We start from the raw sequence: 72089 nt of genomic DNA, 5'->3' as shown, positions 1-72089 counted from the left end.
AAAAAATATACATATACAGGAAACCTTCAGCAGAAATTGTTAATTGCTGTAAAGCTAATATGAACTAAATATGAATATGTTCCAAGAATAGATACACTGATGTATATTAAATACAGAGAATATTTTCAACAACAAATTACACTCCAAGTCAAACAGCAGCATATTTGTTTCAACAGGTATTTAAAAAAAATTATAAATGTGGAATGAAATGAAAAATATCTCGTGTATTTCATAAAGAGCTTGCCAGAAATAATTAGATGTATAGATATATCTGGGAGTAAAGGAAGTGGATTTCAATAACAGATAAAAAAAACACCATACCGAATTTCTATAAACTGTTCCCAAAAATAATAGAATGGCGGAAATTGCAAATATATAATTAATTATATAGGTTAACTGAATACACAATCACAACATATTTTATAAATAAAAGTTTATTTTCGCAAAACAAAATATGCTTAATTATATTATTTACAAGCAATAGAAGTATAGATACATGAATGCGGTAATTATACATTATTTATAACTTTAGGTACAATAGTTTTGAAAAAATAAATATAATACAGGTTGTTTATCTTGAATAATTTTATAATTTTATGGAGCATGTATAGCTAACAGTTGACAAATATAAGTGGCAATATTAGAAATAAAAGTATAAATATTATTTTAGGTAGTAGGTAAACCAATGAAACTTCTTAAGTTTACAAGCAATTTTTTAATTGAAACTGTATTTTTAACATTAGGCTACACCATTAACACATATTTGACACATATAATGACACATATTTTAAGAATAATGGTTCAATAAAAGTTTCAATAAATTAAACAATTAATAACACACCTACGGTAGTTTATATTAGGATTTATACTTTTTGATAGGGTTTAATAATGATAAAAAGTAGTCATTTAGTATAGGGTTATCTCCCTTGTTTTTATGAATAATTAAATTAATTTTATGAAGCTACATTAAAATTTTGATGGATTAATTAATTAAAATTATTGAGTAGAAATAAACTTTGAACACACCGACATATAACCTTGGCTCAGCCGCACAGGACCTTTTTCGTTACAAACTAACACTATTGGCAAGCAGCGAAAGGCGCATCATATATACTAGTCGGGTAGAGCAGGTATGCGACCCTCGACTTGCTGTGACAACAATAGAAATTGACCTTTGTCTTTCTGTCTGGCTTCCGGGATGTCATAAATACCCTTCGTTTTCTTCAAGTGAAATTATGTGTGCGATATTACTAATTCCTTACGATTCTTTTTCCAACATATCACGAGTTGCTCCATGTCCATCCAGCAAGGATTTCGTTGTCGACTGACTCAATGGGTGCGGCGAACATTGGAACTGTGTACAGAAGACAAAAGCTAAAGACAGTATATTGTGTTTTACAACAAGGTACGGAAGGGCTCCTCGGTAGTTTTGCACCTGCCATGTACCGTTGTCCCAAATGTGACAAGGCAGCAATAACAACAAACGCCCTCGTCCCTCGGTTGGGCCTGACCTGACTTGAGAATGGAATCCGGGCTTCCTCAAGGCCACACTAGAATCCCAGGCCGCGCTGCTCATGTTGTGACGTCACATAAGGGGCGGGCGAGCAGCGCTCGTCTCGTAAGAATAGCATTGGCCGCCAGGACTCACCGTGAAACTTATCAATATTTCAGCATAACCGGTGAAGGTAGTTATCCTATCTCAGGAGTATCCCTTTACCACAAATACTTCATCATAGTACATAAATATTTAATGTATTTGGAATTATTAAGTAAATGAAATAAGCAATACAAAAGTTATTCTTATTATAAAAGTTACTATTTATTGGCTTAACTTATTAATCTTTTTTTTTACATTTGCCACGCTCCTTTTCTACAATTTTTTCCCTTGTTTGTTTGTTATAGTTATTTAAAAGAATATTAGTAAAGATATTTATGCACTTTTTTACATAAATCAAAGAACTAACAGAACAAGTTTTACATGATAAATGTATGAGTCGCTAAGGTAATCTAACATTAAATTGTTCAAAACTTTTCTCTGTTGTTTTAACATTAGAAACATTTTTTCATACCTGTCGCTTACAACAAGTTTAAAGAGTTTAAGACAATCAGTTAAAATATTTACAACTAAACTAGATGGGTACTTCAAACTTCCCCTGTCAATGACCTGTAGATAAGAACTGTACACATTGTTGCTAGAGACTAGCTCTTTGTATTCTACAAAGCATTTTTCACATTGTTTACAAGTATTCGATTTTAGCATTTTGAAACATATGTACCCACCTATGTAAACTAAGGCTACTAAGTCATTCTCTGAGATGGCAACATCATTTAATGCTTTAATTACATCTTCAAAATCAATATCATTAAAATCAAAACTATCACTTTCTTCAACAAGGTCTTGGTTAGTAAAAAATAAATCTTTGATCTCAAATATCTTATTAGAAGCTGATACAACCTTTACTAGGCTGACAGCTTTCAGTTTTTTTTCTGCCTCAAAAACTTGTACAACAGAAATATTGTAGCATCCTCCACACATTTGTCTGTACTGCCCAAACCTCGCTTCTAAGTTATCTGTTTGAAATTTACCTATTAGTACATATTTATACTTAAAACTATTTAATAAGTACTTAATTACAACTATTATAGTCTTTACACTGTGAACCAAGGCAGTTTGAGTGTCCAAAGTGAGTTTGCCATTTCGTTTCCTTCTATTACCCGTTTCCTCCCCTTGAACTGGCAAGCTGCCCCATGCTTCTAACCACTCAACAAACTTCATTAAATATAACACGGTTTCATCCGTCAACGTTTGCACTGGATTTCAAAACTTATCATTAAACCTCACATCTTTGAAGGGGTTCTTTACGTTAACAATCTTCCACCACGTAAGAATTATCTCTAAAAACATTGTTGTGCCAAAAAATGCATTATTGTTATTTTGAGTAGCATGGTGCTTTAGAGCAGCTATGTTCTTAACATCAAACAGTTTCACACATAAATCTACGTTTTGTCTCTCAATATTAGTTGGAAATAAAACTTTTTTTGTTAATGATGGGGCTGTTTTAACAACATTAAGTTCTTCTAATTTTTAGATGTGAAACACTTGCAAAATGAGTATTTTTACTATCATAAAAGTCAGGGAAGATAAATGATTGATTACTGTCTGATTAGTTCAGCCAGTTGTTTCTTATACATTTAAAAAGGTGAACAGTGTCAAACATAACAACAATTTCCTGTTGTTTGTTATAAGGATTGAAAAAACTACTCTTAAGTGTTCCACCACAAAGCTTTGTAAACATAGCTCTGGTAACACCATTGTTGTCGGAAATATGTGTTAACACTATATACCCAACATCAGTTAACATTTTCAATACTTGTAAAATTAGACTATACAAATAATCACTGGTTAAATCTCTACAGGGAAATAACCCTACAACATCTTTATTGTGTGAAAGTAGTGAGCTTATCATAAATGACTGAATGGTTGTTGCTAATCCAATAGAGTTTTGGTTTTGATTATGAGCTAGTCCTTCCAATTTACCACCTGTATAGCTCATTTCTGGTTTTACATAAATTTCATCAATAAGTAAGCTACATACATTTTCATTTTCTTTCATACAGGATAATTCTTTTTAGATATCTAATATGAGTAGTATCTATTCCAGAGCTACCAGTTCCTAAGTTTGAGGTAAAAGATTGCAAGCATCGTGGATGGGGCATAGTCAAAACTTTGGCATCTCTAATCTTTTTGTATGCAGCTGGAAAACAAAAGAATAACGTTGCAAACCAAATTAAGGAAGACGTACAATATGAAATTTTAACTGAAGCTGTTAATTTAATTTGTTCATTAAAGAAAGTTAACTTTTCTGCAACATTAGTGTCTGTTGTTTCTTCTAACATCCCATCCAACAAACTGCTTATACATTCTACTTTGTCTGATTTTGGTATGTCTATTACTTCAGAGGATAGCTTTTTAATTATATTTCTTAGCTTGGACCAACTGTCAATTTTTAAGTTCTGTGAAAACGTTCGCAAATAACTACTATTCTTGATCAAGTTATTATTTTTAACTAAATAAAAGGACAAGTCGTCTTTAATGTTTAAGGACAATGTAACTGTAGGGTAAATATTGTCTTTAATGGAAACTAAAAATAAAAATAGTTGGTTGTTGTCCTGTTGAGAATATACATTGTTAAGTTCTAAGTTACACATCTTACTGTAATTATTTGTGAGACAGCTGAATGAGTCAATTGTGTCCCGCCGTTCTTCCTCTTGGATTTGTTTTTGGTGTCGCTCTTCTGCTTCCCTTCTTCTTTCTTCTGGATCCTTCCTCTCAGCCGGCAGATCCTTTCCAATGTAGTTAGGCAAGTTTTCAAAAATTGTTGGAACCGCATCGTTCCTTAGCTTTAGCCTATCCCGCTTAACTGTTAAAATGGTGCCGTCAGGTCGAGTTACAATGTCTTCCTTTATTATATATCGCTCGTCAAAATGTTTAATGCACACGCGGGAGTTGGACGAAACCTCATAACTATCTCTGTGAATCGCTCTTAGCCACGTACGGAATGTCTCAGGATCTTTCGGAAATGAAAAAAAACAAATGGCTTAACATAATTGCTTTTACACTCTGGAACGCAACATTTACTTGGCATATTTAAACAAGGCTCCGACAAAATCCCCAACACACACACACACACACACACACAGTATCCCCAACAGATGTGTCCTGTAGTCAACAAACGGTCACAATTGACTGGTGTCAATGACAAGTGAAAGTAAGTAAAAGTATGAGGGTGCGAAACGCCGAGATGGTTGAGCCGGAGCCCGCCCCTTACCGTGACGTCACGCAGCCAGCGGCACGAGCTCCTCCCGTTTGTCTTCAATGGGGTGATCGTGACAGGCGGAGAGAAAGAGTGGGGGCAGAGCCGAGCAGTACCGATAAATCCCGAACATTCCTGACAAACCCTGTACATGCGGCTGATAGCGACCTCAGTTCGGAACGGTTCTGATTTCTATTATCCTACGAATTAATGAGTCGTTTTATATCCGAATTAATGAGTCGTTTTATATCCGAATTAATGAGTCGTTTTATATCCGAACATATCTGCAAAACATAGAAATTATATCGAATTAATTATATTAATATTGAACTTTCTTTATAACTCCAAAGATACTTTACAAAATGTGAGATGGTGCACAACGAATAAAATGTCATAAATCTAGAATAGAATAGAAAAATTATTTATTTTCTTGAAAATATGTACAATAGTAAAATTATATAAACATCATTTATACCTTAAGCACAAACACAAACATTGCTCCTTAGTTGTAGACACAATTGACATGAGAATAAAAATAAAACAATGTTACTTTTTATTAAAGAAATATGAACATGTCTTTTTTTATTTTAATACAGCTAGGGTACATCAATAAACAAAATTCAAGAAAACAAAATAGGACCTCAAAAGGCAAGGAACTGCCTGTGTAGAGGCTCCAACTTTCTTAGAAAAACAAAAGAAAACAACACTCAAGCAAATGAAATTAACAAATAAATTCAAATACGATAAATCTACCCATTTAAACTAAGCTTTAATAAAACAAATTTGAATAAAAAACACATTATATAATTTTCAAAGTCTAAAGCTAATTCAGTATACATAAAATGCCATAAATATAAATTATAACCATATCCAGTTATCGAGAAATAAGCTATAGACTTGAAATTGTGCATGCAACTTCGACCAAGCCTGATAAGTGTCATTTTGTGTCGTCTGGCGTACGCGATTATAATGCTGATCTGATCTATAGTACATGGAAATTATCGAATAATTTCTAACTAATAGTAATGTAACCTACAAATTATATTTATTTGATTAAGGCAGTTGGAAAATGCAATGAACCAAATATAATGTTACGAAACAATTTTATTGGTTTACATTTTAATACGAAAGATGCAATTAAAAAACTCAACATAATTGTTGATTTTGTGTTTGGAGACCCTGAAGATAAATTCTTTAACTACTATGCTAAGTAGGGCTCTTTTTAATCCTCCTGGATGTTTAATCCACCCTCGAATGTTTTATAGCTACGCCACTGAATGTAACGAAGTTACTTTGTTACATTAGACTTCCTTACGTCTTTTTTGGTATTTCAATACTCCGTTGTATTGGTTTATTTGTATGTAGACAAGAGTAATTGCCTGCCATTAATTACGTTGTAAAATCACGGTTCAATGAAATAAATTTAATTGCGCTGCATCCTGCAGCATCCAGCTTTGAAAATGTAATATATATATTACATTTATACATATACATACATATACATATTACACCACCAGGCTCTATTAAATTCAGAGCGAGAACGCGCGGACTGCTTATTCCACTATTCTAATACGCGGGCTATCTCTAGTTGGCAGGAGGGGCCCCTCCATCCCCACTTTTTCTCTCCGCCTGTCACGATCACCCCATTGAAGACAAACGGGAGGAGCTCGTGCCAGCGGCAGGGCAGCAGCGACGCCTGGGATTCTAGTGTGGCCTTGGCTTCTTCGTCGAGTTTCTATCAGAAGGCATCGCTTCAGAAAAACCAGATTGTGTCCAAAAGGTGTAGTTTCTTCAAATATTATTTGTAACAATAGTTCATATCTGAATTTTTATTTCTAATAATACATTGAAGAAAGTATAAATGTGTTTTCAAATAATATAATATAAAAGTATAAATATACTATATATATATACACAGTCATTTAGTGTAGGTTATCTCCCTTGTTTTTATCAAATAATTAAATTAATTTTATGAAGCTACATTCAAATTTTGATGGATTAATTAATTAAAATGATTGAGTAAAAATAAACTTTGAACAAACTGACACGTACCCTTGGCTCAGCCGCACAGGACTTTTTTCGTGTATTGAGGTTCACACATTTTCTATTACAAGCTGCCTCTGTGATTACTGTTAGTTGCTAGGAGTGATAAACGAACACTACACAAAAAACTTGTAACTTTTTGCAAAGTAATGGTAGTTTATAAACGGAAATAAACATAATTTAGGTACACATTAAGGTAGTTTTTATGGTTAGCAGCTTCAGATCTGAGGTGATTTTGCTCATTGCTCTTGTTTAAGTGTTTGCTCGTGGGCTTGGTTCCATAGCGAGGATTCCCACGACCAAGAACCCCACAGCAAGGCGTGTAATAGCTCAGCGCGTCACAGCAAAGCGACTAGTATTTGCCATTTAAATTCTTCTTTCTGGGATTCCTTGCTGTGCAATAGAGTAGTATAATCGTGGAACAGCCCCGTAACGTCGAATATTGGACTGTACCACAGCAAAGAATCGTTTAACAAGCAGTCCCATTGCAGGAAATATTTTAATGAAGATTCCCACAGCAAGGCGTTAGAGGGGAAGGCCTGAGTTCGCGTAGAGAACTTTGGTGTCGAAGAGTGAAATTGTTTAGCAGCGGGATTAAATGGTGTCACAAGTATGATGAGGTTGGCTTAATCGTTATTTTGCAAAAAGTTGTGTCGACAAGTGTTTTAAATGTTTTCTGGTTTATTCAAATTTATTGCCGATTGTGATAGAAATAATCAGTCTAAAATTATAAAAGGAAGGAAATGTATCATGCTTTCATCTATTTTAGTGTTGTTTTGACCGTATTGAAGTTAGCAGACGTAAGCTATTTTATTTTAACCTTTTTTTGCTGTATCATTCGGTACCATTGTCCTTTTAAAAGTGGTCTAGTCAAAACAAAAATGTCCTGCCTTTTCGTAAGCCACTCAATTATTGTCTAAAGTGTAATGCAACATATATCGTTAAAATACAGGAGTCTATAGTTGAATAAAATGTAACACAATTAATTCACTATTATAAAGAGTATATTTTTGCATTTTAAAATTAACAAGAATATTTCAAACTCAATATTTTTGAAAAAGTACGTACCTTTAATTATTTTATAAAAAGGGAGGCAACCAATTTAAAACCTTAATACAGAATCCACTACATTTAAAAGACTGTAAATCCAGTTGATGAGTTTATTTTTTATAAAGACTAGAATAAAGCATTTTATGTTTTTTTATATACGGAAAATCAATATATTAACACGTGAACCACTATATCTTAATAACCCTATTCATTGTGAACTTTAAAACTCATTAAAAGAATAATACACTTGACAAAAGTTGGTTTCATGTACTTTACTTCAGTACTGTCGAAAAATACGAGATTATCTACTGAAATCTATACATAGCAATATAAATCAGGACTTCTGGGGTAACTGATTCAATCGCAGCTCTGACTCGTTGTCTTAACTGTTCAATATACGAACGTTATGACGATACACATTTCCAGACAAGTGAAAGTTAGCCTCAATATAAAAAACAATTCGGGTTGTAAAATTTTGATCCAGTCCATTTTCATACAGAATAACAACAGTAATGTCATACCTCTTTAATTTTCGAAAATAGTTTTGAACGTTTTTTAAGGTTTAATCTCCTGTTTATAGCCTAACTGTCCGCGTTTTGTCCAATAAGCTGCCTGTTTCCTTAAACGGTTTATGCCATCAATAAATGCTGCCTTTGTCAGATGTATTTTTATGAAATAGACGATACTGACGCTGCACTGAAATTACAGTATAAAACTGTACCAGCCACAAAATATGCTAAACTTTTCTTTACAAAGTAGTCATTATAGCTGATTTCCTAAAAACGTTATCCATAGATGAGAACATTGGGTAACTCAACTAACTAAAACAAAACTTTACAAACAAATGTTTTAATTTACACGCGTTTCATAAACCTGCTCTCAATAATAGGGTAGCTTTAATGAATTAAAAGTGTTACATGACTTTGTAGACACACTGTATATTTACAGGGTGGTCCGGGAGGAAAAGAAAACATTTTAACAGATGATTGTTGCCCGAAAACAAGACAAATGTTCATATAAACATATGCCTGGAAATACTTCGTTAACTGTTACACATATTAAAAAATTTTTAATACATTTTGAACAAAAGAACAATTTGTAGACTAAGTATATAACGATAACAGTGTAACAATGCATTTTTTATTGGATGGTTTATGTATCCTATAGCCATTCAGAAAAAGGTATTGTGGGGAGAACTGAATAGGTTTGTATAAAATTTAGACCGATTAGTGTAATTTTTTTTATTCATACAAATACTAAAATGCACTATCTAATTTCTACTTACATTAACACTCCAAGCTCCATCCTCAATATTTTTGATGATATACATTAATGTCTTTCAACTCATTTTGTCGATGCTAATTCCGATCAAATCACATTATAACCCCATGAGTTTTTCTTTATGTTTAGTGGTTTTTAGATCTTTCGTACTCTGTACCAATCATTAGTCTACATTATTTCTATCAGATTTTGTTTCCAGCAAAATGTGTTTGCATTATTTGTTGTTGCTCAGGTACAAACGTGTGAATTCGCTGTTTACAGTCTATTTTGGTTTCGTTTCAATTCATTGTTATGTAGTTACTAATTGTTAGAAATGATATTATTATATAAAAAAGATAATCACTATTTTGACTTTCTACTACATACGTATGAATTGCTACTATTCTAAATGTTGTATTGCTACTGTATTTAGTATAATAATTAAAACATTGGTATATAAATGTGTTATATAACTACCGCAAGTAAGGCAGAATTTCAAATGTGTAAAATTAATAATACAAACAGTTCAACATTATACATTTCTGTCTTCAGGGTACAAATTTCTACAGTTTGGCTATTATGAATTTTGAATATGAGTAATATTTCAAATAAATGTGCATAGTACTTTAATGCAAATTTTGTTTTAATTTATGTTTTTGGTTTAATTTTCAACAAAGAAATTATTTTTCCTAGCTTCATAGTTATATTGTCTGAAAGCACAGTTATGTGCAAAAAAGTGGTATATATCACTTTATATTTTAACTTTTATTTAAATGTATTATAAATTTTACAAGGAGAGTCTGCAAACATCACAAAAAGGGTATGCATTTAAAAAATATGATGGACGCTCAAAGGGTTAAAGCCCCTAGAGTTAAAAGTAGCAACAAATTTACTAAATCACAACTATAAGAATATGAATAAAAAATAAATATTATCACTTACTACTTACAACTATTTGCTATAATTTATTAGGCTAATCAATGAAGGTTATTTTATCTCAAGTACAGTCAAAAGGGTGTATAGGGCATCTACACATAACCGATGTTCCCGTTCCACCGTGGGGTACAGTCCTCGCAAGCAGCGGAATGTCCGTAAGGAACGGATACGTACAGGCCCTCTGTAAAACACTGAGCTTCCTTTATTTCCTCAGATGTCGCTATCCGAGAAAATCTCATGTCAGTTGGCTGCACCTGAATTTACAAATAGAAATTTAATTTCATAGACCACATATTTCTATACAAATTTACAGTGTTGAAATATAATTTTGTCACAACCACAACGGGACGAGGTTGGTGTTATCCTGCTGTGGGGGGAGGGGGGTTAACATCTATTACCACTGCCAATAAATTTCCATACCAGCATGAATAAATTTAAAAAATGTATCTTTTGCATCAGTTGATCAAAGATTGATCATTAAGTTTTAAGGAAGTAAAGAAAAAAGCAATATGTTACAAATCAAATCATTTTTAATATTTATTTACATAATTGTCACAGACGCCTTACAAGCAACATGCTTTGGCAAAGACTATAACATATTTTTTGGTTAGTAAGCTCCGAGTGTATATTCAGTAAAATGTATTACTGAATATACACAAAGTACTCAGCTACACTGTAGAAACAGTGAGAAAGTAGATAGTCTTTTGAAAGTATCTAGCGTAATGTCCTATATTTTTACATTTAAAACACACAACTTGACTATTATTGCCTAATTGAACATGATTAATCATAGGCCTAGTTTCCTTGCTGGAGGTGCCTTGTTGACCCATCCGCAACTTATCCGGGTACTCAATATTTTGACACTTAATGTATATTTCATCCAACTCTTTGAATGAAGTAGGGTTTCCCATGAATACCATTTTATTGCGGGTGTCTGGGTTAAAACCCGTTTTAATAATACCCACGACTTCCCTCTCTGACAGCGATGTGGCTAGTAGACTAACCCATTCCTTGATATCAAGAATAAAACCACTCAGGCTTTCATTGAAATTTTGGGGGCGACAGATTTTCTCAAATTTTAGTTTTTCACGATGACAAAGTGGTACAAAAGTTGTTAACAAATTCTCATGTACAACACTGACGGGTTGTCCATACCCTGTTGCTTCCAAATTTTGGACAACAAGGAGCCTTGGCAATAGGAAACGCACATTTCTAGGATTTCTGAATCGGAACATTTCGTTTAGGTTTTTAATTTGTGAACAATTTAAAAAATTCCAATAGTTCATTCACCTTTAGTCCGTCAGTGACCTTGAACATTCTAAGATACCTCTCGAGTGGGTTAGGCATCTTATTGTAAACAATGGACCGATTTTCAGGTGCGAAAACATCATTACTCACATTACAGGTAATTTGTCCTTTAGTACTATTTACAGGTGTTACATTTTCATTTTCCGATTCCAGATTCGATTCTGATAATCGGCGTTCTATCTCACTACATAATTGTTCGTCCAAGTCTAACGATTTTATTGAGCTATTAAACCCTCAGACATTTTATCAATTTATTTGATCAAGTTTTCAGATAACTTGAATAAACCCTTTAAGTTACTCATTCGCCTTATCCAATGAGCGATTTTAACCTGGCACCGCAAAATTTCCAAATTATTAGTGCCCTTAATTGCTTTCTCCACTCGAAGAACCAACACTTCATACATAGCAGCACATTGCTTATATTCCTCATTGCCACTTAATTTACTAGATAAGTTTAGTTTATTACCAACAATGTTGAGACCTACTACCTGCCTCAATAATTTTCTAAGTTTGTCTACAGTGTCATCAGTACTAGTTTCTACACCACGGAACCACAGTTCATAAATTCATTCGTCCTTACCTAAAAGGTCCACTTTGAGAGCCATTGCTGGTTAAATTATTTTACTTAACTACCACAACTTATCTGTATACAACACAAGTTCTTGCCAAAGTTTTCTGTATAACAGTGTGTATAAGTTTTTAAAAATTCACTGGATGCATTACAAGCAGAGTGGCGCAGTCAATATAACGCCTTGGATTATAGGTATTAATATTCCAGAATATTATGAATAAAATTATCAATCAGACATCCAAGACGATATAACATATTTTTTGATTAGTAAGCTCCGAGTGTGTTCAGTAAAATTTATTACTAAATGTTCTACTATTAAATATTATTTGATTTGTCTAAAGTAAAAATCACAGTTCTAAATAAAAATAATGGATTTATTTAAAATGGCAAATTAAATAGTTCAATGCTTCAGAATTTCATCACTCTCTATTTCCCACAAAAGAATTGACAAACTATTTAGTAATATTGAATAGGTCCTTTGGCAGGAAATAAAAATTTCAGTCAAATATATCAAATTACAAATCAGAGCTCTCTTCTGAAATAAAATAATAAAGTTTTCAAATAAAAATCAAATACCACTTGGAAATATCTAAAATAAAAATGTGCAATTCTAACTAAGTTCAATCAACATTCAAAAATAAAAAAACTCCTCTTTCCACTAATTGTACCTTAACTTTCAAGTCTTTGCAATTCAGATACAACTCTCTCACACAATTATTAAAGTTCAATTGATTTCCAACAAAAAATTCACAATAAAACAGTTCAAATTAAATATTAATAAATTACTAAATTTACAAAATTCAATCAAAAGTTATTAACAAAGTTCAGTTTTAATTCACTGTTCTTGCAAGTTTGAACCAAATGTAACTTGTTTGATTTTATTGTGCTTTATTGCTCATCAAGAATCGGTTATGCAGATTGCTCTGAAGTTTCGATAAATTTAATTTTTTCCTAAAAAAAAGACAACAAAATTAATTTGATATCAGATCTGGAAGACTATTTCAATATAAGGTACAATAAATTTGGTGCTTACCTCAAAATTCCTCGCGGAAAAAATTTAGAAACGCGGCGCGCACTGTCATCAACTAACTCACGATAATTACCGAAAGGCGCCGAAAATTATGAGCTGGCAGTTCTTATAGTTCGCCTTCCACCCCCTTCTCATGGACATCCACGGCGTTGCCTCATTGGCCCAGGCGTATCCAACTTGAGAAACAATAGCCCTCTCAGATCTGACGTAACTGCAGTATCGAAAACAAGTTCTCATCAATACAAGGCAGTGAACCGCCTTCCTAATAATTTAAAGTTACCAGCACTAACTTGCCAAAGGATTACATATTCGTATTTATCCTAACTTTTCACAATCTAATTAAAATTAAATCCCAATATTTCTTTCCCAAACATTTAATTTAATTTAAGTTTTAATAAAAAAAATCAACCAATGTAGTTTTAAAAACGCTACAGAGTCCCAGTTTCTCTTTTAACCACCTGCCACGTAGCTTTAACTTTATTATTTGTTTCCTTAATGTAACTACTGTTGAACCTTAACTTCGCTAGTGCTACACATTTTTTAAAACCCTGTTTGTACCTACGGACATATGCTTTAAAGTTTGGATCTCTAGATGTTTTGCTAAGTTTGTGCAGAAATCTTTTCCTTTCACTTGAAATTGTTACGCCTGCTGTCATCCATTTCTTTGAAAATGTATTTTTTTTAAATATTTTTATTACTTTATGAGGGAATGCTTTAAATAAAGATAGCTTAACGTTTTCAAGAAAACTGTTGTACATACTATTTACATAACTGTTAGTATTACAATTATGGAAAACTTCTGACCTGTGTATATTTATTAAATCACATTGAAACATTGAAATCGACTCATCTGAAAATACCCTTTTCTGATATGATCCACCCATTTTGCAGGTGATGTTGTTGGCTGTAACGAATCTTACAATTTGAGACATATGGTCTGAGAGGCCTGTTTCAGAAACACTGACATACTCTAGAGAAAAAATAGTGAAAACATTGTCAATACAAGATTTAGAAGTACTAGTAATACGGGTTGCTTCATTTAGTCTTGAACTTCTCTATCTACGTTCTTCTAGAGTAATTCCAATGGTTTGGAGGTGACGATAGGGTACAGACAGTACCCGGCCATACCGCTGAGCGCTGTCCCCAGTCGTTTGCCGTCCATAATGAAGTGGTCTCTATCATGTCTCAAAAAACTGAAACATAAATGTTATATAAGTGGTATTGCTGTATAAATCATAATTTAGTTTTGCACTTCTCTATTTATGTTCTTCCACAGTAATTCCAATGGGTATGTAAGTAGTTTACATGGAACACTGTCTGGAGGTGACGATAGGGTACAGACAGTGCCGGGCCATACCGCTGAGTGGTGTCCCCAGCCATTTGCCCTTTACATTGAGTGACGAAGTGCCTTCTGACGTATCTAACACAACTGAAATGGACCAGTAATATTAGTGATACCGCTGTGTTTAGTCATGCACATATGCAGAAATAATCTTTCACCTTATTTTCAATAAGTAGCTGTTTAATTGCAATGGAACTTCAATGCCTGGAGTCATTACGTTATATCATATTTTCAGTTTGTCTCTAGTTTTATCAGTTTTATTTTCTCTATTAATTGTAGGTTTACTGCATCAAAAGTACATTTAATGCTGTACTGAATAAGTTTTATACGTTGATTGTTCAAATTTAAATGTTCCTTAGTCTTTCATTGCTTTTATTAATAAACGTTTTAAGAACAAGTACTCATTGTAGTGATTAGGAAGGTATCCAATCCAAGCAATGGAGACCGAAAGCCCTGTAACGTATCGTAGAATCTGTAAAGTAAGGGCTTAAGGGCACGCTCTTCATTACTGTCACCTTAGCAATGGGTAAGGTATTCTACAGCAAACAATAGAGTAACACTATTTACAAGGTTTTAAATGTACCTTCCATTACGCTTACTATAATTGAGAGTAAAATATTCAATCTAGACGTAACGATAGTATCAACAGTCTATACCTACATCGTATCTGTGTAGAAACATGCCTTCTACTATTATCACAGCAGTGAAAAGAAAGAGATCTCCTAGCATAATTAACAAACAATATAGTTAACAGCATACCATAGATCTTGTCTGGTATTTTGTACAGATTATCGTTTTGCTGTTGGGGTTAACAGCTATAACTTTCGCCGTTATGGACATTTCCATCCACAATCATCTTTGTCGTGACAAAGTCCCACCCCACGATATATACTCTGACCCTTCGATTTTGCCTGTAAACAGATAAACTTATAATGAAATGTTTCTACTTATTTAAACGTATTCTACATTATTAATAGAATTTAACATCAAAGTTTCTTTATCAATGTCTATAATCAGTTTAGCTCACTACGCAATCAAAAAATGAATTACGATCTCATGTCCTATAAAGAATGTGCTAAGCAATTAATGTACTAAAAATTGAATATGCGGCTAAAAGTAAAATCTACAATACTACATATCAAAAAAGGTCTTATTTGAAATTCCATTCATGCATTCTTGAAATCACACTACTAAATTAAATCTAAATCAGTGATATGGAACTGCTTTGGAGATGAGCTTATATAACCAAAATAGATAAATACAATATTTTAATAAACGCCTTTATGTTTCTGTTTTTGTATACGATTATATACTTGTAAGTTAATGAGTAGTCCAATATTGAAGTATGCTTATCTACACATGTATAATTTACCGTCAATTTTAAAATCCTCTTTCTCTGGAGCAGTTGCGGCCTTCTGGCTATTACGGACGGGCTAAGCCTGATGAAGGATTAAGCCATGAACAGGTGGATTATGATAAATACATGTACTGATATAACATAAAAACAACCTAACTAAAATCCATATTATTATTTCTTGAAGTAGTGTTCTTATTAATGTTTTATAGTTTTAGTTTTTTACATAAACGTAAATAGTTGGCAACGTAAAACATTGGGCAAAATATTGTTGTCCCAAAATAAATGATTTTAGAAATTTGAGAACATATCTCTTTCCTGTAGTAATATATGAAAGTATGTTAAGAACCAGATTGGGTTTAATACTGCTATTTACTTTTAGATGATGTTACTTATTAAGACTAAAATGTCTCACCTACAGTCGTAGAACTTGCAGGACACTGCCACTTCAAAGCGGCAGCTGTAGCTTCGGGAAATAGGATAGTTTGGTCCTCCAGTGCTGGGGGATATTTCATGGGCAGTTGCTGCTTTATATCCACCATGAAAGGATTTTCTACCTGGATAATGGCTCAGACAAGTAGGTTATAATAAAACAAAATGCACTAACATATGTGAGCACACACACACATTTGACATTTACGAATTGTTACTGTCTTGTATACTTTTTTGTCTTTTACAGATTAAAACTTTTTTAGTGCTGAGCGCTGCACTGTGTGTTGAACATAATTAATTTTCTTTTTATTCTGTTTTTAATAGAGTCGGAACTATGATAAATTATAAATACCAGTAAAATTCATAAGAAAATATTTATATTTTATCCGTATAATTTCTAATTTTGTTGTCTTCTACTAAGAGATTATGGATAATTTTAAAAACATTTATTAAATATTAATTATTTATCTTATGTGTATATCATTCCAGAAGTTTTGGCACCTGCTTCGTGACACGGTGATTTCTGTCCCCCTTGTTGTAAACAGTAGATTGACATATTTCAATATATTGTATCAGCTTACATTTTTTGTTATATTATTTTATAAATATACATTGAATTTTTTTGCCAAAAACTTTCAGTTGCCACGTTTTTTAACCAGCCTTGTAGATACATTTCCAAATATGATGTACGTCCATAATTGGGTTTACAGTTTTATTGCAATTACAGTTTTAGATTTTGCTCTTTACTATGCCGATTATGTATCACCTTCAGTCATAGACTCTGCAGGCCTTCTCCACTGAAAGGTTGGTACCAGCGGGAGCTGAAGCTTCTTGAAGTAGGATATCTGTGGTCCACCCAGAACGTCAGGAGTTTGGATCCTGAGAAATGGCTCAGATCTTGACAGGCAAGCTAACCAAAATCTACTACAATCTGTATATGTATATTTATGGGTTTAATTGATGTAATATACATTTTACTTCCTTTCTTGAACAAAGACCCCTACTCTTTAAATAGTAATATATTACAAAGACAGTTTTTAAATGTTCCAGAACTACCCTAAGTTAGTCTTCTATGGTTGACTTTGCATTCTGCAGATAAAATACCTGTCTTTCTAGAAGATGCTTAGTTCAGCTATTGTAAACCTTTTACAAATAGTTCGGGCTAATTGCACACATGGTTGGCACCTATAGCCAACTACTTTTGAGAAGCGTAGGTACACTCGTGAATTCTAAATAATTTTACACCTGTTTTGTAAGGATTGTAGCATTTTTGACATTTTCTATCATTTTATCTAACAGAAAAGTATAAGACTACGTTTCGAGGATGGAATCTACCCTTTTCTTCAGGTGTAAAAAAGACACTAACACACTAAAAAAACTAAAAATGCGGCAATGGACTGCCACTCAAAGTTAAAAGAATAATAAATGATACCTGACGAACTGCACAACGTCCAGACAACAGAGAATGAACCCAAGCGATGTCACTTCACAGGGGGAATGCCAGACCATGTCCCAGATATAGAGTCCTTCGGTTAGACACCAGGCCACTTCAATCGTCGGCTGGCTGCTCAATTAGATTATTTTACTTTCTATTTAATTAATAATGAGTTGAATAATTTCCATACCGATTGCGATTGCCTTAGGTTTTCTGTGAAGACAAAATGATTTCATAGAGAATCTATTCAGCTAACATATACGATTATATACTTGTAAGTTAATGAGTAGTCCAATTTTGAAGTATGCTTATCTATACATGTATAATTTACCATCAATTTAAAAATCCTCTTTCATTGGAACAGTTGCGGCCTTCTGGTTATTACGGACGGGCTAAGCCTGATGAAGGATTAAGCCATGAACAGGTGGATTATGATAAATAAATGTGACAGTAATATACGGAAGCACTCCAAATTGGGTTTAACACTGCTATTTACTTTTAGATGTTGTTATTTATTATGACTAAAATGTTTCACCAACTGTCGTAGAACTTGCAGGTCGCTGGTCACTTCAAAGCGATAGCTGTAGCCTCGTGAAATCGGATAGCAACTTGTATATATCTTCATAGTACGCCTAATAACTAACTAGCTGTTGGCCACGGCTTGGCACACAATTTTTTTGGCACAACAATCTGAGGGCTTATACTACTTAGTAAAAACACTTATGATATAATGTCATGGAGTCCTATAAAAGTTTTCAAGTAAGTATACATCAAGTAGATATTATTATAATTTTGTAACTGTTTATGGTCGAGAGTATCGGAGCTTATACTGACTTATATCATGTGTAGCACTTGTAGGTATATTTCCTGGTTCAAATGACTTATATTTCCAACATCACAGCTGAGTCCGCCGAACTGACTTATATCATGTGTAGCACTTGTAGGTATATTTCCTGGTTCAAATGACTTATATTTCCAACATCACAGCTGAGTCCGCCGAACTGACTTATATCATGTGTAGCACTTGTAGGTATATTTCCTGGTTCAAATGACTTATATTTCCAACATCACAGCTGAGTCCGCCGAACTGACTTATATCATGTGTAGCACTTGTAGGTATATTTCCTGGTTCAAATGACTTATATTTCCAACATCACAGCTGAGTCCGCCGAAGTACCGTCGAAATATATATTGAGTACCGTCTGAAACTGAGAATTGAGGTTAAAAATCGTCTACTTTCGGCTCTTGTAATCTACTTTTGGTCACCTTCGGTACTTCAGGAAGGCCTAAATAATTTCTATCTGCTTCCGGTATAAGTGGAAAATCCTCATTAAGTTCATGCAACATTCCAAAATAACCATTGTTCCATTAAACATTGTTAAAATGCCATATCACAATGTCAAGGAAGCATTCCATTTTGGAGAATTTTATGTGAAAACATTCGCAGCTTTTTTCATTGTTGCTTTTATAACGGTGATATAGTACTTACAATGCATTAGATATTTTAAAGTCGTCCATTTGGACGACTAATAAATTGATGGTAATATAGAGATTGAAAATTCTACAGTACAATGTTTCAAAATTGATTTTTTCAAGTGAGATTATTTTTTTTATTGACTTTGAGATCTGAGGTATTCACTAACCGTTTGGGCAAAACATTGCACTGAACTGAGGGCTGTCAAACCACAACAAGTAAGATGAACTGGACAGATGGATGGAAACAATGTTGTCACTTCCTTTCACTTTTAAATACAGTAAAGGCCAAGAAAATGTTACAACGGACAATTTATGTAGGTTTTTTAGTGACTCTTACAAGGTGGAAGGTGGTGTTTTGCGAAAAATCGCTAACGTTTCTGCCAAAGGACCTGGAGACAGAACAAGGTAAAGGCCCGTTTGTAATAACTCAAAAGGGACAGTAGAGAGATAAGTAAGGTGAAAGTGGGTTTTAGTGAGATAAGAATATTTTGTTCTCTACTAGCTCAAGGTCACAACAAAGAACCCATGTTTGTAGCTGTTTTTAATTACTTCTACAGTGCACCCAGTGGATGACATTTTGGGGTCATCAAAACCCTAAGAAGGATTTAAAGGGTGTTTTACAACCCTGAAATAAATGTTTATAAAACTTAAGAATAAAAATACCTACTATTTGCTTGAGTGGTGGGACAGAGGAGAGCTGCACTCCAACATTCTACAAGGCCCCTAAAACACTCTACACAGACGTGCATGGATCTCTGAGTACCTAGATAATTGAGTCAGAATGAATACATCCTGTACAAAGTGCATAACTTCACCAAAGATAATTGGATAGTCACTTTCCGCAAAATAACCTCAGATAACGCGGTGAAGGTATGAGAGGGCAATGGTGTATCTTAATTATTATGTTTAGACAGCACCCAGCTCAGTGCAAAGTTTTGTCCAAACGGTTAGTGAATACCTCAGATCTCAAAGTCAATAAAAAAATGTAATGTCACTTAAAAAATTTAATTTTGAAACATTGCACTATAGAATGTTCAATCTCTATATTATCATCATTATTTGGATCACATTTTAAAATTATTCCTTTTAATTCAAATATTCTTTTAGCAAGATTACGCATCAAACTAAAATGAAATGCTGTCTTCTTAAAAAAACTAAATTTAAATAACATGAAATTAAAGCTACTGCTCTTGATAAAATAGAATAATTGATTACATTAAAATTAATTAACTCTCTAAGCTCTATAGTGCACCTCGTGCTAAACTCATGTTTTAGCACATATATATGTTTGAGTTAATTTTGAGAATTCAAATACAACTTGCTAAAGAGTGAATTCTTATTAATATCCCATAACTACAAAAATTAGTGATACAGTTCAAATCAGAGTTCAAATCTTAGATATTTTAAAGATGAAATTTTAAAGATGTATTTTAATGAAATAAAGCTGCAGGCTACACTTGTGTAACTTCATGAAATTCTTTGCAACAAGAAAACGCCTAAATTAGGTACAAACACATAGATTAGCAGATACAGCACATTAGGAAGTAGCTGGTTTAAATTCCCCATCCATAATTAATTTTGTCATCACCGAGCTAAATCGTCGGATCAGTCGTACAAACAGTTTCGAATTCGCATTTCCTGATCTGAACCAACCAAAACCTAGTAATAGTTGGACAAAGAACCGGTACAACAAAGGCTCAACTCAGAATCGAACTACTATCCTCAAGTAACATGAGCAGACCTGGCAAAGGAGTACATTTCAATGTCATTACCGTCTGATAATCTACTTGATACTAAAAATTTCTTTTTTTTCTCATAAAATTAAATAAAAAATGTCGTAGAACTAAAACCAACGTACCCTAAAACGCTACATTTACATAATTAAGAAAAGTAATATAACAATTTATTTTAACCAATCCCTTATTTTAAATGAGTTTCTTGAGAAAATGCTGTTATGTATCACTGACGCAATCGCACCTCGTGCTCCTCTTGTACTTCGGCAGATTTTGTAACTAGTGATATTACTGAATAATAATGTTTCATATTTTATTAAATATAATTCTGCCAAATATTGCTTTATCGTAAAATGAATTTTTCGTACTCAACATAGGACTGAAGGTTATATCCACCCCATTATGATGTACATAAGTGACATTAAATGAAGTCCTGTGTTGATTTTACCAGGTGGGAGCAAAGCCAAGGCATAAATTTATTTTCCGCCCAAAATAAATATAAGGCATGTCAAGGACCTTGTCTGCTTCCAGGTTGGAGTTCACAACTTGGTCATTCGGAGCCTTAGATGCGTTCTAAACACTGCGTAAGAAACAAAAAAGGTATGTATGGTTTAATCAAATCCTGAAACTTTCTTGTTTGTATGTGTTTTGATTGGATGACAAGACATAAGCACTTTTTACACGAAAAATTAAATCAAAGTTTTGTTGTTAAATACCGCATTTATATTTTTTGTGTGGGTTTTTATTGCTTTTTGTCTATAAAATTCTACTCAATAATAAATAAGTTAGTGTTTCTCGCATACAAGTAAAGCATCTGTTCAAGCTAAGAAATTTGGAAATATGTTTTATAGATAGATAGGTGTTGAGAGTAGCAAACCCATACATAAAAACATGAGATGAATAATTGCTCCTGCATGTTTCATTAGTCATTATTTAGTTTCTCGTGCTGCTCTAACAAAAACTTAGTTTGTCAAAAACATTTAACTGAAAAGAAATGCTCTTACCAACTCAATATTTGCATTTGGAATGAGTTGGTTTTTATCATTTTATTCGATAAACGTTAACTGTTGTATACGAATGAAACCATTTTTAAATAGATATTTTTAAATATATTTTAAACAAATCGTGATAACGAATCAAGTATCGTCATACAAGGAAAACAAAATAATGGCTATAAAATTACTTACGTTTTCATATCCATGTAAAATGTAAGTATACTTCTCCTGATTTTATTTATTAGTAGTAGCATAAATAGCCTGTACAGGTTTCTGGACAGTACACCGGACGACCCGTCCAGCTGAGCCAAGTGTGTGTATCACTCTTAAGGCCATGTCACACTGCCGTGGCGTCGCGTCCGTCCATCTGCGGATGGATTTTTAAAATAATCGCTAACCATGTTGTCAAATAGGACAAGTCACACTGACATAACCGACGTGGCGCAGCGTTCGTCGCGTCGGCCACCGTCTGCTGCGCTATGCGGCTGGAGCGATCCTTGGCCGACGTCGGCGATGCTACGAAGGCTCGCGCATGCGCATAAAGCACCTCCCCAACCCCCTCACCGGGGCACCGCGCGCTCTTGCCACTGCCTACTCCTTTTATTTTATATTTTTAATAATTTGTTTAAAAAACCCTTGCGCGAAGCTCTAAAACGGCCCGACACTCCAGGATGAAATGACCGCCAGTTCTAGGGTTAATGAATACTCTGGTGTCATGTTTATATGCAATCATTTTATTTGTTATTTTTCATATTATGTTTGATCTATAACAAAATTAAATAGGCCTTATTTTAAAAACATAAAGACTTATTACAAAACTGAAAACACCAACACAAAAATTACAAAATAATCCTTTCAAGTGCATCTTATATATAAAAACCAATAGTTTTTAAAGAGGTATATCAAAGTATTGAATGCCCTAATTACTAAGTTCATAATAGAAATAGTATTGCATGTAATAATGAAAATATAATTTTGATAATAATAATTATTAATGAATACGCTCCAGAACAATAAATTAATTTTGTAGAGCTATAACAAACTATTAATTCCACTATCAGTGTATAACTAAACAAATTCAAAGTAGTTGAAATGCATAAGCAACTCCTAGAAAGACGTGGCGTTGGCCGCGGACGCGGACGCGTGTCTGGTAGTTTGACGGGATTCGAGACCGTCGCGGCATACGCGGACGTTCATACTATGGATGGACGGACGCGACGCCACGGCAGTGTGACATTTCTCAGTAAAAACACCCCCACTTCATTCCGAGGCCGATTTGCTCTCACTGGTGTAGTTAAGTGACCGACATGTTCAATCTGTAACTTATTGTTACTTTACTACATTCTCTTTCATTATTATTTTATGTCTTTTTTAATTTAGCTAGGATGGGGTAAAAAAATGTTGTCTGGAAATACTTTTTTGGTTATATGTTCACTTTTTTCATTTCTCCCGTGCGTTAGGAACTTCTTCATCCATAATAAGTTCACGTTTCTGCCGATTGCATTGGGATTTATATTATTTTTTCCCGCCATTTATTTGGTACACTAAAAACATTCTCAGGTAATTCCAAAATAATCTCTCTCTTGATAATTTAACAGACCTCACCGTCTTGAAGTTTCTCTGTCGTTCTAGAACGCTGTCCTTGACCACGAAAAACCAAGTTTGCATTACCTACAGTTGTCAAGCCGGCTGGCCCTTTCCCCCTCCACTCAGAGTAGTACCGGAAAATAGTTTTATCTGTGTCCCATCTGTCTTTATCTCCATTCTCTCAATTCTCCTGATCCCTATATCTGGCAATTTCTGTTGCAACACTATTTTATGTTAGAAATTCATTACATATGTTTTTTATACTCGATCTACCAAGTATTTGGTATTGCTGTCTTCATAACATTCTGCAGTTTATTTATGTAAAAATAAATATACACAAGTCTTGTTATGCAGTCATGTTATGAGGTTAAACCTTTAATTCTTTAGAATTTGACTTAACAGAAATTGTGCAAAGACAAGTTAAAGTTCACTTGAATCTTCTCTTACCTTTAAGATCCTTCGGCCTGTCGCTTCTTACGAAGATTCGAAGATTCTTGCTCGGTTCGTGTACGAGTGTCCCATTAAGTGTCACGATAATCACTGGACACTAGCTTCCAAAGAAGTGAACAAGAAACACCTTTCTCACGGCCGAAGTGGACACTCAAAGATCGATGGTGGGGGTAAAACAAGAAACCCCCACGCCGTTATAGTCTTTACGTTTTCAACTAGACAACAATTCTAGTCACGTGGTGATGTCAACTTATTCAAGTACTGTTATGCTTCTTGAGTGTAACTTTTGACATGATGTATCCACCCATGATCTGAGAGCTTTTGGGTGGGCTTTTGTATCCACCCAATGGCTATGAGATTTTGGGATACTCAATGATTTTGAGACTGGCCCCATAATAAACACGTCTAAAATATACGTAGGTTTTCAGATTTGTTCAGTAATAATTGAAATACGAAACTATAATGTACAGTAGTTGAAGCATTTGGAAATAAGGCCTCGACAAGTTTAGGCATTCCAGCCATTCATCAATTGGCCGATTTTTAAAATTGCGTACTTGTGTTAGCGGTTTGGATCAATGTTAGAGGCATTCATTGACATTCCAGTGCAGTTTTGTACGTGTTATACAACTAACAAGATAAAAATTACTGAACACTTTACATAATACTAAATTTTGATTTAACTTTTAGTTTTCCTGGAACCCTATAAGATCGGTGACTCTTGCGCCCTACGCGCACACACCGGTACAGGCGCAACCCGGCCTCCCTGCCGTCAATTTTGTTTCGATGACGACGTACCAGACTTTAGTCTGCAAAACTGCTGATTTTTATCGTCTTATTTTAAGTAATATTTTTGTTATTTATTAATTCCGCATATTTTTTTCATGAAAATAGAGTCCAAAAACGAATTCCTATCGTATTTTACAAACAAAGAGGTTAATGATCAACTCACCTTTGTTATTCAGTTATACCTTAAAAGACCTTTAATAAACACCTTTTAATGATGAAAATAAGTTATATATAGGTATTACAAAAGTTGAAATCGATATTACCATACCGTTAATGATAAATAGAAAAGATGCATTTTTAATTTAATTATTGCTGTTATACATTAAACAAATAGATCAATCATTATCGTTTTTAGGTTAACGGTCCTTAATATATTTTTATAAATACCTTTGATAAGTACCTTTGAAGTCAAGTGGAATACAATAATTGAGTAAATATTAAGTCTACATAGTTGCTTAGATTTTAGTATAAGCTGATGTACCAATTCACAATTCAAGGTTTAAATAGTTTTGTGAGCTATTATCGAAAGGTTTGATTTTTTATATAGCTTTCAGCTCATAGCAATTTTCAAAACTTTTGTTATAACGAGTAGCGTATAAGGCAATGGTCTTTTTTATTCTTTGTGATTTATTTAAAAAGGGTAACCTATCATTATTACCCACAAGAAATTTGAGGTCTGACCAATTTAGTCCTTGGGACAAAAACTACAAGTAGCTGGTAAAATGCATTGTTAGAGGTTAAATCCAATTTACCACCTACTGAATAAAATGTTGGAGTGACGCTACTTTTGAATTCATCGGTCTAAATAATAATTTTGCAAATAATGTAACGTGGTTTGTTACACAGTTCAGAGATAAAAGATGAGTTTTAAGAATTTTCCTAACATTAATGTTGTGTTTTTACAAGCACATTCTTGTAACTTTGAGGTCTCTTAAACACCAGTCTAGATAGTCTGGACAATAATTGGTTTGTTTGTTAAGTGAAAGTTTATATCCTCAAGGTCTCCTAATATTGCCATACAATAATTTTCTTCCACGATATTTATGACAGAACGGACAGGTTAAAGTAGTGAAATTTGGCCACTATAGAAAGTAGAAAACTTTCCATCCCTTCCAGCTTTACAATCTCATTGTACTCGTGTTATGTCCCTTCCTGAAATAACGTCTGCTTTTTTATTGTAAGCGGGCCACCAAATAATGAGAAACAATTTGTTGGATAAAGGTTTTACTACTTCCGTGGCTACTTTGAAACCAGAAGCAATAGTTTTACGGAATATTCCACACTTTACTCATTGGATGGAAATAGCTTCTTCCCATAAATAATAATTGGCTGTTGGTACCCTTCTAAAATATAAAACCCTAGCCCTACTTTCATTCAAATCCAATACCCCAATATTGCAGAGTTCGAGTTTACAAAAATTAACTTTTGAATGCATTTGTACTAATAATGCATCGGAAACATAAATAGAGATAATTACATAAACAATCAACATTATAACTAAATAATTTGGTACCTATGCTAAAAACTAAACATTTAGTTTCTATATTAACTCATCTACCAAGTAATTGTTCCATAACACCAGTTAGATATTTTCTTTTCATAAATGTTAAAAGGTGTTATGGGACGAGAAAATACAGAAAATATTTATGTCCACAGAAAATTTTATAGTCCTCGAAACCCAGGACTTTTAAGCATTCAGAAATTATAGATTTCATCTGAAAACATGGATATCTTCCTGCTTAATAAGGAACAATCGCTACGCTATTTAATAATTAAAAGTTGACTTGTAAAAAAAAAATGAAATTGATGTTTTATGCTCATAGAAATGAATTCATTTGTTGGTGCGATGTTGCAAGGGAAAGGGTCGATCTTTTTAAAGGGAAAGTCCAAACTCCAATATAGTTCCTCCCTGTACTAATGCCCCCCTACATCAATTGCGCCTACCCCTTATCTCTGAACCCCCTCCAACCGATCACTAACCTGCCGTGATTTTTCCACGTGTACTCATTCCTGTTCCATCAGTTGAAAGTGAACTTTTGAGCCGTGTCTCAAGATAAAATTATAGAGTATCTGTCCCAGAATGGTTTGAAGTGGATACTAGTTGATTTTATTTATACTTTAATACTTAGGTGATAAGATAGTAAATTAATGTATTGTATTACAGTGGTGGAAAATATGGTCTGAAGTATATGTAGGAAATTCTGACATCGTAGGTAATTGGACTTTGATTTTATTAGAGCTTGTATGCTTTAAATTTGGTAAAAACTTATTTGCATGGTTTAAAAGTTTCAACATGGTTTTTTAGTAACGTTTTTGGATTGACGAATAATTTTAATACTTATATATGCCTTTTTTTAAACGCATGCTAACTTATGCTCGACCTTAACGATAGTTAGCTAAAGATCATAAACGTTAAAATGCCTGTGTTTTAAAGCGATAGACTTGCTCAATACAAAGAATATATTGATTGATTATTCATTAGCTAACGATTGAGTAAGAAAGGTTGTAAATTATCCTAAGATTACCCTTGAGGCGTTGCTTATAATTTATTTGTGCTACGCATAAATGTTATTTTATTTGTTAGTACGTTAAACTGAAAATTATAAAAGATGGATTTTCACAGCAAAACCCCCTAATTTCACCTCTAAGACTTATACACATTTCAATTAGAAATTAGTTTTATTTCATAGAAATAAAAGAAACTATAATAAAGCACTGGACTATAATTAACCAGTCAAGAATATGTTGCTTAAAATTATTGACAGACATTGTGTGAGTAGTATCAGGAAATTTATAAAACATTTGGAGATATTTATTTTAAAAGAAGTCCCTGGTTTTGCTAGGTCGAAAAATTCCATGGACTAGCCATTTGATAATATAAGCTAATGGCTCTTCAATATAACCTATTGTGCGTTTCAATACAAAATTTGAAAGCTAGTAATAATCAGTACTTTTTGAATGGATAAATTTTGAATAAATCTTGATAAATGTGATGTTAGCCTAATAAAATGTAACAGGTGCAACTAGTCTGTTATTTAGGAAAATAATTGTTTACTAGATCAGGGTCAAGTGTAGTGTCTTCTGAGAAACAACATTCCAAGCGGCCGTACATGTGTTAAGAGCCCCATGAATAAACTTTTCACGAGCTACTCTTTTTTCCTGTACACAAATTTTAATAAGATTGCTTTTTTTACAGTCCAGATATGCATTATAACGGTGCTCATATACACGCATAGTCATATTCTTTTAAATGTTACATCTGTTTGTAGTGTATTTAATTTGGCTAGGTCGTTTTGGGGTGTAAAGGTATTATGAGAGGGTACTATGTAGAGGGTATTATGTAAAGGTACTTATAAGTGGGTAATGGTCTGCAAAATATCAAAACACTCATATTGTTTGATAAAACGTTTTAGAAAAATTGGCCATTATATTGTCAATACAAGACATAACTTTTGTTGGTGCCAATAAAAACAGGAAAGGTTCAATGATCTGAACTCATTTTAAAACAGTTCTTGATTTTTTTGAGTACATCAACCCAATATTGAAATCATCACATTCTGATATTCTGGCTCCCTTATATTGGACTAGTTTAAAAAATTGTTTAGAAATAGTTTTATATCACCTAGTTGAGATTTAAAATGGAAATTATTATTGAATATGTATTAAATAATTTTGCAAAGCTAAACCCACAATTAGTTTCAGAATTAAATTGATCAACACTTATGATAATGAAATCAATTCACTTTATGACGTAAAGATCTGATAATTATTTTTGTTAATGCAATAGAAACTGGGTAACTCCACAGGGAGTAAAAAAATCAACTTCATCTGATTAAAGCCAATGCTACGAAAAGGCCACAACATTCATGTTATTTTAACAGTTTTAACGTTTTATGGTGTATACATTGGGCATTTACCTGAAGCAGATTTATAATGTACAAAGCTAATTTAATTTATCTTTTGGATCAAGTTTTTAATAACAACTTTATTATTCATTTCTCAGGATATGTTTGATTTATAGAATAGAATATATATTTAGTTTTCATAATTATTTACAATCCATAACAACTAAAATAATGTGATACAAACTTATCAAAACATTTTTGTAATAACATCAATTTACAATTAGTCTTAAACTTAATACTACAATTGAGCTATACAATATTACGAATTATTATAATTAAAAAAAAAAAAAAAAAAAAAAAAAAAAAAAAAAAAAAAAAAAAAAAAAAAAAAAAAAAAAAAAAAAAAAAAAAACGGTATACAAGGTTAAATGCAATAAACTCATTCTAGTATATATACATATACGTATATGTATCCAATATCTATTTAATTTCGAAAATCATAGGGCCTCAAAGGCACAGCCTGTGCAGAGGTTCCTTCTCGAATATTAAACATTTTGCACAGGAAAGAATGTTTTATTTAAGCACATAAAATTCTTTTATCTCCGTTCTAGGTTTTATGTAACTTGTGTAATTACGAGTATTGTAAAAGTGTATTCCATTTTCGTCAATATCATATTTTTCACATTTCATATTTCTGACAGTACTATTATTTCAGAATGCAAACCTCTACTACCATTTATTTTAGTCAAGAAGCCATCAAAATTTCTCCTTTACTACGAATATTTTAGTGTAGTAACTCTAAATCCTTTGACTGTTTAGTCATTAAATCGTTTTTGTTCTGGACTAATTTTCATTAAAAAAATAAAGATCTATCAATATAAAATGTACTACTATCTGTAATATACGAGAATCTATCAAGGTTCAAGGCCAGATCAAAGAATATTAAAGCAAAATTCAACATTGCTATAATACAAAAATAACAGGTACGACCTTTCCATAAACTTAAAAGGTTCAATTTGTTAATAGTTATAATTCTAACTTAAAGTTGTTATATTCACTGACATTACACCAGTGCCTAAAAAGTGAAATAAATACAGCGGAGTAACAATGTACTAAAAATGTTTTATATCTTTCAATATACTTTTTGAAACAAGAGACACAGGGTATTAAGGTAACATTTAAAGATACTTTTTAATTATAACCCATTGTCATCATAGTATTACTTACATTACATTAATACAATACTTAACAGTTTATAAATTTAAATGAGCAGAGAATAAAGATTCGTAAAACTAATTTTGTTCGCTACGGATTTATTTCATTCATTGGTACACAAAGTACAGTAGAAAATACGCAAATATTTTACCTGGGGGTATCTGAAGTATTTAAGTTCATGTTGTAAAGTAAAACGTATAATAAATACTAACGTGTTATTGAGAAATACTATCATAAGTTTTAATGATATTTTAATGACCAATGTTTGGTGTTGTTTCATGCAGTACTATTAGTGTTGTAATATCTTATCTGTTTAGGACAAAGCCATTCACCAATCCCTACATAATCAACAGAAGACACCGGCTGCCTTAGGGAAAGAGGTCATATTTCCTCCAGTGGAGGAGGCCACAGCCGCTACCCAAGAGGCTGCAAGCCGCTCTTCCACCGCGGTTGACTTTTAAGTAGCGGCGGAAAGATAAGTTGCAGACAAAACAAGATCCTAAAGCTGAAGGTATCTTTTTGGCCATAATATATAACAATATTCATAATTGAATGTATATGATACTGTTTATCAGTGTGTAAAGTATGTGACGATTCCGATTAACAATTGAATGAGTTTATCAAACATTTCAAATATTTATAGTATTTTTATCTGATCTTTACAGTAAAATGTATATACAATGGTTAATTTTAGGCAAAGCACTGTCTAAAACATGGAAGTCACGACACATCAAACTACATTCACAGAAAAACCTGGTCATTCATCGTAGAAATTGTACAATTACCAAGTAACATATCGATAAATCAATACATTTAATTCAAAATAGAAAGAGAAATAAGAACGAAATACTAGTAGAGCATAGAAGAATATTTTAATAAGTTGTTATTTGTTGTTAATATTTATTCACCAATGAAAAGAAAAATTCAATAAATACTTGAATTACAATAAACTATTTGGATCAGATCCTGCAGTGATCTTAACATTGTTCACACTAAAAATTTGAAATTAATGTACATATTTTTTGATTTCAGAAGATACTGAGTATTTTCAATTATAATAACAATAACCTGTGTTTAAATAGGATAGATTCAACATCCTTACTTTCAAGCGCTTTTCCTTACCCTAATTTGTTTTTAATTTCTGTGTACGTTTTTTTAATACGAGACTCAAATACATGTTTAGAATTCAAAATTGATTAATGTTTTCCAAAGCACTTACTTAAAAAAATTATTACACCAATATATTACTCAAAAGTATAAGTATAGGCTATTCAAAGCATGAAATTTATGTAGACGAGATTTATATAAACTGTAACATTGTAAAACTATGTTCTGCTGCTGATAGTGTTATACATAAATGACCAAATCGTATTCAATAGCTCTTGGATGGTTTTTGGATGTGTAGTTTTCAACCATCCGTCGTGCAGTCTGGATTGGTCCCAGTGACTACCGCCTGTTCACGGTGAAGTGGCTCGCAAATAATCACACTGACGCAGAACTGCATGCCTTTGCACTCGTACACCAGTGATTCAATTTGCAGGTAGCAGATCTCTACAGAGACGTTATTGAAAAGCTTCTACCACGTTGTGATAAATGTTTTAATTGAAATGGAGATTATGTATAAAAATAGCCCAAGAGTTATCTTTCAAAATGTAAAAAATAAATAAATAAAAATTTGATCACTTTTTAAATTAATTTATACTTATACATTTATATTTATACATAGTTTATTTCATATATATTATATATATTTATATATACTAGCTGACCAGGTAAACGTTGTTTTGCCACATAAATTCTTATTAGTATGTGCGAATGTGGTGTATGAGTGGAAGAAGAATGAAGCGCTGTAAACGATGACGGCATATAAAAATTACAAAACATTAAATATTCATATTTTATCTTTTAATATAACTTATTCTGTATAGATAATTATCATAATATAATGTATCATATATTATATGATACGGTACATTTGATAATATTACTAATTACAACATCAATCCCTTAACGCAATGGATTCTACAATTTTTTGCTAGCCAATATTTAGCTAAATAAACAAACTGAAGAGTTTACCAACTCGAGAGCATGCCACATATAATTGCCTGTGTGAAAAGCAACACTTCTACATGGATGCTTTTTTACAACCTACATGTCTGGAGTATTACAATATATAATTTGATAATTTGATTAGTGTTTTTTTTTCTTTTTTACAGTTTCCTGTTACCAAACTGACGAAGAGGACACTTAAAGTATATCAAATACAAAACATTACAACATAAAATGTTATAAAATTAAGAAAAAACACGAAAAAATATTATTGAAAAGTAAATCAAAAAGGATGCCATTGGAATTCCAAAGCCCTTATGTGAAAAGCCGATGGGAAATGTAACGAAATCAACCAAAAAATAAGAATGAATCAGCAGTCCAAACAAAGCTACACTGCTGACTGTAGGAAGACAACTAACGTAATTCTCGACTCCTTTCTCAGAGGAACGAAGAAAAAAGATGCATAGTTCGTACATTACTGGTTACTATGTAAAATTTCAACACTACCAAACAATAATGTTGTTCTACATTGTTCCAAAACATTCTTAATTTGCAATAACTATTGTTTTTGTTTTATGTTACTTTAAACAACTGATAGCAATTTTTCCTTATTATTATAATATCAAATAATGTTTTAATAGTTTAAAAGGGATAAATCACGAAGCGTTTTTAAATTGAAGGCTTTGAAATTTCTAAATATCAACCACAGCTAGGATAGTAAGCCGTGGTGGTGAGTTAAATAAATCAAAATGCTTCTGTTATTGCAAGCGTGTTTACATTTCTACAATTGCTTTTCAAATCAACTCTTGATAAATCATACCAACTCTATCACAATGAAATAGCATACATCTAAATGAGTCGTGGTTTTAATAACACTTTCAATTATCTTTTAAGCTGTTCCTCAATGTTCTAAGATCCATTGCACTTTACCTATCAATAAAGGAATCTAATTTAAGGAGGGTATCAAAGCCTTTATGCATTAATATAGGTTTTTTTGTGTTTCAATAGAAATAATTCACAGCTGAAATGTTTAAAAATTAAGAAACATTTTTCAAGTAAATAAAAACAACAATTATATTGTTTTAATATCATTAATGCTCGTAATTTTTAAACGACAGAGAGTTAACAGGTTGAGTTATATCTCCAGTTTACCTTCATTTGATTGCAGCGCCTGATATCTGAACTTTAGGTCAGACTTAACTCCTGGAATCTGTAGTCATGGTCGTCTGAGTAGATCCAAAGAACGTCGACGATGAAGAAGCTCAAAATGATCCTTTACATCGTTTCGACGTCAGAGACAGCTAGGTGAAGTGGCAGCCTCATTAAGGTAAATCAACCGAGTTTTCTATTCTACGGTAGGAAGGGTTGATTCAATTTGAATGTTTATAAGCTAAAAACTTTAAAACAAGGCATATTAATGCAATGTTTTTCTAAGCAGCTTGCTATGAATTCTTTATTCACGTATGAGCATTAGTAATATATTCATGTAATCAACTTATTTACAATTAGCGCACTTACGCTACTTTCCATTTGAAGTACATGAAAGAGTGCTTATATCAGAGAGAAATTAAACACCTCTGATACATATTGTGTTTAGCCTGTATGGTGCTTTGTCACATCCTGGACAAACGTGAAGGTTTCTTGTGGTAGTGATGGGTATTAAGGGAGCGCTCCATCCAGCAAAAACTTCGTTGTCGACTGACCCGCTCTATAGGTGCGGCGAGTGTTGGAACTACGTACAATTGGAGGAATTTAGCTGTGTTCGTGAAGCCCTAATACTACCCTTTCAACAAACAAACTCTATTTGTAAGGCGGGTTGCGTTTACGTGCTAGCGCAACACTCTCTTTAACGACTTTAAACTGACGATTTCGATTTACCGATTAGTATTGACACATACGTTATTTTCAAAAACACGTTAAACAACACTATAACAACTGAAAAACAAGGATAAGTCCTATTATTGCTATTATTTGGTATTCTCTTATTATTTAATTTACAATCACTTCAATAATATTTAGTTAATTAAAATGCTAGAATATAATTTTCTAGTGGGAAATGTTACTTACAATGATTGTTTTTTCATTGGAGTTCTTCAATCCCACTCAAATTGTCCTCCTCTTCTGCGTCACTGTCACTGCTGTTTGTATCCGAACCAACTGATATAATAAGAGGTTCTATAATATTGTCAATCTGGGGTTCTGCGGCTGCATAGTCCCTTTCGATTTTCTCTACGTACTTGCACTTTACTGACCACTCTTCTGCGCCTATACTTGATATCTTGTCTTGGCATAGAGCTTTAGCTTGAGACATAGTGAAAGATGTATTTCTCATAGCCACATGACTTTTGACTTCGGCCCAAATTAACTCAATAGGATTGAGGTCTGGGTGGTAGGGCGGAAGTCGTAAGATGTCATGACCCTCTAGTTGAACAGTCTTGTCCAAGGCGTACCGGACATGCCTTGGTTTATATAGCTGCACAAGTTTGTAGAGTTCAGGTAAAAGCATATAGTCGCAGAATGGTATTCCGTTTTTTGAAAGCCACACCTTCATATCTTGCTTCCTACTTTTTGAAGTAGGGGCTTTATCAATTTGTATGTTATGGTAGGGCGCGTTATCGACTACCAGTACTGAATTTGGTTCCAAATTCGGAACACTTTTTCCTTTATCCACTTCATAAATATACCCCAATTCACGTTGTCGTGGTAGTCTCCACTATGGTTGCTTGCTTTCCAACAGGTAAAAGCATTGGGCACGAACCCTTTCTCTCCACTCGAATGGATAATTATTAGTCTCTCGCCCTTGGAAATTGGCTCGTGTAACCCTTCATTTGAGCTATCCGACCAAGTTTGGTTAAATACGTGAGACGATAGTATAAAATATCCGTCTAAATAAATTATGGGGCGTCCTTGATCCCTGTAATTTTTTAACGCTCTCAAGTACGTTATCCTTTTCTCTCTGTTTCTGGCTTTTCAATTAATAATTTCCTATTGTTTGCCGTCCTTTTCCATGTAAATCCCAGATCCTTTAATACCCACCTCAAACTTTTTTCACAACCCTGGAAATTTATTTTGTCCCTTAAGCACCTCCCTCAATAGTTTTGCAGTCGGTATTCGATGTTCTTCAACATGGAACAGACTGATTTTAGCGAGTGTGATGAGTTATTTGGGCCTATACAATTCCTGAAAGGAGGGTTTTGGTTTTACCCATGAGCCATAGGAAATGTTTTCGGGACGCAGCGCATAACGGTACCCCGCCACCCCTCCCCCCTATCACCACACACTCAAGGTCACGCGCACAGCTAAAGTCCTCGAACTGTACAGGAGACGAAAGCTAAAGACAGTGTAGGCTCCTCGGTAGTTTTGCACCTGTCAAAGTCCCGTTGTCCCAAATATCGGAAAACACACCCTCGGTCGGGTCTGGCCAGGCTTGAGAATGGAAACCGGCTTCCTCTTTGAGTTCCTATCAGAAGGCATCGCTTCAGTAAAACCAGATTTTGTCTACACGATGTAATTTCTTTCAAATATAGTTTGTAACAATAGTTTATATGTATCTCTTTATACGCTTTAAAGCATTGTTTCTTAGCAAATAAAGAGACTTTTAGGAAGAAAATAAATATATAACTTCAACAAATATTAAAATTTACTGAGAGTGTATTTTAAGCATCTTAATTTTAATGCATAATACTAGCCACCTGAATACAATTACATTATTTTCTATCGGTATTCAAAGAGTTCTGCAAATAAATACAAACAATAAAATACCTGAAGAAAATTACAAAATATTTAACTATAAATTTACATTTTAATTTGCCATAAAACATACGAGACTAATAAAAAATTATATTTACAATTTAATTTGCAATTTATAATCACAAATTGTATATGATAAAATAAATTAAAAACAACTAACAAAACAGTTACCCATATGGTAAGATAAATAAAAAAAACAATGTACAATAAAATGTACAATTCATTACAAATATCAACTAGGACTCTATTATATTTACTATTATATGTAATATTGTTGGTATTTTGGGTTATGAGGAAATATACTTTTGGTATTTAATGTGAGGGGAAAGGCGTTATACCTTAATATAGCATGCAGTTTATTTATATTTCTTGTGTTTAATTTATATTATTAACTCAGAGACGTTTTCATTTTGAACTACATGCTTTTACTGTTTTATTTGCTTTTACTACATACTTTTTTATTTAATAGCTGGGGAAAAGTAACACATCTGTGGTTTATTTGAATATGTATTTCTGAAGTAGCTTTAAAATAAGCCATGTAAATTCCATGTTTTTAAGCAACTTGTTACAAGAATAAGTTGTTTATTTACATAATAGACTTATCTAATCAACTTTTTACAATTACGGCACTTACCATACTCCATTTGAAATACATTAAAGTGTTGATAAAAGTAGAGAGATATTAATCACCTTGACATATATTATGCTTCAGTCTGTTTAAGTTTTTGTCACATAATAAATAAACATGAAGTTTTCATGTAGTAGTAATAGGTATTAAGGTACTATTTGAGGTAGTATGGGTTCTTTATTTAAAATTTGTTATTGACGATTGAAAAAATCCTTTCCACTTCAACAATCTATTGCAAACCGAAACGACTGATGATGATGATTCGAGACTGTAGGTGGCTGATGGGTTTGTAAATGTTGAACAAAACTAGGCAAATGCTATTGACTCGAGCGGTACGTCTGTCGTTGACGACACACATCTTGCTGTTTGTTTACTGTCAATTCAACTTACGTACAGTCACTGAAGACGAGTTACTTCAATACGTTGGCAAACTGGCAAACTGCGTAGTATTTCAGCTCCTGCGTATGATTGTGTGTCAGCAACATTGTTGAAGGAACACTTTTATTTTTTGTAAACCGTTACTTAGCATTTATTATTAATGAAAATATGCGCTTTGGGAAGATTCCAGGTGCATTCAAAGAGGATAAGGTTTTCGCTATTTATAAGTCTAAGCATATTATAAAGAAATCAAAATATAGGTCCATCTCCTTGCAAAGGAGTGTGTTTGCAAATGTATTGGAAAGAATAGGATCAATTTAAAGCATACTTGACGGATAATCAAATTCTCACTAATTGCTAATATGGATGAAAAAAATCAGATGCCCTCTTTAGTAACAAGAAGGATATTCATATTGAAGCGTTAACCGAGGCGAAACGTTGAAAATTATTATTTTTATATCAATTGATATTGCCGGTCATGAGGTGTATTAAACCTAATCAAACCGGTATTAGTCCTAGAGAGTGGGTTTAGTTAAGTTCCCTTGCCAGCTTTGCTGTAGGTTATTAGGTTCTTAATAACGCTTAGCTTTTGATAACTCTTTTAATAATAGGTGTTGTAGGTTATTAATAACGTATATAATACATTCTATTTTAATGTTATAATAATAATATGAATAAAATCTGATCTAACCCCAACTATTGAACGAATCTAAAGAACGAAAATGTTGGCAAACCCTAACCCCCGGAAACCTCCGGTTTACTTAATTAATACATATTTCAACTATGGAATAGTTCAAGAGAGATTAAAATAAAATAATATAATTGTTTAGGATAAATTGTCCCTTCCCAAACTGCTTCCACGTTTGAGCCAGGAATCCTCCTCTTCTTATTCTTGTCTAAGTCCTCCTGAACACTACTTGCGACTGTGACAGTGATCCGTCTCTTCTCGAGAAACGTACGACGTCTACTTGGCTTATGGTACAAAGAAATATGTTGTGAAAATGTTGCTAGCGCCTCAAACTCCCTCGGCTAGCGGAGTCGAAACGCGAGAGAAGATTGACTTATACGGCTGGGGATGGATTAAGAAACCTGTAAATGTCAGGTAACCAAACATACTAACTAAATGAAAGGCCTATGAAGCAGACAGTTCTGAATTTTGGTGGCTCCTTCCAAGTGATAACTCCTGGGTGGATTTACGACGGGGGCGACGTAATATTGACGCGCCGTGACGAGGCTCCAGGGTCTCCTCGGGGAGACTCCCAACGACCAACTCGGCTGGATCGACTGAAGCAGTCGCTGTGTACAGTCGCTCAAAGCACAGAACCAGATGCTGTGGAAAGAGCATACTCAAGTTTTATATGATATTTACAAGTCCTCTGAATATCAGCGTGGACTTTAAACTTCGCCGTGGGGCGAAAGGAAATCAGAATACCCATTAAGGAAGAGGCCTCGTAGAGAATAAAGTAGTGTGCAAGGCAGGGTGTTTTAGGTCTAGGTTATGTCTTATATAAGGTTATACTACGAGTTCACAAAAAGCTTTTTATTGCCTCATGATTACGGGTTTTTTTATCTGGGTAGTGCCACAATGTGAGCCAAGACGCCACAAATGGCAAGCTGCCATTAATTCATAAGATTCGAAGCTTGTCCAGAGAATTCGTAAACACAAATTATTGCTTACGGACTTCAGATAAATTATAGGGGTAGTTCCTTTAAGGGATTAGCCCATTAATCCATTGCAATCGTAAATTTCTTATCAAAATTTGTATATTTGTGAAACTTGGCACTATGGTAAGGATAGGGATTATCCTTCTACCTACCTGTCGGTTTGGTACCCATTTGCTCCAATTGTAATTAAGAATTAATTGAGTGCATAAAAAAACATATGACTTGGACTTGGTTTGAGTGCATATATGACTTGGTATGAATATATATGTACATGTATATACATTTTGTGATTCAATGTTTATTGAAATTAAATTCGGCTATTGTCATTTATACACATTTAATAAATGTAAATAAAAGTCGTTTGACAGGTGTTTGGTCTTCCGATCATATGTTAGTTTAGTTATTTAAACGCATACGGCCAAATAAGAAATAATTTAATCGTAAAAGGTAAGTGCTCTGTGGTGTAACGGTAGCACATTCACCCGGCAAGTGAGAGATTCGGGTTCGAGTCCCGGCGAAATATATATATATATATATATACTGTACATGGTGTCAATTAAAACCTTCACCACAGGTATTAAAATACTTTTTGGGATTTTTTGAATAATAAAAAAATTCCCCCCCCCCATTTTCAAAGAGGAATACTTAAAATTTTAAAATTGAACCCATATCTTGTGACACATTATTTTAATGGTCTATTTACTACTAAATACCATAGACGCAAGACACAAACACAATGACAAGAATAAACCATCTCTACGATGTTCTTAGCTAAAGTTATGGGCAAATAACACCTTACATTTTAGGTTTTCACTTCCTCATGTATCTTTTCAGTTGAGTTTGATCAGTTAGTCGCTTAATTTGTCTAAAGATATTTTAATCAAGCTTAGTTTATCGTCTTTCCTAAACCAACGATCAGAATATCAATTGGTAACGACATTTATTCAATACCACTTCGAAACACAACACAACATTACAAAATATTGCATTCGCAAGCACTGCCAACGTACGCTCAGCTGTCCAACAATGCTCAGCTGTTAATATTTCAGATTTCAACACTCCGTTTGGGATATTATCCTTAAAATAACGAACCCACGTCAACTTAGACCTATTTATTGTAGGTGTTGTTTTATTTCTATCAGCATGGAATTTTCATAGTTTGATGTAGAGGGTGACTGTTTTGATGATGAGATCGTTTGAGATCATACAGTGATGTTGTAAACCTATTCAATGATGAGTTTCCAGACCACATCAATCCTATTACAAAGTGTGCAGTGGCGAGGATATAACACCGCTTCAATGAGGCACATGTGTTAAAAACTGACCAAGTTCAGATAACTTCCCCACAATTCATGAAGATAAAAGATTAGATGTAATGCAATATTGCGTAGAAAATCCCCATTTATCTTTGGGAACTGCAGCTTTGCAGCATAATGTTACAAAAAAAAACAAATCCTCGTCGGGAATAAAAAAAAACCTTTTAAAGTTAAGTCAATTATTACAAGAGCTTGACTTTGAAGACGACTTTGATCGTTGAGTTGAGTTTTGTGCAAATATGATGAGTTAACTAGACATGAAACCCGAACTACTAAACAGAATATTGTTTAGTGATGAGGCTACATTCATGAGCAATCGTACCGTAAATGGACATAATTGTCGGTATTGGTCCGATGTAAATCCACATTGGTATATTGAAGCTCATACATAATAATATCCGTAAAAATTTAATATTTTGGCAGGAATAATTAGCACCACGATAGTTGAAATGTTCATATTTAATGGAAATTTAAACATTGAAATTATTTACAAATGCTTGTCAATCAGACTATGCAGACCTGCACTTCAACACATGTTTGGACAAGAGACCGGCAACATTTTGTTACAAGATGGTGCACCTCCACATTATGGTCGGAATGTGCAACAATATTAGACAATACTCTTCCAAGAAGGTGGATAGGTCGAAGGGGAGCTGTGGAATGGCTAGCAAGATCTCCTGACTTCAATCCTCTAGACTATTTCTTCTGGGGCCACATGAAACATTTACTCTACGAAACGAAGCCAAATGTATATTTTGTAATGAACAAGTGGTACATAGTAGCTTTATAATTGTTATAAGTATTGACATGCGTACCAGACTATATAAAATTTTAGTGTAATGGTACTGCCATTTAATTATGGTACTAATTCTAAAAATATGGATCATCTGTTAGGAAGTTTTCTCTTAAGGCAATGTATTATTGTCATGTTATTTACAACATTGTTTGCGAATGATAACAGAGCCTATTTTGAAAAGTATAACGGTTATTTGTTAGTATTAAATTAATGTGTACCTCTGCTTAATACATACGCGCTTTAATATTAAAAAGTTATAATAAGTTTTCTTCCTCCAATAAGTAAGTCCCTAGCATCATATTAGGTATATTGTAACGAATACGTACTTGAATTCTGTGCGCTCCACTGCCCGTGTGTTATTTTTATTATATCTGATTGAGTTCATTTATAAGTCTAGGTGAGTTACTGTAGTCGACACTATAGACATCGTCTGATATCAAACCTTTCTTACCACTCAGTAGCTAATCCCATCGTGTAACTGTAGAATATTTAGCGTATCAACTATACCATGTAATCGGTTTGTTAATTACATGTATAAGTTGTTTAAAGAGGTTTGTTTGCATTGGATAGTTTTAACAGTTTAAATTAATCTATGGTCAAATATCAATGGAATGAAACTTAAATATTTTAACCACAACTACAGAACAACAGAGAGGTAGTTTCAGGTAAAGCCTCGGGTGAGGTGATTCCTTCCTCGAAATGGTGTCGTTAGCAGACAATAATTTTATTCCAACCGGTCTCAAGTTTGCGTGTCCATTCTGAATAGGTCTAATGAAATTACGTGGAAGGGGTTATAAAACTATTCTCAGAAATTCCGTGAGGGGTATTGGGTAAAGATATAAGTCTACACAATAGCTTTTCTTCCATATTATAACATCTGCTCCTACCTACCAGGTGTCAGCAATAAGATACATTTTTCAAGCCTCAACCACATCTGACACTGAAAAATTAGCAAAAATTAGGGAGACTCTAATGTCATAAATCACACGACATTTAAACACAATACAACCATGCGATATAATAACTCTAAATAAGATTCACGTACCCTGAATAAATTCAGTGAATACAAAAAACCCTCAACAATAGTTAAAAACTTGTGCTATAATACCGTAACAATATTTCAGTAATGTTATATACCAACTCCTTTACTTAAAAAGGTGGTTTATGAAAATAATTGTGACAGATTTGAAAATTAATTGTTGCAGATAAAAACAGAAATAAAGAGAATGCAAAATAATGAATGAAATTTAAAATAATTTGGTTTTTAAAATATATGTGAGGTTAGAAAAAATATATTGTTAATTCGCCTACAAATTTTACTTATTTTTTATACATTTTCATGGATATAAGAGGACATCGTCATTTAAAAAAGTGCGCAAAAGAGAAGCAGTAATATTTATGTTATACCTTCTGATATACCTGGCAGCAACAGAATTTACACAACTTCCGCATGCTAGAATTTCAAGCTGTCACTTTTTATAATGCTTTTAATTTTTCATGTTTTAAAAAGAATGAAGATTTGGAGTACCAAATTCCAAACAACGTTTGAACATTTTACGATGGATACTAATCTAGTTTAGATAACCTTGATACTTAAAAATATAAAACTGTCGTTTTAATAGACATATAATCCTCTCCCTCAATTGTAAGTAACAAGGATAATAAAACCACTTGTCACTCTAATGTGAAACAACCCTTCCGACCATAGTGTAAGAAGGGCTGTGTTATGTGTTGTCAGTCTAGTTAAGATTTATTTAAACGATTGATTTGATGAATAAAATCATGTTTATTTTAAAAGTTAAACTCATGTTAATAAAATTGATTCAACAAATTTGATAGAGCAATTTTATTAAAACAGACTTTTTATTTATTTACTAGCAGTTACACGGCTTATCGCGCATTTACTTAGGCTTCTTAGGCACATGTGTGAGCACTTTTGGTTCGAGTGAATTATATTTCCGACGTCAATGTTGAGTTTGCCTTGTTACATTGCCTTGTTGACATTTGTTACACTGAATTTGGTAAATCACATTTTTAGATTCACAATACTTTAACTTTGGATTTGCTCCCTATTCAAGCATTGTATAATTAATATTTTAAAACATTTAAATGTAAACAGATATTTCGGTCTATATGTCGAACTTCAGCTGAAAATGTCAACAGGTCTTTAGGGATTATTTTATTAAGATTGCTTTTGACATAGTTAAACTACATTTTCTCCTGCAATTTTTTCAGATGTGACTCCGCCACTGGCTGAGATGCAGCGAACACAATCCGACGTAAGACCATCGCGGTATATAAATTACAGGCTCGTGCCGACCATCAATGACACTACTGAATTTATGACATTTCATGAAATCGAGCGGCAGATTAGCGAAATAAAAATGGGCCTCGCTGTAAACGACGAGGGGGCTTCAGAACCAGGAAGTCGAGACACACGTTGCAACATGTGTCTTACGATGAAGGCAATCCGGATGGCCACACCTTGTGGACACAATGTAGTGTGCAGGCCGTGCGCCGTCTCTATGACCGAGGATGAAATATTTCATCAGGTCACAAATGGCGATGGAACTATTTTCACAACTACTCATATACACCTGCCACTAACATGTCCTATTTGTAGAGCAACTGTTGGTGCTTTTATAAAACCATTTTAATTATATCTTTAACGTTTTAAAACAATGTAACTGTAAAATATATTGTTCTATTAAAGGTGTCTAAAATAATGGTTTGTTTCTTTGCACAACTAGTTCGTAGTTAACCGTATTACGAGTATGTATATCTTATATTTATTGCAGCGTTTTAAATATTTTTGGGCTATCTAATCCTATAATGTATATATCTATTATATATAATATAATGTCAGTTTGTTCTTAAGATGTCCTGTGAAAAGAAATAAATTATAGCTTTCCAGCCCCTCATAGGCTTTACTGCGTTCGGCCAATAGAAACCTTTATACTTTAATTGCTTATTTATGAAACAGGTGTAAGCATTATTAAAGATTTTGAAAACTATTTTATTTCATCTATACTAATAGATCCAACTCTAAATAGCGAAACATTATCCGAAAACACCTAAATACTTTTCCAAGTTTTTTCCAAACTGCAGACATAAGCATTTTCACAAACTAGCTATTAGCATGAGCTTTTTTATAAACAAACACATGTTATTTTCGATTAAATATTAAAATACAAATAATTTATATATACTATCTGACATAATTAGTTTATATAGTTATTAACAGTAAACTGTTTAAAAAAGAAAAGTTATTTGTTAAAATGCCTTTAAAATTGCAACATTAAAACAAACATATTTGAAATGTTTATTTATTTAGTATTTTTACTATTGTCGAGGGAACTGCAGAGGGTAAGTTAACTGTAAAAGATAATCATTTTAAAGTTTATGGTATTCGGGGATATTTTCGTTTTCTAGCCATTTTCTATCTTCTTTTCTTTACATATTACTATAGATTAGGTTATATTTAAAACATTTTCATAAAATATGCCAAATATGCTGTATATATGTAGTGTTTTTCAATTCGTAAAAAATAAAATAATTAAAGTACGAAACATAAAATTAGAACGTTTAAACGTACAAATGTTAACATTGTGGTGATTGTGTATGAAACTAACGAGTGTATCAAGGGAAATAACATAATCTAATTTAAAAAGAATGTAATTAGAAAAATATTAATTGAAAATCGTACTTCTTAAATATCATTGATAAAACTTATACGATGATTAATCAATAAAACATGAATATTCCAAAAATTAACTTAAACGATTGGTTAGATTTATATAATTAGCCTTATTATAACATTTTGATGTAACTACAAATACATTGTTCCGCCCAGTTGACCGTTTATTTAGCTCTGTAATATTAGCATTGTAATATGTTCAAAGCTTTCAAGCTGGAATTGAGCACAGTTTCCAGGCAGCCGCGCTACACACGTGGAAGAATGTGCAGACATCAGCTCAGCACATCCGCTCCCAGCGTGTGCGCTACGCCACGAGGTGCCTGCGCTCAACTGTACTATGGCATTACGCTCATACTAGTTACATTTACAGTACTGACGTAATATTATTTAGATAAGTTCACAATGCTCAAAATCTAACTTCTATGACGTTAACCCTCTATACAGAATATATCTTAAACTCTCTATGACAATTGTTTTTCATTAATCCTAAACTAATGACATTTAGATACCTGTTGAGTATATCCTTATAATTATAACATGTGACATTTATGATTAACAATAAAATACATCCCTTGTTTCATATAATAAATCATGGTTTTTGTTTTATGTAATGCGAATCATATCTCAACAGCATGTTCAATATTACGCTAAAACTACCTCCATTAAACACAATAAATTATTACATATATTCAATGACGATCCATTTTATTGATAAATACGGCCTTTTTCCTAAATATGCTAGTGTATCGAATTGACATAAAAACTCAATTAATTTCTTTGTGTAAATGGACAAATCTATACCGTTTATCAATACTATTGCATCTACCATTCCTTTCAGTACGGTTATTATTTTCGTTCCTCACATCAAATCGTTAAAGCTGTGAGCATTTGGATAGCTGGGCCTAGCAATCATGAAGCTATAATTCATCCTGGAACATAATATTACACAACACAAGCTGAGTATAAGTCTACCCAGATCAGCGGGGAGTGGGGACCCGGCTCAGCATACAGCGCTCTGCTATTGCGGGGTCAACGGACGCGCTCCACAGGCGCTCCGATCAGCTGGCGCTCGCTCCGCCACTCGGTCAAGTTCACCAACACCCAGCCGTCTCACGTCTCCGCACATGTACACTGTCCTATTATACCTTTAATTGCATACATGAAATACATCTCTGGTTATAATAAAACATTTATTCATTAAAACATACAAGTATAATTACATTATCTACACTTATCTTGGAATGGCCATTCCCCTATGATTACTTACTAACTAGACAATAATACAAGGTTGTTTCTAATAGTTAAATTACCCAACATTATTAAGAGATACTATTATTAAACGGGAAAGAGTATATACCTAAAGTGTCCTTTAGTGCATTTGGTAACATCAATGTGTTTTATTTTTGTTTCCGTATTAAAGTCACACCTAGGATTGCTCAGGTTACCCTAAGACTTTGTCGGTGTTACCTTCATTTAATTCCCACCACTCTAGAGAAATCCGCAACTCTCTGTCTCCAATTTGTAGTAAAGGCAGGTCTCGGGGCAGCCCGTCACCTTCAGGGTTCTGCCGCTGTGCGGTCATCTCGACACCGGCGTCAACTCGCCAGCCCAAAACAGAACAGAAAATCATTACCAAACAAAGCATAAAATCCACAGTAATTCGGTCGTATCGTTCGCCAAAATCTTCCATTTCGGCTCTTGCAAATTGCCCTACCATACCAAATCCTAATAAATGGGGATTGCTAATTACTATCACAGTTAACAAAAACACATACACAACATGTAATACCGATGAGACGACTGTATATATATATAGCTTTCTTCTCCCGTGGGACTGTCAAGATCCTGCGGTCAGTTTACAATCACACGGGACCCCAACCTCGAGTGCCCCCCAGTCTCCTCGGTTCCGCTATGTTTAGAGTCCGGTTGGGTATCATTAATTGCATTAAAAGATCATCTCCTGAAATTATACATTCAACAATTTCTAATTTTAAATATTTGCTGATCTCCTCTACCGGAACTGACAACTCGTAGACGTCCTCTGCTAGGGCCCTGTACAACTGCTTAAATCAGAATTTAGCTTATCCAAAGTCACCATAAAAGTAGGTAATTTCTTTTCTTTGCACTGGCTCAAAATCTCCAACCTTGAGACCAAGAGTCTTCCCTGTTTATGTCTAATCTTGTAATCGAATTCCATCAGTTTAAGAGCCCAACGACCCAATCTACCTTATAAGTCCCTGTTCTTGTCTAGCCAACACAGGGCATGGTGGTCTACTACAATAGTAAACTTCTGACCCCACGAGAATTGCCTAAAATGTTGTGTCGCTCAGACTACCGCGATACACTCCTTCTCTGTTGTGGTATATTTTTGCTCAGCCTCAGATAACCTCCTGGAACCATAGGCTGGAACCTACTGGAACTGTACGGGTAGTACAGTTTCTCCGTCCTTCTGCATAAGTGCTGCAACAACTCCTGGATCACTTGCGTCCGTATGCAACTCAATGGGTAGCGCCGGGTCGAAATGCCTTAAAATTGGGGATGACGTCAATCGCTTCTTCAACTCGCTAAAAGCCCATTCTTGCTCTGGTCCCCATTGAAACCGTTCATTCTTTTTGGTGCGATTAACCAAAGGTCCCACTATTTTTGAGAAGTCCGGGACTAAAGATCTGTAGTAGTTACACATTCCTAAAAACGATCTTAGAGCTCGCAGGCGTCTTGGAGGTTCAAAACTCCGTACTGATTGAATCTTGTCAGGATTTGGACTAATGCCCATAGCATTCACCGTACGACCGAGAATCTTAACTTCTTTATATCCAAACGAGCATTTGGTTGGATTGAGAGTCATGGACGCTGACCTCAGCCTAACGAACACCTTCCTCAATGACATCGTACTCAGGTGCCATGACTAGTACATCATCCAAATATACTAGGCAGCTTCCCCACTTCAAACCGGCTAATACTTGGTCCATACACCTTTGGAATACTGCTGGGCTCGTTTTAAGTCCGAAAGGGGTGCATTCCCATTCCCATAGGCCATCTGCCGTTATAAAAGCAGTTTTGTGTTTATCTTCTTCCTTAATGGGGATTTGCCAGTAACCAGAATTCATGTCTAAGGTGCAGAACCATTGGCATCCATTTAAGTACGTAAGTATATCCCCGACCAAGGGCAAGAGGTACGCTATATCCTTTATTTGAAGATTCAAGCGGCGGTAGTCTACACAAAAACGCCAAGTATCATCTTTCTTTCTCACAAGGACAACAGGAGATGCATAGGCACTGTTACTTTCTCGAATAACTCCTTTGTTTAGCATTTCATTCGCCTGTTCTCTGATAATTTCTCTCTCACGATGTGACACCCTGTAAGGAGGTTGGTGGATTGGAGTCTCGCCTGTGAGTGGAATATCTAACTCACACACATTCGTCCGCCCTAACTGAGATTTATTCCAGGCAAAACGATCTCAAAACTCCCTAAGCAGCTTAAGCAAGGTTATTCGTTTGTCCTCAGATAACTGGGGATTAATATCAATGTTGTGCTCTTCAAACTCGTCTTCGTCTCGCTCTGTCCCATTGACTTCCATCGTCGGTTCTTCTCGTATTTCACAAACTTCATATACTTCAGCTAGTATCTCTCCTTTCTGTAGGCACTTTTTGTCATCCGCTAGGTTCATTACAAGCACCTGATCAGGTGGTGTATCATGAGTTAGGCCATATGGTACAAGTACCGACTTCTCTTTGAACACTTCTAACCTCGGCTCTATCACTCCTATACTAGGCAGAGACCCCTCGTACTTAATTCGCAAAAGCTTTTGACTTCGAGGCGGCAGTTCAGCTGAATCTTCACATACCGCTTTGACTTGTTTTTCTTGTCCATCTCCCAACTGGATATGATTCAGCCATGATGGGTCTGGAGGGGGACGCAAATACTTGGCATCTCTCTCTTCACTTCGGAAATCAGCCGAAATCCTTCTCCCGTTGGTTAGTGTGAAATATACCTTCTTTGTTGCAAAGTCAATCATTGTACCAAACTTCAGGTGGAAATCGTTGCCCATAATGCAGCAATCCCCTACTCTTCTAGCCACAAACACAGGGAACGCCATTACACAATGACTGATTTCCAAAAGAATTTCCACACGGCCCAAAATTTGTACTGGTTCGTCTGTTGCAGTCTTTACATTGACCCCCTGGACAGGCCTAATCTTCTCTCGTAATTGAGGTATCAAATTCTCGTCGACACAGCTTACACACGCACCAGTGTCTATTATTATCGACATGATCTTCTGATTTAGTTTTCCATTTATCTCTAACACTCCCACCGTTTTCGCCGTGCTAGTCTCAGCTTGAGGAGTTGATTTTGGTGCAGGATGTCTTGTTGCATAGGCCTCACGAGCATACCTAGGCCTTGCAAATCGATTATATCGTTTCCATGTCTCATGCCATTCTTGGCGCTCATGCTCCTGACAAAGGACAGAGAGTCTTCGATTGTTAACCCTTCCTCTAATTGGTTGGGAGCCTCTTCTGACGGAATCACTCGCTCCCTGATTTAGCGATTCCCTTTCTCGTTTCCCTGATGCCCTGAACGACAAGCCACAGCATAGTGACCTGGACGGTTACACTGATAGCAGATAATTCTTCCGTCGGCTGTCCTTCCTCTCCCGGGTTGGCGGTAACCACCTCTATCTCTTCCTTGGTTCCATCCATCCAGTGCCTCTCTCCTCAGCGCTGTCCCGGTTGATTGCTCTCTCCCTCCAGTCACGTGTCCGGTCTTCTCGTTCGCCCTCGACCGCTGTTGGTTCTCTCGCTGCTCCATTAGCTGCATGCCAAGCTTCGCAAATTCTGATGCAAGGTTCTCTATTTTGTTTTCCAGAGTTCTCACTGTAGTCCCTTCTCCAACGATATTGGTAACGGCTGGTCCTAAACTGTTGGCTCGTTGCGGTTCAGTCATTAAATGATCCACTCTCTGCCCGGCCATAAATCTAGCGGTCTTTATTTTTCTGATGTTGGTCATCAAATTTGCCAACGAGTCGTTTGTCATCACCATAACTTTCTCTAGCAAGGATGGCTTCAATCCGCGCAATACATATTTTATCTTGCTTCTTTCCAACATAACGCAATCTACTTTATGGCACAGATTTAGCACATCTTGCACATAGGCTTCGACCGGCTCCATCTCACCTTGCATTCTCATGCGTAGTCGATATTCTACCTGCTCCTCCCAGGCTATTCCTTGGAAAGTCTCTTTAAGGCCGTCCCTGATTTGTGCCCACGTTAGGCCGTCTCCCATCGTTCCCTCCATGTTCTCATACCATTTAAGTGCAGCAGCTTCTAGGTAACAAGGCAAGATGACCTTCTTGTTCTCATCCCATCCATTGGCTTTCGCAACTCGATCAAATTGCGTCAGATACTCTTCAACGTTCTCTTCAATACCTCCTCTGAACCTCCCTGGAATGATGGTGAGTCCTCTTGCTTCTGCCATGGTGCCGTCGCTTTCTTCTTCTGCCTGAGCCTCCGATGCAGCCGAACCTGGTCTAATAGCAGCTTCTTCAATAAAGATTTCTTCTGACTCCTCATCCTGAAGTGATGTCTCAGCTTCACTACCGGTCCTTGGTCTTTGCGCGCAGTCGTACTCTGGGATACTTTGTGCTGTCCAGCATTCCTCAACGATGGGCGGTTCTTCCTCTAACGTGTCTAAGCTCCGAAACTCCTCTTCAGGACGCGCCTCGTTTCTACTTTGGCTCCTCGTATTGACTGTCAACCTCACAGCAGGAAACATCAACGCACTCTTTACACTTCCAATATCAACACGGAAATTTTCAACAATTTCACTTAACTGGGTACACTTTTCTCACTACCAGCATTACAATTCTACCACTATTTTCAATAACTTTAAGTTGTTCCACGATACTAAGAAAAAAAACAAAACAACATTTTTTTCATCCCACTACTACTAACACAAAACTCACTACACCAATAAATTCCTTGCACTATAACCACTAAAACTTTTCTTTCAAATATCACCACCTCCGTTTACACGTTTTCTTCTTTTCCTTTCCAGAGCATACACCTTGTCAAACCAACTGTTTTCAACTATTAACAACAATATCTCTGAAAATATTACATACTCATATATCCCTCTTCGCATATTAAAGCATGAATACCATAAATACTACAAATTTCTTGATTAGAGATAGTCTAAAAAATTTAACTTATGCACACTAAAACTACTTAAATTACCTAGAAAAACATGGAAATTCAAAACTGTTATTAATCTAATTTTAGGTCTTGTCGGGTTTATTTTCTTTCTTTTTATACACTCTTCTTTACCTCATTACTATAGTCTAACTCTTCTCTATCTGGCCAAGGCGTCCTTACTGATCCGATCTTACTAATTTAACCTAAGGTTGGTCTACAGAAAATGAAAAACAAATATACGTACAGCACCTCTTACCACCCATGTCCTCGGTCCTTACGTGGGTCTAGTGTTCTACCCGGCGCCTCCACCAAAATTTGTGACGTAGACCGCCACGGGGGGGGGGGGGGTGGAAGTTTGACTCACTTGGCTGGTGTGCTGAGGTCCACCTCAACACGGCGGGTGATGACCGAAAGGGGGGGTGTTGTGGAAGGAACAAACACTTCAACTGCTGTATAACCGATGTTTAATACAAATATAGCCGCTCACTGGCTCCAGACGCGACCACACTCCTATCTAACTCGCAGATCAACCCTAACCGACAAATTTGTGACATACATAACCGACAAATTTGTGACATACAGAAAGCGCGAGCCCGACCTAATGACCCGACCGGGGAAGGCGGCTCACATAGGACCCCTGGTGTGGCTTTCACTGTCGTCTACATTCGCACCTCGCACCACACTGCCGCTGCTGTCCACTCGTTCTCCGCACTCCATCCCTCCTTTCGTGGCCCCGACGATGGTAGGGGGGTACCCAACGTCACAGTACATGTATATTATTGAACTGGATTTAAAGTCTGGTAAACAACTGTACTTTATATTCATAAAGTATAGGAATAATTTTTAAGACATAAAATTCTTGTTATGATTCCCATTTCTTGTTTATGTATTCAAAATATATTTCACTCATATACATAAACTGAAATAATGTAACTATCATTCATATATCTACTTCTGTCGGAAACAGGTTGAGGTTCCTAATTATTATTAAATGGTTAATCAAACATTACCCAACGATCAAATTAAAGTTAAAATGAAAACGTTGCAAACAAATTAAAACACTAATAGTAGATTTTTAAAACTACAACTCCAAACACTATGCACTATGAGGGATTCGATTCGCAGAAGTCGCCGATTGACAATACCGAAGCCACTAATGTTTGTATGACCGCACAATATCTCGAAAACGAATTGACTTATATATGGTTATTGATTTATAGCCATCACTTGTAAATTGCTATTGGGGTTAACCGTGACAGTGACGGGAAAATCGCAGAAGAAATAAATTTGTAAGCAAACTGTGTACAGTCATATGGCATTTTTACGTGTGGCATCGTAACACTTGGAGTGCCGATGGCCGAGCAGTCTAAGTCGTTGGACTTTGGGTCTGAGTTACAGATAGCGCTGGTTCAAATCCTGTCTGTGACCGTTGTACTATTTATCAGTACTATCGACCTTGTACTGTATCGACTCTCCCCCTTATTCTGTTCGATAAGATCCTTGCACAGGCCAGTGGCCCATGAGGACGGATAGAATAAGGCATAAAAGGGGATCGGTCTCTCCTTTCTTTAAAATAAAAAAGAAATAATAAAAAAAACAAGTACCGTATCCATCCGCAAGATATTTCTAAAAATTTCTTATTTTTGTATGCTTTAAATTGTATATGAAACTTCGTTTATACCTAGACAAGAAGGAGCTCCATTTTGGCGCATGTCTACTCATGCTTTTCGGCTGAGTGTCGTTGTATCCTGTCATTCAGTAGACTAGCACAATGACTTCTGTATGTCAGGGGGGTGTAAAAATTTCTTTCTGTATGATGATTATCTGGCTGTCTGTCCGCAGGATATCTAAAAAATGAAATGAGGTATAGACTTGAAATGTATCATGCAACTTCAGCAAAGCCTGATACGTGACAAGTGGTGCGGCTACTCCTGCCTTGAAATAATAATAAGTTGTTCGATACAATTACTGAAATGATATCAAATCAAGGTACATATAAATTAGGGTATTTTAATCAAAACTTGCATACTAAACACGTAGCATAATAATGCTCAAGGATTTTAAATGTATACAGTATGTATGTACCTACAGATTACATATTAATTAATTAATTATTAATGAACCTTATGCTTGGCATTATTATGAAGACTGCTTGCTGGTTTGAATATACATACATATTAAAATATATTATTAATTTCAATAAACATTGACAAAAAGTACTTGCTCCAGCGGAACTCAAATCCTGATCTCTCAATAGCCGGGTGAATGTGCTACCATTACACCACAGAGCCCTTAGTTTTTACGATTCAATTATTTTGTATTTGGCCGTATCTGTCACATAAGCGTTGAAATAACCAAACTAACACATGATCGGGAAACCAAACACCTGTCAAATGACTTTTATGTACATTAATTAAATGTGTATAAATGACAATAGCCAAATTTAATTTCAATAAACATTGAAACACAATAAACACACACACACACACACACACACACACACACACACACACACACACACACACACACACACACACACACACACACACACACACACACACACACACACACACACACACACACACACACACACACACACACACACACACACACACACACACACACACACACACACACACACATATTTGTAGGGTGAGTCAGAAATATGGTAAAATATTTTAAGACGTGATTGTACAGCTAAAATTAAGAAAAAAATTTTATATAAAGGTAGGTCCGGAAACGCTCCATTACTGAGTAATGGCTGGCGAAAAATTTTGCTTTGTTTTCAGTTCACCTGGTGAAATTTAGTGATTCTGAAATATTTCGTTCTTACTTTTTAACTCAAATAAGGTGGATTTATAAGGAAAATCGCCTAAAAATAAAATAAAACCACTCTAGAGGTTGTAGTGTGAACAGTTTTCGAGAAAAAGTATGAAATTTGCCAAAAATCTAATAACAAAAATACCGTTTTAAATGTTTGATGTCCAATAACATTGTTAAATGACCAATAAACAAATTGTTTTTCCTAATAAAGATTGTAGAAAATTTAATTCTGAAAACAAGCATAATAAGCAAAGTTAACTAAATGTGTAAAAAAGTTATGAAATTTACTCCTCACGTATTACACTACACAGCAAACTTTTGCTGTTTTATAATAGGGAATGAGTATCTGATTGGTAACAGCCAACGTACGCTCAGCTGTCCAACAATGCTCAGCTGTTTATATTTCACATTTCAACACTACGTTTGGGATGTTATCTTTATAATAACGAACCCACGTCAACTTAGACCTATTTGTAGGTGTTGTTGTATTTCTATCAGCATAGAATTTTCAGAGTTTGATATAGAGGGTGACTGTTTTGATGATGAGATCGGTTGAGATCATACAGTGATGTTGTAAACCTATTCGATGATGAGTTTCCAGACCACATCAATCCTATTACAAAGTGGCGAGGATAGTACAACGCTTCAATAAGGCACATGGTGTTAAATACTGGTCAAGGTCAGATAGGCTCCCCACAATTCATGAAGATAAAAGATTATATGTAATGCAATATTTCGTAGAAAATCCCCATTTATCTTTGGGAACAGCTGCTTTGCAGCATGATATTGCCCATACCTCAATACAACAAATCCTCGTCGGGAATAAAAACAAACCTTTTAAAGATCAGTTATTACAAGAGCTTTGTGAAGACAAAGTCGACCGTTGAGTTGAGTTTTGTGACATGATATTGCCCATACCTCAATACAACAAATCCTCGTCGGGAATAAAAACAAACCTTTTAAAGATCAGTTATTACAAGAGCTTTGTGAAGACAAAGTCGATCGTTGAGTTGAGTTTTGTGACATTATGATGAGTAAACTAGACACGGAACCGGAAGTACTAAATAGAATATTTTTTGGTTATGAGGCCATATTTATGAGCAATCGTACCGTAAATAGGCATTACTGTCAGTATGGTCCGACGTAAATCCACATTGGTATATTGAAGCTCATACATAATATCCGTTAAACATTAATATTTTGACAGAAATAATTAACACCACGTTAATTGAAACGTTCATAATTGATGGAAATTTAAACACTGACAATATTTACAAAAGCTTGTCAATCAGACTATGGCTGCACTTCAACACATGTTTGGACAGGAGACCGACAACATTTGGTTACAACAAGATGGTGCACCTCCACATTATGGCCGGAATGTGCGACAATATTGGACAATACTTTCCCAAGAAGGTGGATAGGTCGAAGGGGACCTATGGAATGGCTAGCAAGATCTCCTGACTTCAATCCTCTAGACTATTTCTTCTGGGGCCACATGAAACTTATAGACTACCAAATAAAGCCAAATGTATATTCTGTAATGAACAAGTGGTACATAGCAGCTTTATAATTGTTATAAGTATTCATGTGTACCAGATTGACCTGAGTCTATACAGGGTGTTCTGAAAAAAGGTGCCCATAAGTCAGGGCGTGATTCCTCCTCACATCAAAATAAGAAAAAAAGGTCTAATTAACATAGGTCCGAAAATGCTTAGTTACCAAGTTATACAGGGTGAAAGATTTCGTCTGAATTTCAGTTCCCCTGCTGCAACGAAGCCCTACGGGTATTTGTTGGCTGTTAATTAAGATGTACAATTTAGCGTACTTTATGTAAAAATGAACTGAAAAAATTGAATAAAACCGTTTCCAGACCTGTAGCTACAGTAATTTTTAAGATATGTGACGAAATACGAGAAACTTGGTCCCGAAAAAACAATTTACATTTAGGTTTGAAGCAGATTTACTATGTTAAATGTACAATAAACACAAAATATTTTTTCACGTGTACTTGTAGAAAATTTAATTTCGAAGAGAAAGATATAAAATAAGTCTCATAATAGACAAAACGCAAACTTTAAAAAAAATAATCCTTAATTACATACAAAACGCATGAAAAATAGACAAAATCTGTTAAGCTCTCTACAAATGTATTATTGAAATTAAAACAGCTGTTTTATTAAAATATTTTGATTTGAGAAAACAAAATAATTTCTATGTTTTTAACAATGTAACATTGTTTATAATAATTTAAATAAACATTACAAGCAGCTATTTTTCCATTGCTCATTAAGTGCGTGTGTTTGATCTGTACTTTAATACAAGTTATAGTGCGAGTGCCGTTGAAGTTAATTTTTGATAGCTAATAATATCTTATTCATCATGGCAGGTAATATGAATATTAATGTACACTAATGGTGTAAATGGCAGACATGCATTTAATGTACGGTCTTGCACATTGCAACAGTCGTCAGGCTAGACGACTCTATCAGGAACATTTTCCTCATAGACAGTTACCGACTCATAAAATGTTTTTTCTTCCATTCATAGAAGGCTAAGCGAGACGGGAACCTTTAAATCTGGAAAAGTTGGTAGATCAGGACGGCCACGTACAACGTGTACAGCTGAATTGGAGGAGGGCGTGTTTGGAACGAAATAGAGAATCATCCTGGAAGAAGTACTAGAGAACTAGCCTTGGATTTCGGTGTTAGTAATTCAATTGTCTGGAAGATTTTACACGAGCAGCAGTTGCATTCTTATCACTATCAAAGGGTCCAGGCTCTTTTGCCTCGAGATTACTTTCCTCGTGTTCAGCTATGCCAATGGCTTATCCAAAGGTGCAGAAATCCACATTTTTTATAAATTACATTATCTTTACTGATGAAGCAAAATTTTCAAGAATGGCTATTCTTAACACCCACAATACTCACATGTGGGCAATTGAAAAATCCACGTGCTATTTCAGAGAACCGTCACCAATATCAGTTTTCTATAAACGTATGGGCTGCTATTCTGGTGATAAAATTTTTTATTAGTTTTTTATACCTGATACGCTCAATGGTGAAAATTATTTTACATTTCTTGACGACTAATCTGAATGAGTTACTCGAAGATGTGCCACTATACACACGCAACAACATGTGGTTCATGCAGGATGGAGCTCCAGCTCATTACACATTATACAAGTAAGAGAATTTTTAAATGAAGCATATCCAAACAGATGGATTGGTCGAGGAGCCCCAGTAGCATGGCCTGCAAGGTCACCTGACCTCAATCCTCTAGACTTTTTCTTATGGGGACATTTAAAGACGCTTGTCTACGACTCGCCTGTGGATACCATAGAAGAGTTGCGAATAAGGATTGTTAACGGGATTCAAAGGATACGTGAGACACCTGGGATCTTCGAAAGAGTTCGGCAGTCTATGAGAAGACGGCTGGATGCTTGTATTTTTGAATGAGGGGAAACATTTTGAACATCTACTGTGACGTGGTTAGTTTTTTAGGACAAGTGTAACTTTTTTGTTGAATGATAATTCAGATAACTTTTTTTATGTATGATAATGTATGATTGTTAAAAATATTTACTTGATAAAAAATAATAGTAACTCATTAATTTGTTTTAATAAAACAGCTGTTTTAATTTCAATATTACATTTGTAGAGAGCTTAACAGATTTTGTCTATTTTTCATGCGTTTTGTATGTAATTAAGGATTATTTTTTTAAAGTTTGCGTTTGTCTATTAATAGACTTATTTTACATCTTTCTCTTCGAAATTAAATTTTCTACAAGTACCGTGAAAAAATATTTTGTGTTTATTGTACATTTAACATAGTAAAATCTGCTTCAAACCTAAATGTAACTTGTTTTTCGGGACTAAGTTTCGCGTATTTCGTCACATATCTTAAAAATTACTGTAGCTACAGGTCTGGAAACGGTTTTATTCAATTTTTCAGTTCATTTTACATAAAGTACGCTAAATTGTACATCTTAATTAACAGCCAACAAATACCGTAGGGCTTCGTTGCAGCAGGGGAACTGAAATTCAGACGAAATCTTTTCACCCTGTATAACTTGTAACTAAGCATTTTCGGACCTATGTTAATTAGACCTTTTTTTTCTTATTTTGATGTGAGGAATCACGCCCTGACTTATGGGCACCTTTTTTCAGAACACCCTGTATAACATTTTGGTGTAATGGTGCTGCTATTTAATTATGGTACTAATTCTAATAATGTTCCATATCTGACAGGAATTTTTCTCTGTAATAAGTTATAATATAGTTATATGTAATAATTCAATAAGTCAATGTATTATTGTTATGTTATTTACAACATTGTTTGCGAATGTTTACCTCTGTTTAATACATACGTGCTTTAATATTAAAAAGTTATAATACGTTTTCTTCCTCCAATAAGTAAGTCCCTAGCATCATATTAGGTATATTGTAACATATCCGCACTTGACTTCTGTGCACTCCACTACCCGTGTGTTATTTTTATTATATCTGATTGAGTTCATTTGTAAGTCTACGAGAGATACTGTAGTTGACATTATAGACATCGTCTGATATCAAACCTTTCTTACTACTCAGTAGCTAATCCCATCGTGTAACTGTAGAATATTTTAAATATCAACTATATCATGTAATTTTCTTAATTACATTTATAAGTTGCGAAAAGATGTTTATTTGCATTTCATGGTTTTGACAGTTTAAATTAATCTATGGTCAAATATCAATGGAATGAAACTTAAATATTTTTAACTACAACTACAGAATCAATAGTGAGGTAGTCTCAGGTAAAGGCTCGGGCGAGGCGGTTCCTTCCGCGAAATGGTGTCGTTAGCAGACAATAGTTTTATTGCAACCGACCTCGAGTTTGCGTGTCCCTTCTAAATGGGTCTAATGAAATTAAGTGGAAGGGGTTATAAAACTATTCTCAGAAATTCCGTGAGAGGTATTGGGTAAAGAGATAAGTCTACACAATAGCTTCCATATTATAACATCTGGTCCTACCTACCAGGTGTCAGCAATAAGATTAATTTCTCAAGCCTCAACCACATCTGACACTGAAAAATTAACAAAAATAAGGGAAACCCTAATGTTATAAATCACAGTGTAATTGCTTGTATAACACAATGTAATAACAATAAATTGCTCATTAATGAACAGCTTCTGTAAGCATTATTGAAGATTTTTAAAACTATTTTATTTCATCTATAGTAATAGATCCAACTCTAAATAGCGAAGCATTATCCGAAAACACCTAAATACTTTTCTAAGTTTTTCCCAAACTGCAGGCATAAGCATTTTCACAAAGTAGCGATTGGTATGAGCTTTTTATAAACAAACACATGTTATTTTCGAATAACTATTAACATATAAATAAATTATATTTACTATCTGACACAATTAGTTTATATAGTTATTAACAGTACACTTTTTAAGAAAGGAAACGTTATTTGTTAAAACGCCTTTATAACAACTTTACAACAACTTCAAAACAAACATATTTTAAATGTTTATCTATTAAGTCAACTTTTTTACTATTGTCGAGGAAACTGCAGAGGGTAATTTAACTATTACAGATAATCATTTCAAAGTTTATGTTATTAGGGGATATTTTCGTTTTTAGCCTTTTTATATCTTCTTTTCTTTAGATAATACTTTATATTTGGTTATATTTTTATAAAATATGCTAAAAATGCTGTATATATGTAGTGTTTTTAAATTCATAAAAAATATAATAATTAAAGTACGAAACATAAAATTAGAACTTTAAAACGTACAAATGTTGACATTTTGTTGATTGTGCATGAAACTAACGAGTGTAGCAAGCGAATTAACATAATCATATTTAAAGAGAATGTAATTAGAAAAATATTTATTAAAAATTGTACTTTTAAAATTAATATTAACGTCGGAAAGCTGTCGAATACGGGTATGGGCGAGATATAGCCAGAAATTTGTCTACTTCTCAGTCGATGAGAGAGAAATTCGTTTTATTGGTATTACTAATTACATTGACTGAAGTAACCTACTGACTAAATTATACACACCCAAACGTGTTTTCACTGCTCAACTACTAAAATAACCGCATGTATGTAACGGTTAAAAAAGGCTCGATACTTATCACTCCATTTTTTAATAATTTTAGTAATACGGTTGTATCAATACTCGATACTCAATGTTAATTGTTGTTGTCAATTAACATATTTTATTTGTTATGCTAGTTATCTTTTAACAATTTCACGTTTAGTGGCTGTTATTAGAGTATGAGTAAAATTGGTTGTATGTATTACTAGCTACCCTCACTGATACCCTTAGATTCACACGCAATTTTGCTCGCATGACAGCTTTTAATGGCAAATCAGGCATTTCCGACATAAATGGTGGTTGTTAAAGAAAATTCCACGTATAAATCCATTTTCGATTAATTGCATATAACATTAACGATGTTTTATAATTCAGAAGTCAGAGAGTGAAACATTGTTATTTACACCATTTAAATAACTGAAATTTTGCTTGCTCCAATAGTTTTAAAGATTCCAATATTAATTAATTATTAATAAATAATTTTAGGTCAATGGGTGGAATACTGAGCTCACATTCCATAGCCCTTTTGTAGTGGACTCTTACAGTACAGAGCCCTTTTTTAAAGCTTGATCGTTAATATATAACATGTCGTAATTCTTTAATGATTTGTTCCTTTAGACTAAGTGTGTAGTTAGATTTGTGGTGATATGAAAATAATAAATAATATTTAGTATTTATATATTTTAATTCGTTTTAATCATACAAATATAAACAGTGTAGGCCTAATTGTTTAGTATGGAACGTATATTATAAACTGAGATACCAAATAATAAACTCCAGAGATTAAATCGAATCATAATTTTAAGAGCTAACGCTAGAATCACAAACAAGCAAAGAAGAGTCACAAAATGCTAGAAGGGGTATTTTAAAGTTATAATAACATCTAGTACCACATGCTTTCTATATGGTGGTTTGAAACTGAAAAGGAGTTTATGACGTAGCTTTTAACGTATTTTTAGCTTCCAATATTCATTTTTAGTCACATTCTCATAAATTTAGTATATACTCTTTATAGGGATTATTTTCAATACTCATTTAAAAAAAAATTATTGACGACACGTTTTGTCGATATAGTCGAAATGTAATTTTCCTCATATAATTCTATTTCTACAACGAAGAATAGTCAAATGATGGTATCCACTTAACCTATTCTTACAGTTAAGATTCTATTGAGACTGCAAGATACGATTAGATGTAAATATATTAAATCTTAAAGTTGATCCTATAACGACCCTCTCCATGACTTCTTTTGCACCTCAAACGTTATCAATAAGCATAAATGTGTATGAAAAATGATACATCAATATTCAGTGCAGGTATTAGAAGCAATTATTAAACTTCAAGTATCAAATTTATTCAATCCACAAACAAAGTAAACTATTTATAAATCAAGAGATATAGATAGAGTTAATATCATATTGAAATTAGAATAGGAGTTAACGACAATAAAAGGAAAATTTTGCTGTGAACAACACTGAAATTGTATTCATTAATATATTTAAATATTACATACAAACAAATTTTATAAAATGATATATCTATTCGGCATAAATTCTATAGTTTATATAGAGAATCAAACTAATTCGTAATCAGGTTTTAAATTATGAACATTTACGTTTTAATAATTCATTGTATATAAGGGAAATGACTTATTACTTTCGAAATTATATATCATTCTTATTTACTATTACTACTGTAATTTTATGTGTTTTCTTGATATTTAGAATTACTATTTATCAATACAATTCCCATTTTTTAAAGTTTTTTTTTATGACATTTTAATCACTCTTAGTGGGTAAAGTTTTATCATTACTGCTCATAAAGTATATCTGTATCCGTTAAAAGGGGTTGATATTAATATAGTTTTAAATAAATACAAACAAAATTATTACTTTAGCATATTTATAGTGGCAAGAGAATGATGCACCCTACACCAATACGAGCGCAACACCGAGTGCCGTACGACTGCTGCGCGGCAACAATTCGCCACATTGTCCGGCTGCACGCAGTTGATATGTAGACCCTTGTTGAATAAAAAAACCTCTAAACATATTAAAGTAGGTCGTTCTCTCAACGATCCTCTTACTATATTTTATCCATTGAATTGAAAATGGGTTGTTGTCGCTACGATCCTTTTTCACATTGGTTATACATTGCTATATTTTGGACCGTTGACACAAAGAATGGATGAGTAAAAGACCTGGTTCTTAAAATATAAACATTTAATGTAATTTAGGGTCGTTGAGACAACAACCCAGCTTTTGAAATATGCAACTAAACAGGCAAAACGTGGCGTTGTAGCTACGAACCCAGTTGAATAATTGTCCCTCTTCAATAAATGTAGTGGATCGTTGTAACAATGAACCTACGCAGAAAATCTTAATTATCAAAATAGAGTCGTTGTCTCAACGACCTGTAGACTATATGACCCTGTCTTATTTGTTGTTTTCTCAGAACGGGTCGCTGAGTCAACGATTCGTAGTGTAAAAGACGTATCACCTGATAAGGGTAGTGCAGGTGAGAATTTATTATTGTTGTGTGATTTGTCGTTACTTTGTTTGGACACTTGTGTTGTCTAGAAACATACAGTTACCAAAGGTTTATAAGAGTGGGAAGCAAATAAAGAAATAAAAAAAATACTTTTGTTAATTTTATTACAATGCAAACCAAATTAAAGTTCCTCATATAAATAAGTAACTCATATAACTAGTAATAAAGTAACTCATATAAATCCCTGTGATCCACAACTAAGAGTTTCGGACACGGACTGAACGTGAAATGCTCACTACTCAGGGCGAATCCTAAAAAATGCAACTTAACCAAGCGGTGGATGCCTCCAACAGTTCAGCAATGAGTCTGAATAAGTGGAAAACAGAAACTTAGTAATATAACCAAAAGAATGAACTCAAACCAAGATTCCCTCTGAGTGTTAATATCTCGGTAAGAAAAGTCTTTTTAATTGTGATACATGGGTTGAGCGAATGAATTTTCCAGTAGTTGGATTAATTAGTCTAACTGTAACTGAAGAAATAATGCATTCTATAACACAAAGTTTACAACATTATGATATTTATAACTGATATTATCTACTGCTCAAGGGATGGAGTCTAAACATAACCTAATCTCCTGGCTTCAGGTCATTTATTGGGAACACTCTCCGAGGTTTATAGTCTGTCTCTCCGTTACCTTGCACGTTTCGGGTTATTTATTGCTTCGAGCCACTTCTGCTCGATAATCGGATTTGGTGCTTGATTGTCGGTCATATGACCGATGTTCTAAGAAAATCCTAATGGATGTGTTACATTACATCCAAGAAAGAGGTTGGTGGGAGAGGTCTTGGTACTTTCGTGAGAGCTTTGGTTGGAATTATAATTAAAAAAATGGATATTTAATCCTACAGTCGGTGATCTTGTTGTTGAAAAATTCTAATTGCTGCATTCAATGTCTTATTGGCTCTTTCTGAGTTACATGGGTTCATATAATTAGGGACAGAGTAAATGTGCTGAATACCATAGCTCAAAAACATGTCTGCTATCGTTCTTGATTTGAATTGAGGACATTGTCTGACACAAGACATTTGGGAAAACAGAAATGAGAAGACATGTTTTGTTAACAAAGATACGGATGAATTGGCTGTTGCATTTCTAACCGGTATGAAAATTCTATACTTAGTAAACGCATCAATGACTGTTAGTAGATATTGATTTCCTTTTGTGGATCTTGGTAAAGGGCCTATATAGTTTATAAAAACCTTTCCACGCCTAAGTGACTGCTTTTGAAGAAAGAAATCCAACTTTGGTGTTGGTTGTTTGTTTTAATCTCTGACACAAATTATACGCTTTTAATTTATCTACAATGATAATGGGAAGATTCTGAGTCCAAAAATTTGAATGCAAGAAATCATCTTCTTCACACCAAGATGAACTGATGAGGTGATAGTATTTAATCTCAAACCCTAAATGATTTTTTCTTGCTGACAAAGAAAATTGTATATAAATAGTCAGTACATATAATACAAACTAAATAAAATAACTTAAAACTAAAAATATTTATCAGTTAAAAAACAATGCATTATTTTTCACTAAGACTTTTAAAAACCTATTCCTAAAAGAGTTTACATTAGTGGCCTCTTTGAACCTTGCCTGAAGCAAGAATTAAATGTGTGTTTTTCTAAGAAGGATATCTATTATGTTCTCTTAGGACAAGAACCTTATACCATTTCACCTAGTCATACAAGGCCCTTTATGGTGCTTCCGGAGTGACAGGATATTTTGAATGGGTAAGGATGGGAGGAAGTGACGCCTCCTATCGAGATTCATAAGGAAAAGTTTAGGACACTAATCTCAAGTCATGTCCACTAAGAAGAAGGAGAAACCAGCTCTGAACCAGCCTCTCCAGTCAAAGCAGTCAGGGGATGGCATACCGTTATGTATAGGCTGGAAAGAACCTTTGACTCTTAGGGAACAAACCCCACCAACTCCAACAGTCATCTCCCGCAGTAGAATAGACATATAGAATTACCATTGCGCCCCAGAATCTCAACATTTGCGATTAGTGATGTGCCGCTAAGTTCTGTGTTACTTGCCATGATTATAGCAGAATGCGATAGATCAGGTAAGAATTGTTTTAAAATAACGACTTCAAAAACAGAACACACTATATGCAGTAGGTTGAAGGTCAGATATTGCCATTGTCCAGCAGCAGGCGCAGAAAGGTTGACATAGTCCTTGGTTGCAGTTATCTAGCGGTAGAGCAACTAATTATGTCAAAATGCAGACATAAAATAAAAGACATGCAATAGATGCAAAAAAACATAACGATGCTAATACAGAAATCGATCTCGGGTCACTGCAAAATGATAAGCGTCAGTCCAGCACTCTAGCTACTGGTCCACAACCCACAGTTGAGTGTTACGGGTAGTTTGCCGTATATAAGTCACTCAACTCAGAGAACTGATAATAGCAACGGTGTAATAGCTTTATATTTTATAGCATATTGAAGTTATGTTACAGGACACATTAGGTATTGAGTAACTAAAAATTGTCATTGTTCAGTTAGAGTTAAAATTAAAAAATGAATTAATACTGAATTAAATAGATCTTATGAGCCGCACAAATAACTCAGTCCGTTCAATACAGGGTACCCAGTCAGTGAAATTCACGCATACCACTCATTGCCCTGCGAAACCCTTAACTTTCGTCACCCGGGACCCACAAGAATTAGTTTAATGGACAATAACACTCTTGGCTGAGATCGATTAGGTTTTTTGTGTAGCAGGACACCTTGTGTGACAAAGTTCTTTTGGCGCCTATGAGCACACTTTAAAATTTTTTATAACTGCGGATATTCACTTTGATTCTGGCCTATATCCTTAAATACGTCCAGAATTCCAAAAACCACAACTGAAGGTGTGAGTGAGGCGTACGTACAAATAATTAGGATCTCCGTTGGCTCGGAATTTTCAAACAGACGTGAAAGACAATCTGCAGCAACATTTTCGGTACCTTGATGTAGTGAACGGTAAATTCGAGGGAGTTAATCAGCGAAACCTAGCTGTCAGTGTTTCCGGCTTGTCTCAGATTTTTAAAAGTCTTTGAACCCGGGCACTGAATAAGCAACCCCTAGCATTCAATCACTAACACTAGTAGATTTGTCTTTTAGAGATTTAATTAATCGTAGATATAAGTACCTACTGTTTTTCATTATATGCCTCTGGACGTTTTAGTCAGATGCAATCGTCATGGAGAGCAGCTTGTTGGCTGGAATATTGTTTTTATTAGGAAAGGACACATTTTTGATTTTTGTAAATTGTTTTGTTTTCTTTACGCTGACCAGCTACTGGCTTTTGGTCAGTGTATTTCCAAAGAATGTAAATTGTTTTGTTTTCTTTACGCTGACCAGCTACTGGCTTTTGGTCAGTGCATTTCCAAAGAATGTAAATTGTTTTGTTTTCTTTACGCTGACCAGCTACTGGCTTTTGGTCAGTGTATTTCCAAAGAATGTAAATTGTTTTGTTTTCTTTACGCTGACCAGCTACTGGTTTTTGGTCAGTGTATTTCCAAAGAATGTAAATTGTTTTGTATATGTTTGTGAATGGTGGAAAATAAAGTATTATTATTATTGTTGTGATTTGGATACTTGTGCTGATGTCATTTATAAGCTATTATCTACGATTGTGTTAAAATTGTAACGATGAAATAATATATTCCTTAAATTTGCCTACTTTCCAATTTCACTATTACTATACCACAAAATATTACATAATAAGTGCTCCGAATAACCAAGCTAATACTCGTATACCTTAGATTCCTCCCCCGGGCACACACTGTTAAATCTTTTCTAATTTTTTCACTCGTGACTTTGCTTTTTTATTTTCTCTAAATACTATTAATTAAGAGAGTTACGGAAATCGTATCCATCATTTATTGTACTTAAGTTACTTCTTTTAATTAAAATGTTTATGAAATTAACTGACTGCTCAGATAATAAAAACATAAACCTGTAGTCGAGTCTACGCACAGGTTATTAAGGCTCATGTAGACTCATTTTCCCGTTAAGTTTCTTCATTATACAGTAATTAGGTAGAAAATTAAAACTAATGATAAATGCTGTTTTGGTTTATTATTTTTATTTTGATCATACCTTTTGATTTCAATGTATGGATTTATTCTAATGAGATATGAGATTCTTGGTATTATTGTGTATTAGGTTATGTTATGCCAACTATAAGAATTATTATACCATAATATGCTATTTCCCCTCTATAATATAAGATATTCACTGATGTGTGTTTAATTATAAATTTTTGTAGAAATAAAAGCGATTTTTATTTCATTAGATTTGACATTGAGTTATTTGGATATTTTAGCAGGAGAAAAGTCGATTTGTTTTAATATTCCGGAAGGTAAAATGTAATGGTGGTTTTTAATACACAGTTAGTCCAGTATCTGTGCTGTGCCATTTGTATTCTACTGGCATTGTTTATTGGTTGTCTGCACCAACGGCAAATCTACTGATAATCTAGTTGAGAGTTTTCTCAATTGATGATATTTCACCATATAATTAAAATTAAGTTATTTTTAGATGAGACCATAATTAAATTATTTCTTTAAATTTGTAGCATCATGAAAATGGAGTTTTTTCTAGGTGTAATGATCTCAAATTTAAATCTTATATAATTTGGTTTACTTCCCAATGTTTCCCGGCAAACATTTAGGCTCGTATTTTAGACATAAGCTTTTAATGTTGCATTATATAATTGTTCCTTGCAATTTTTGTGGATGGCCCAAAACATGAACACTGCGTCAAAAAAGAAATGTTTGTTGCGAAATATATTTTACTCGGTAAATATTTGATGTACGACTGAAAATTTAGTCTTATTTTATTTAATTGACATGCAAATATGTACTGAAACATAATAAATTTAACGTGCTATATTTAGTTAAATAATCATATTTTAAAATTTATTTTATGGTATGAAACAAATGAAACATGGAAATTTGAGTACTTTTAACTGTCCTTTATTACAAATAGAGATACTTTTTCAGTATGTCTTAGATAATTACTCGTAGTTATTTGCAGTAAAATACTAGTTTTAATTCTGTTTATAAAAAAAGATTTGCACTATTACGCGTAGCGTGGATGATCTCCAAAATGGAACAACTTCAATAGTCAATAGAGACTCAACACTACACAAAACTTCGTAGAATGGTACTCACACAAATATCTCAAGGTTACACCCAAGAGTATTATTATTGCTTACGTGTAAAATGTCCTTTGTCATGTTTAGCTATTATTCATAGGGAGAGGAAGATATAGGACCATAAAATACAAAATATCCCTTCCTTCTTAGTCGGAAGAAAGGTGAGGCTGTCAACTTGAAGATGTATTTTTAGTTTATGAACTTAACCCTGTGGTCAAAAACTGATGGTAGAACAAGACTTGGTAGTATGTAATTAATTTAGGCTTTAGGATATACACATTTTAATAACACATACAAACCAAGAAAGGGGGAACTAAGCAATGGAAATCCTTAAATGTGTTTGTCTTGACTTGAGCAATAATGGTTTTGAAAATATGATAATATATTTCTTGTTACGTGTTTTACCATGTATATTATAGTATTTTTCTTTTTTGTTGATTATAGTTGAACCAACAGATACGGATATAACTAAAGACAATCAACGTCTTCAGAATTATCGTCTTACGCCAACTCCTTTACAAACGAAGAACACAACGAAGATAGCAGATATTGATTGTTGTACATATTACATAATATTGTAATTGATTGTGCTGTGTGTATGAATTATATTATTTAAACTGGTCTGTCCTTACAAATCATTGATAATTAGCCTTTGGGAAATTACAATTTCACAGTACAAAACTTTCCGGAGTTTTATTGGTCTTCACAAAATCCAAACAAATAGATAATTGTTTTTAAATTTGTTAATAAGTTGATGTATCTCTGAAAATCTATATTCATGACACATGCCTGTTTAAGTAATAATAATCCCTCTCCGTGGTTTGTACCATGGTTTCAAATTAATTGTACTGTAAAATAAAGTTGTATTTGAATGTCTAGACCCTAGTTTTTTTACCTAAGCATTTTCTATGGCATTTTTTTTATAATATGCACTAATTAATTGTTTTTAAAATATTAAAAACAAGTCATAGCAATACAATAAATATACCCGTTAACAAATCGCAATATGGTTAGATGATTATTGTTTTCTTCAGTAGGGAGTGCTTATTCTTCATATGAACATGGTATAGGCACTGATTTGGGACTTCCCAGTTTCAAGGGAGTGCTAAATCAGCATATGGCTACGGTCAAGGCGCTGAATTAGTACCTCCAAATTCAAAGGAGATGATTATTCAGGACATGGAAACGGCTACTGCGCTGATTTAGCATCCCATTCGCGACGTGAAATGACGTCAGGAGCGCTATTTTCAGGGATTGCAAATTCATGCGTACCAATGAATTTAGCTCTATTTTGGGATGGTTCTAAAAACTGAATATGATTCGCAGCTATGGTATTTTGTACGGCTGCTTGTAAACATGTTATAATTTCAAGAACGTGTGATAAATGCTCCTCGAATGAACCTGACGTGTAAACATAAATACGATCGATAATATTGTTAAGAAATGTATATTTGATGTCACTGTTGATCTTGTCGGCGAGGTTTGTTAGGACCATGCTGCCACAAGCGATTCCGAAAGGAACATTGTTGAACTCATACTGACTGACGAAAGAACTGTACATTTTCGACTCTTGACAATGGGGAAGCTGTAAATAACTGATATTAAGGTCAATGGAGAACTGGAATTAGAAGGGGAATATCTTCCAATATATTTATTTTAAACTGGTATTCCATTTATAAAATATATAAAGGATATGTCTATAACGTACCGGTTATTCTACAGAACATTGCATACGAAGGCGTGGGTAACAGCTAGTAAACATATAAACGCCTTGAAACTGTGCATGTGTAGTTAACTGTTTCTTAACATCGTTGCTTGTTATATATTGGCTATCTAACTAGTATGAAATGTACAGATTAAAAATGTAAATATCGAGTATCGATGTAAGATTTAGAACTGTGTACGTTTTTTATTTTAGTTGTGTTTCATTTTTCTCAGTTGTTATTCATATATTAATAGAGGACTTATTATGTATAGTGAATTTATTTGATGAAATGCCGTAAGAAATACAAGAGGAAATCGAACAAGTTGTTGAGTGTGTAGGGCCGAGGGGTGGCATATTATACTCTCTAGGTGACGGATACTTTTACACGAGTAAAGAGAAAATTCAAATTAGAACACGGTTATGTTGTATGGGCAAAAATTGTAAAAGCACCGCAGTTTTTTTGCAGTTAACGAATCTTTAATTGTTTTGAGTCACATTAATCACACGTCCACTTTTAACTAAGATGGAAAACAGAGTTCACCCCTCCCAGTGAAATATTTAATGAAGGATGTGTGGTTAAATTAAATTTTTCTATTTTTTACCCCTTTATTTTCAAATCGTTGTAATTTTTAAAACTGATCCCTAAACTAGTTTACACCCATAAGCATATATTGTTATTATCTAGATAATCATTTGATGTTTATAAGCTGAAATATTATTTCATTAATAGTAACAAAATTACTGTACATAAAATCCAATTTTGTAAACAGCTGGCTTTTATGGATTTTTTATATTTGGGGTAGCGCAACCTTAACAACTAAAACAAATAGCTATTACTGCTACTTTTAAGCATCTACGTTTTCCACTGTAATCAATAGCATATTTTCAAACTCCGTATAAATTCACAAGATAAGGGTCCAAAGTAAATCCCAGGCCTACCATTTAAGTAACAACATATTATACAGGAATATCAACCAGATCAACAATAAGGAGCTGCCATAACTAATGTTTTTGAGTTCTACGAATATTTCTAATTTTTTGGTCTAGGTAATCGACATACATTAGAGTGTATTTTCTTGTTTTAATGAAAATAAACCTATATCTTGCAATTGGTAAGGCTATTATAATTACAATTCAACAATGTAATGTTAAAATCAACTAATTATAGCAGCTAAAATTAAAACAGCTGACTGTTGTAGCTCACAAACAGTGCTGTCACGTAATGACAGTGGATATTGTTTAGTAATCGGTTTTTAAAATTCCACTATCTCCCTTATTTTACCACAGATTTTCTTGATATCTTTGGATTTTTAATTAAATTTAATAATAGTAATAATATTCATTAACAAAAAATTCATTACAAATCATACGTACAAAAAATAGCATTGACTTATAACAAGAGCAATAAATCTTTACAAATATACAAAAAAAGCAAACATGATTTAAATCTATACCCTTAAATAAACCCTTTTAAAAATCAATTAGTGATAAAAACCTTTATAATAACTTATATTAAACAAAATGCCAAGTCTGACTTTACAGGTCCTTAAGTTCATGCATACACACACAAAAACAAAATATTTAAAGAACATAAATTGCAATAATCACAGGGTGTCAAATATAAATATATACAGAAAAGCAAAACTTTTGTATATTTTACTGTACAAAGTACTATTATTCCTTGATACAGATAATTTAAAAAAAGTACTGCAAAGCAATGTCTGATTGGATATACTCTCATTGCTAAAATAATTTATTTTATGGCTTAAAAAATGTGTACTTATTAACGCTCCAAATTTTTATAGACAATACTCTTTTAAAATGAGAAATAAAATAAATTACTTCTACACTCATGAGTGCACAATCATTGTATTTCACATACAAACATAAAACACAAATATATACTTATATATACATACATGAACATACACAAAACACATAAATATTACTATCGTACAATCGCTATACTTACAATATGCTCTCTATTGAACTACATTAAACAATCATTTTTATACATCTGTAATAGTAAATAATTATAGTCTTAATTTATTGGTAAAGAAAGTAATTGTTTTTGAATTCTGAATTTCAACTGTTAATTTATTAAACATTCTTGGTGCAAAAATAATATGTTTTTGTGAAATATGTGTTGCTTGGCTTAGGCACAAGAAAACTCGCTGCGTTTCTTAACTTAGACTTGTTGGCTTTATCAATTATAAAACATCTGCTGCGAATAAAAATACTTTTATACCCTTATAAAAAAACATGTATTGCAGAGGTAAGATTTTCAAATAGCAAAATATTGGGAGTGATTTCTCAGTTTTGGATTTCTTTCCTATTATTCTTATAAACTGTTCTGGATTAAATAAGCTGGATTTGAATTCGTACGATATGTCCAGTCTGCTATGTACTAATGAAAAATATAACCTTCTTAATAAGTCGTTATTACAATTTTTGGTAAAAAGTAGAATAACCTCAGAATCTTATTGACTCCAATAAGATTAGATTATATTTTGTGGTTTTAGATTTCCAATATGATTTAAAAATTTCAGTTCACTATCTAATAATACCCCTACGTATTTTATATTGCCCACAGGTTTCACCTCAGAACAAACAGTCATTAGCACATATCCCCCATTAATAATACAGTCCATACTTAAAGATAATTTTGTTTTCAAAAATAGCTTTTCCTCTTAAGCTAAACTTACAAAAGTGTGTTTTTGTGGAACTAAGTAACGTTTTAATTTTTTGTAAACCACAACCGAAGTGCTTAAAAATCTAAATTCATTTTAGATTCAATGTATTTCCGTAACTCTCTGTACATGGGTATATCCCTCTACTGCTCAGGTCAAGGCAAACACATTACACCATATGCAAATGGATTCCGATGCTTAGTTATACAATATTATATTTAATTTTTATAGTAATTTTCAACAAGTTGACCAGGACACTGTGCTACTTATCATTAAGCTGAATCCTGTCGATTCTTGCTGACTCTGGAGAAGACTGTAAATTCTCTCCTAAATTAATCATACTTGCAGAAAATTTTACAGATTTCCCTGGAATTTATTAAAATTTGTAATGAGGTGGATTAGATGAGCAACGTTCCAACAATTCGGAAAAATAGGAAGTTGAACAAGAACAAGCGATATATTTTTATATAGGCTATTCTCCTGAACAGACGCAACAGCGATAAATATTGATCCTTAATTACTTGTATGGAGTTCTTCCAAAAAATGTCATCTGGGCCGAGAAATATAGCAAGAGGAATACTAGTGTCAAACGCTTGGATATGTCTTTTATTTGTTCAGGAAAAGAAATTTTAGGTCCAGATTAGGCGAATTCGCAAAGTATTTCATAATACTTATTATGAAATATGAAGTATGGTGGAGTAAATATAATCATTAGCACCTAGCGTCTGACTGTCCTAGAGTATGGATCTGGAGCATTATGAATTACTAATAATTTTTAACAAGAGGTTGAATAAAGTACAATCTTTATTGTAAGGCCAATGGTGGGTTTAACGCATGAGGGAGACAACTGGTCTGACTGAATAAATTATATGCGCATGTGCTCATTCAACATATAACTGACATTGGATGCGCTATAATTGTTTAAAACCTTTTTTATTCTGAAA

The 72089-nt window shown here is 33.9% G+C and overlaps 1 long non-coding RNA gene across 3 annotated transcripts; it reads left to right on the top strand.

The window, feature by feature from the left end:
• The first annotated feature begins 20088 nt into the window (after positions 1-20088).
• LOC124369776 lies at positions 20089-43084 on the top strand. Of its 3 annotated transcripts, XR_006923090.1 has the most exons (6): positions 20089-21384; positions 29980-30173; positions 31068-31202; positions 31879-32177; positions 32880-33038; positions 42480-43079. It is a non-coding gene; the product is annotated as an uncharacterized LOC124369776 (long non-coding RNA). The 3 variants fall into 3 exon arrangements; XR_006923089.1 differs by having other exon boundaries at positions 31879-33038; positions 42480-43083; XR_006923091.1 differs by lacking the exon at positions 20089-21384 and adding an exon at positions 26631-26815 and having other exon boundaries at positions 31879-33038; positions 42480-43084.
• The last annotated feature ends 29005 nt before the right edge of the window (positions 43085-72089 follow it).

Source organism: Homalodisca vitripennis, chromosome X (assembly GCF_021130785.1).
Source record: "Homalodisca vitripennis isolate AUS2020 chromosome X, UT_GWSS_2.1, whole genome shotgun sequence".
NCBI classification, from domain to species: Eukaryota; Metazoa; Arthropoda; class Insecta; order Hemiptera; family Cicadellidae; genus Homalodisca; species Homalodisca vitripennis.
Note: the sequence above shows the minus strand (reverse complement) of the source record. Positions and strands in the feature narration are given on the sequence as shown.